General features: G+C 45.6%; 1 protein-coding gene across 3 annotated transcripts; it reads right to left on the minus strand.

Annotated features, from left to right (window-relative positions):
* Window positions 1-9,265: 9,265 nt before the first annotated feature.
* Window positions 9,266-58,963, minus strand: PDE9A (phosphodiesterase 9A). 3 transcript variants are annotated; one of them, XM_075099114.1, is made up of 18 exons: window positions 58,717-58,963; window positions 46,872-46,942; window positions 44,401-44,478; window positions 44,014-44,057; window positions 36,879-36,933; window positions 35,977-36,047; window positions 31,219-31,303; window positions 27,067-27,148; window positions 24,613-24,687; window positions 21,371-21,457; window positions 18,151-18,255; window positions 16,906-16,988; window positions 15,879-16,035; window positions 14,588-14,701; window positions 13,841-13,945; window positions 12,257-12,385; window positions 11,975-12,070; window positions 9,266-10,307 (listed from the first exon to the last, which is right to left on the minus strand). In XM_075099114.1, exons 1-18 carry the CDS (start codon window positions 58,783-58,785, stop codon window positions 10,257-10,259), a joined length of 1,557 nt encoding a protein of 518 aa, XP_074955215.1. In that variant the 5' UTR covers window positions 58,786-58,963; the 3' UTR covers window positions 9,266-10,256. The 3 variants fall into 3 exon arrangements, with proteins under 3 accessions (XP_074955215.1, XP_074955224.1, XP_074955234.1); XM_075099123.1 differs by lacking the exons at window positions 44,014-44,057; window positions 44,401-44,478; window positions 46,872-46,942; window positions 58,717-58,963 and adding an exon at window positions 38,591-38,702 and having other exon boundaries at window positions 9,373-10,307; XM_075099133.1 differs by lacking the exons at window positions 35,977-36,047; window positions 44,014-44,057; window positions 44,401-44,478; window positions 46,872-46,942; window positions 58,717-58,963 and adding an exon at window positions 38,591-38,681 and having other exon boundaries at window positions 9,373-10,307.
* Between the last annotated feature and the right edge of the window lie 12,452 nt (window positions 58,964-71,415).

Consider the following 71,415-nt stretch of genomic DNA (forward strand, 5'->3'; position numbering starts at 1 on the left):
ATCATTAATATTCTTCTAGGACATTTTGAACAGTAAGTACCAGCATGAAAAGAAATGTCAGGCTCCTATATGTTTCCTTGTTATTATACTGCTTTTACATACATGAGACTACATTTAGATGGGCTAAAAAGGGGTTGTTGATGGAGTAGAGTAGATAATAATGTAATACTGAAAAAATGAGGAACTGGAGAAGATTAAAGGCTTCATATTTGGACAATGTGGGAAATGGATGGAGCTGGTGCAAGCTAATGAGTCCGTATTTGGGCAGAAGAGGGTATAATCATGTCTGACGTAAACACCACAGCTATCATGTAGCGTAAAACGGTACACCTGTTAGGCCTGTGCATCTGCCATTCTTGCATCCACTGAAAGTTTAATTGGAATTTTGTCTAATGAGACTGATATGCAAATTTGTATGCAAAACTAACTGCAAAGCCTACTTTGTTAAATGCTGTATTACAACTTGAAAAACACACCGATGGCATGAAGGTGTTTAACCCTTGTGTCCTGGTGACCAGTGCTTCTTATTTTCTGCATTGGTTATTTGGCAGTAACGTCCATCTCTTTGTTCCTTAGTTAGGGCCAGCACAGTCCTCAGTTTTATTCTTTACAGGTAAAGCCTAGGTAAGGGGTGCCAGTGTCCTATCTCCCTCCAGATCTGCAGTGCCAGCTCTTAGCTACGCTGCTGTGGGAGATGCATGTTATGTCAACCCTATGCAACAGGAGGTCCACAGCAGGGACTCCATTGTCCTTCCCAAGCCTGACACCTTCTGAGGCTCTCAGCACCACTGGCAGAGCAGACGTGTGCAGCCTCAAATCTGGGACCCTTTCCCCCTCCAGGAAGGAGGGGTGAAGCTGAAGCCATGGGATGTGGATTTTGGGGGTGCCAAGTCTGTTCTTCCTTTTGCTATAGCTGCATGCCTGCTGCAGGGGCTAACCCTGCCCTCGCAGCTGCCAGCTTCCCTATGTGTTAGTGCTGACAGCAAGGCTACAGCCATGCTGCCATCCTTAGCGGTCTCGTGCCTTGCTCATTGCCATGTCTACCACCCAAAAAAGGGTGAGCTGTGCTACTGTGGTGCTTTAAAGGGGCTGGCCTTTCTGGGAGCGCAGACTGGAGCATGAGCTCCCCTTCTTGCAGTCCAAAATGCTCCTGCTGTTGCTGAGGGAGATGGTAAAAGCCTTTGGCTGCTGATCGCCCTCTAATGCCTACTGTGATGCCTCCTTCTCCTTCGCTGAGCAAGAAAGGAATGGGGAACCCCCCAGCACAGAGCATCTGTGGCTATGCTGCCAGTCACCTGGTGGTAAAAATACAGCAACAGTTGGGATAGTGGAGTAAGGGCAGCATGTGCACACATACCCAGGGCTAATCCAGGCACTTTCATCTGCTCTTGATTATCTGGCTTGTTTACATAGAAGCTGATTTTCCAGGCAACTAGTTGGAGGCACCTGCCCGCAGCTTCAGGAAGACAGCGCTGTGTAAACATGCATTCAGAGGGCGAATTCTGATATAACTCACGGTGGTGAAACAACTTTTTGCTGAGGTCTAAACAAGGCAGAGCTAAAAAAAAGAAAAAAAAAATCAAGCAAACCACATTTGGGAAACAGGTTTTGATTTTGACCCCACTGTATGAAGAGCAAATCCTCCTGTGCAGCGCGGCGCAGGATTCACCTCTTTTTTGAAAGAATGTCCCAGGGGTTGTTATGCTCTTTTACACTCTGCAAACACCATTCTTGCTCTGTAGACTTTGAGTCCCTTTTGTAAGTCACGCCACCGAATCCCCCTTCGTGTGCAATGTGTCTTTCAAGATGATTATTGTCTTCCTAGTTAAATTTTAACAACTGGGATGAGAAAAGACCTTTGTCCTAGAGATAAATTCAGAGGTGTTATAAGGTTATTACAGTGGAAATAATGGATTTAATCTCAGTTTTGAATAAAGTAAGCCTCCTGAGTTAGCCTGCATAGTTGATGTTTAAAAGGAAGAGATCTATCATGCTAACTGATACAAACTTTTTATATCAATCAGCTTGTAACCTTTTAAATTTAATTTTATGTATTTTCATGCAAAAGACATGTTGAGCCTTGATTCAGTAGAACACCTAAATGAAGCTATAAGAATGCATGTCATTCAGTGCAATTCAAAACTGTGGATGCCACTATCTGAGTGTTCACCATTTTCTCCTTAGTCAAAGTAAAGAAATACATAAATGAAAGAAGATGTAGGCATAGGAATGCATTTTTGCTGCTTTTGAAATGTACTTGCCAGGGGACAAAGGTTGATGACCTGTCACAGCCCTGTCTCTCATGAACATGCTTAGCATTGTGCAGTGATTGGGCAGCAGCTGATGCTTTCTGCGTAGGTGGAAATGGCAATATGAAGCACAGGTCCACGAATAAATCGCCGGACAGGATGAATAAATGAAACAGCTGGTAGGATAAAATTAAATGCTATAAATAAAGGGGAGATTCTTGTACTTTTTGTCCACCAAAGTCCTACAAACCAGGATATCCCTAGACTCAGGCTGCCTTCCAGATGGAGATGAAACTCACCGCCCTTGTCTGGCAGAGCACAGCCAGCCTCCGCCAGCTCTGGATGATGCAACTTTGGCTCACCTTCCCTAAAGCTAGTGGCGTGTCCTCTGCAAGTGGAGGAGCTGGAATGAGTCACTGCAGCTGGAGATCTACCCTTGGCAGCACGCGCCGTAGCCAACATGATGAGGAGGATCAAAGTTTGAGTGAGCAGAAAAAAAAATACAGCCTGGAAGAAATGAAATTGTCATTTATGACATGCACATCACCCCGGTGAACTTTCTGAAGTACATGGTGGTTTAGACTTGTTATCCTTTAACCTTTAAGAACATATTTCTTCAGCTCTTCCCCAAGATATGCAGCTATCTTCCTGCAGCCAAACCCTGCCAGCCAGCCTCAGTGGCACCATACGAGTCCAGCTGCCCTGGATGGTGCTGGGAAGCAGTGGGGGGACAGATGCTAGTGGGGAAGGAAGCACCAAACTCCTGGTGTGAGTGGGGTTTGAGCCCGCCAGTGCCTGTCTCAGGCTCATCCCTTTCTGCTGGGGTGTCTCGGGTACAAGGTGCTTACACATTGCCTGCACAGCTCCCCCAGCCTGACCCCTGTCCTCTGCCCCCCTGCCATCCTCCGCAGGGCCTAAGGGCATAGGAGGGATCCCAGCCACGGCCACGAGCCACCATGGCATTCCCTCTGGGTTGAAGTCAAGTTGGGCAGGTTGTTTCAAAGTAGGGCAAGGAAATGCAGTGGAAAATGTTTCTAATAGGGATGCTGTGGGTTTGTTTGTTTCAAGGATAACTTTGCCTGAAATTAGCAACATTTTTTGAAAGGGAAAAAAGCTCAAGAAAGAAGCAACACCTAAGTGTTGCTCTGAATGTTCATTAAGCTGAGGATTTTTTAGTAAAGAAAATGAAATTTCAAGCTTTCAAGTTAGTGCAGAAATTTGGGGGGGGGGGGGAAGGAAGGGGGAGGGAGGAATTTGCTCATCAAACCAGAAAATCTGTTTTTCCTGTAACTTTTATTCCTGAAGCTGTGAGGGTATCAGAGGCTTTTCCCCACCGCTCCCCTCCTTCCTTTCATTTACAAACTTGGCTGGCTGCAGGGGCAGAGGTGGCTGAGGGGTCAGGCTGGGGCCAGGGGCAGAGAAATTCCCACGGCTGCCTGGAGATGCTCTGCTCCCTCTTTCCCCACGGCTTTGTCCTGTGGGGGCTCCTGGGGTGTGTTGAGGCCAGCAGCGGCTTAGGGCCCCCACCAGGGCCGGCTCCCTGTGGTCCCCCGGGGGGGTTCGGTACCCGTGGTGAGAGCTGTGCTTCCACTGTCCCCGCACTGCCTGGGCTGCTGCTGAGCTGCCCTGCATGGTGTCGGCACTGGCTCTGCCTCACCATGCGCCTTCCAGAGCCACAGACCCACTTGTAGGCTGCGTTTAGAATTAAAATACAAGAGGGGATTTCAGCCTCTGGTGCCGTTTTACGTGGCCCCAAATGTGAAGGCCTGACAAGGCAGCTTCTGTGTGACAGAAAGCCTGGCCGATCCCCAGGCGCTGGCTGAAGCGGCACGCAAACGTGGCCACTATGTTTCCAGCACATTGATTTGAAAAGCAGACCAAGTGCTGAAAGGCCAGACGGATAAGTGCTTGAAAAAACCCCATCCAGCCCAAAAAAGAAGCTCCCCTTCAAAAAGCAACCTCAGCCAGCTTCCCTGATACAAAGCTGGAAGGAGCAGAATGGCCTCAGAGCCCACATCTGCTTTGCCAGTCATTTGCATTTACGTTGAACCCCTTGCAGTGCTGGCTGCTGAGGGCTGTCATCGCTGGGCACAAGAGCCACAGTGATCAGAGCCCAGTGTGTCCGTCACCAACAGTCCTTTGTGGGGGGACATTTTCACCTCTTGGATGTAGGGAACAGGGGAGGTCAGGCAGCAGACAAACAGCTGGAGACACTGTGTCAGGAGTGAGCCGTGAACAGCTAAACACTAAACCAAGCTGGGAAGGCCTGAAAAGAAGCCCGTAATATCTGAGGCTGACCTGGCTGCCCATCCCTCTGACTCTGCGTGCTCTCCTGTTTTAGGCCCGGCCAGGGACAGGTCTGGACCTGCCTTTCCGCTGAGGTGCACGTGTATCTAGTGGTTTATAGCTTAGCTGTCCATACACAAGCCCATTATTTATAGGTGCTTTAGGACATCCTTGTGTGCTGTGGGGTGGCTGCAGAGCCTAGCAGCTCTCCAGTGGCACGAGCACTGTGGGATGAGCTGGAGAGGCACCTGGTTTGCAGGGGTTAACCAGGGGAGCTATTAACTCAGCGTGCTAGAAGGCATGGCTTGGGCATGCAGATTTGAGGAGGACTTACATGTTTTTGTGTTGATTTTCGGGTTGTGTTTTCAGTCCGGAGTACGCCCCAGCTGTCCTGAGCCCAGAACACCATCAGTGTGCTGAGAGCAAGCTCTTTTTCATCTGGAAAGAAATACAGCTGCTCCAAGTCCCTGTCACCTTGGAGCTTTCTTTAGGGCAGAGGATCTGCCAGGTCTGTCAGCCAGGCAGTAAGCTCTGCTTCCATACAGTTTGGAAAACAGGTTTTTTTTTCCCCAGAGGCATTATAGCAAACGTTGGCTGTGACAAGACTAGTTTACACTTTCCAAACCCTCCTGGTTCTAAGTTTGTCTTGCAACAGAGCCAAGAGCGGTATTATAAAAATGTCTACAGATAGCCATTTTGTCTGTTCATGAGCCTGAGTACACCTGTAATTCCGATTACATGCCAAAATAGTCAGAAAGCTTTTTTTTGTGTGTGTGTGAGATAGTGAGAAATATGGCTTCTCACTAGCAAAGAGCCAGATCTACTACAACATGATCACAAAGAAAGAGGTGTTCAGCTTGTCAGTAACAGCTTCTTCATTTATGAGACCATCTAATAAGATTTTTGGCTGGAAGTTTCTATGAAGTAGTATTTTCTGAAAATAGTAACTCCTGGCTCTTGCAGCGAGGGGCATTTTACATCTGAATACCACAAGGTGCTTTACAGAGGTGGGTCTCTGTTTGAAAGAAGACAGAAGCCCTGGGAGGGTGACTCACCCCAGGCAGTATTTGAAGCTAGTGGCAGAGCTAGGTTTATTATTAAGACTTAAAGGCTTCTTGTCCTATCATAGCACGCACACACAGACCAGGACCCCAATGCACCAGTTTTTTAGAGTACGAACTTTACCTCTGCCTAGGCACTCCCCTGGAGAGCTGAGAGAAAGGAGAGGTCTCCTGCTGCACTGCCATGTTGCCTAGAAAAGCAGCATCCGAGCAGTTTTAAGCACACTTCAGAAGGTCTTTGCTTCACTTTGCTGGTGCTGAACAGCCTTAATCTTAAGGATGCTGCATGGCAGAGGGTTGTGCATACAGAGGGATGGCTCAGGAGGGCAGGACCTGCCTGGCATCCTCGGAACCATGGCCTGGAGCTGGGATGTGCCTGATTCCAGAGTAACCTCTGGGAAAGTAGGTTTTTGTTTTTTTTTTACATTGGGAGTCCAAGCTGTAGCTGGATGGCCCTACATCAAAGCTCTCCTTTCACACATATCCTTCCTGCAGGCTGGGGCTGAGTGCACCTTGTCACTAACAGGCATATTGCTGTGGTTTATACCCCACCTTGCCACAGGGAAATCAAGGAGATAATAGTGTGGGAAAAAGGTAAATATGAGGAGATTTTACCTTAATAGGGTAGGTGATTTGCCCCACTGTGTCTGCTCTCTCACAGAAACCTTCACAACAAAACAGAACAATATGGTAGGAGGATAAAAAGAAGTGTGTGTGTGCTTTTAATACCACAAACCAGACAGAAAGGTAAGGCTTGTTCTTCAGATGTTTCCAGATAGAAGGGGCGGTTTGCAGTGAAAGCCCACTGTTTAAACAGGAAAACTGAATACTGCATGACAGTGCTTCTCCTGATGGGATCATACTCTGCACCAGCACTCTGCTTTGCGCCCATATGGAACAGATGCTGTTATTATTGCTGCTCAGAGGCAGCACTGAGATGAACAATTCCCATGTACAGATAGTTCTTTGGCATTACATAACCTGTGTATTTAACACACACTAAATTTTCTTGCAATTTGGCTGCTGTGGGGTATTCACGTTTCCTTCTCAAGACAAGTAGTTATACTACAGCCTTAGTTTGATCCGATTATGAAAGCCATACTGAAAAATGAAGCGAGTATGGGGCTGTGGGATCTCATAGTTTGAAAAAAATAAGAAGTAAAATCCCAGGGCTCATTGTTAGTTTTCCAGGCTAAATGGCATGGAATAGTTATAACCTGTTTCATGTTCGTCTTTGATCACAAGTATAGAAGTAGCTATGTAAGGCTGGGATGCATGTGGCATTGTCATGATGCTGAAAAGATGCATGCAACAGATCATAGGAAGTTCTTTGTAAGGCACCTACCGAAAGCTGAAACAACAACACTGAGATATAATATTCACTATTTTTCATTGGATTAGGGATAGAAAAGATTAAATCACACTGGAAACATCTGTCTGGCTGCCTCAAAAAACTTCATTTTCATGCTAAGTGTAGCTTTAAAATGTCATCCTGAAAATGTGTGACATTTTAATGGGCTGATTGACAAGACTCTTAAATCTGTAAATTTGCATATGAATCACAGCATCAAATATTATGGAAAAAGTATAAGAAACTAGAATTATGAGAGAATACCTTGCATTCCCCTTAGTTAAACATATGTTGGGAGGATTGTCTCTTAGAAATCTAATATTACAAAGGCAAGTGAGAAGAAAAAGTGCTGTGGTATTCCCATTTATACCAACAGCCAGTCATGAATGCATGTCGTCTTTTTTTACAGCTGTCTATGAATAGCACCCAGGATGTTGCCTGTTCTTTCAAGAAGCCGCACAGTGCATGACAGCATCGTGAGAGTGCAGCCCTGAGGAAGGGTTGCATTCCCTTCTCCGCTTTTCTGATGCAGCTCCAATAAAGTCAGAGGGATTTCACCAATGACTTCTGATCATCTCTCTCCAGTAAACAGTTTTCATGTTGCTCTTAAAAACGATGGAGCCAAAACAAGCACCAAGGGCCATCAATTCTCAAACTCCCATGCGCTTCATTTAAAGAAGGTTAAGGAGCCTGCACTATGCAATTAGCTACTGTACACCAGGGTCCATGACTAGGCTTGTGGGAGTTACGTGCATGCATAAGTACTTGTTGGATTAGGGTTTATGGTTAGAGAAAATCCTTCCAACTGAAGCAAAACTTCCTATCAGGATCTAACTCTTTTAGTGGGAGGTGGGTGCATTCAAGTTCCTACAGCAGGTTTTCTCATCTAATGTAACTAGCTCAGCGCAGGACTTGGTGTACACCGAGCAATTGTTTATAGCTCCTGCACAGCTCATCTGCTCTGGGAGCTGATTTGTGACGGAAATCCGCTTGAATTGAGATGGTAAATTTGGTTTACTTGTGAAAAAGAAGTGAAGAATTCCACAGCAGAACAATCTGGGTCACAATGTACTTTGGATTATAAGATTTAGTACAGAAAAAAAGGGCCCAAACCACATAATTCAAATCCAACTTTGAAGCATCAAAAGTTTGAGGTTAATCAAAACTAGCATTTAGCTCATCCGTTTGCGAAGATGTCTGTGTAGCTTGGAGCTGCTCCTGTGCTTGGATCTTCCCATCTCCTTTGGGGTCCCCCAGGACTGTTCAAATCCAGAGATCAGACCCTTTTCCAGTTTGCAGCAGAAACCCCAAAACCACACACACACGAAAAGCTGTTTAAAGGAGAAGGCAGCTTGGGCAGAAAGAGGCATCAGCAGAGAGTACTAGCTGTGGGTCTGTCCTGGGTCTCTGGAAATGTGCAAGCAGAAATAGGGTGGAGGGATGGATGCTTTGAGGTAATACTGATCTCCCTGAGAGTTTGGAGAGTAGCTGAAGTAATACAGCTTTGTGCAAAAGCAAGAGACCAAACATGGGATGTGGCACTGGGGGAGAAACAAGAGGTAACCTCAGAATTAATGTGTAGAAACAACAGAAGAATAAATCTGAATTTCCAGAGCAAGAGGCTGGGTTTGTTGTTCAGAGGTGAGCTTAGGACTAGACATCTGCCAGGGAGTCTGAGCTTCCTAAGGTGTTCCCTGGGTCACTGAGGGGAAAGATTGACCTCCACCTGCTCATCTCTTTCTGAAAAGCAAGCTGAGACAATGCACGTGGCTTTGGACTTTGCAGAGGCACAGCACTAGTGTTACCCTTATTGCTAACGCACCTAGCAAAATTGATGGGGCAGCCTCGGGAACTGCGCCAAGGAGGACCAGAGCAACATGCATGATGCTTTACTGGCTGCATGTCTATGGCTGCTGGGGGGGATGGCAGCAAGCCAGGGTGCATGCATATTACTGGTCTCAGCAGCCAAGCCGTGATAGGAACTGATCCTGTCTGCTGAAACCCCCAGGGGGGCGACCTTTCCCCAGTGGAAGAAACCCAGAGCAGGTGAGCAGAGTGGCGGTGGCTGACCCCTCATGGGCATGAAGAAGGGGGATTTCTTCTGGTCTCCCCGTTGCTGAGGTGGTGCACAGGAGTCGATCACAGTATTGCCTGCTGTCCCTTTGCATGACTGCAACTCCGGGCAGAGCTTGGCTCCCAACCATTACAAAGTCATCAAGGGAAGTGAAACTCTTTTGGTACTGCACTTATGAGGCATGTATACCATAAAAAATGTTTCTAAAGCTTCTTCTTGTAAAGGAGAACCAACCCTCCCCACTCCTTTACAGCCCCTTACATTGTATTCATTATGAAAGCATTTGTCTTTAGGAACAGACAGTTCTCACATGAATGTGTAGGCAAGAGAAAACAAGTACAGCACCTATTTCTGTAGAAGAATATATTATTTAGCAGATCAATTTAAAAGTTAAAAAAGTCTGTACATCTTTGAAGGTTTTTCTTGTTGTTGCTTTTTGCATCCACAAGGATAAAAATATGCTTGCACGGTGGTATCAACTTTGTGCTCCCTTCTTTGCTCGTGCTGAAGGATCCCGTGATGTCTAGCTGTAGCAGGCCACAAAGCGATCCTGCAAACTCACTAAGGTTTCTTCTGATTTCTTCTAGCGTAGAAAACAAAACAAAACAAAAATTTCATCCGCTATGCTGGGCTTCTGAATGTACTGTGAACACTATAAAATTCAGAGACTAATACAGAGAAATGTGTCATTAGGGCCTACTAGGCAAACAAAAATATATGCCAGGACCCCTGTCAGAATATAAGCATCTGTTAAGCTATGCTGTAATTAGCAGACTGCTGTACACATACATATATAGTACCTTGACTAAAACAACTTTTTCTTATTTTTGGGTGCCAGCGGATCATTTTCCAGAAAAGGCTTCTTAGCTAAACTCTGCCTTGTCTCTACAGACTGTGGTCAGTGTGGTCACCAAAAAGGCAAATCTGCTGAAGATTTGAGCTGTCTGCAACCTGTGCAATGTCCGCAGGGGAAGACCTGCTGGGGGGGCTGCGGTGGGCATGCTGGAGTGAGGGGAGCTCTTAATGCCTGATGGTGGCAGTGCCTGTGTGAGCAGGCTGCAGGCTGTAGACAAGGCGCCTGGGCAGGCAGACGGGCAGGCAGGGCATCCGTGCCTGCCACCCCTCCGCATACATCGTCCCAGTTGACACAGTCACCATGTCTGTTTGGCAAATACAGTATTTCTCAAAACCAGAATAACCTTAGGGCTTATGTCTTTCTCAGAGTCATTTTCGTCTCACTTTTCGGTACTGCCGGTGGTCAAACTTTCACTTTTCTTTTTCTGCAACTGAAATAAAGAGCAAAACAGGATTAATACCCCTGACACACACAGTACCACTTTCCACTGCTGCTATGAGTCGAATGCTTATCCCTCCACAAGGCATGTGTGATGTTTCTTGGGAAATAATAGGCAGCAGCATGATATATCACAGGCTCCTTTTAATCCAGACAGCTCCGGATGTATGTCTTGAGTAAACAGCACTCGGTGTTTCTTGTCATCTGCCATGCAAGGCTCTAGGATTATTAACTAACTCCTCTTGTTTCAGGATATTTCTGAATTCAGGCAGATCCTATTTTCCAAAGACCTCTTGTGCCAATACACCATAATTAAAGCTCCATCAGTTTATATAAATTTTCTGTTTTGACAGCTTCTCTAAACTAGAAGTAAAATCTCAACTCAACTGGAAAGATGAACAGGACTCAGAAAGTCTGGCAATTGTATTTGAATTCTTCTTCCCTCCTTTGAAAAATGGTCCACTCTAAACTGAAGAATGTCTAAAAGGCTTTCTTCTCCTTTGTAGCTTACTGCCTTCAAAGCATGTGCTCTTTGATTGACCATCCCTAGTATTTGTGCTGCTGAGGGGCTTTTCCTCCAAAGCACTTGGGAGGAGGTGGCAGCTACACCAGAAAGCTACTATTGCCCTCATCCAGCCAAGGATCACCAAGTGAATTAATCTTCATTTCCCACATATCAAACAATATCAGCACAGCTACTGCTCTGGGGCACTTCCCAATTTATTTTAACGACAGAGTGACTGATAGTATCCTGTCTACATGATAAATTTGTTCATGTCAGAAAGCCCCTACACTGTGATGCCATTTGGGATGGTTTTGTCGCCTGCCTTGGCAGGAAGAAGAAGCACTCATAGAGGTGTGCAAGGAAGGCGTGCAGGCCCAGTGTCACAGGCTGCAGGGCACTGTGGAGCCGGGCCAGCACGCTGGCTGCTGTACTGCGGACGTGGGCAGCTCCTCCCAGGGCCTGGCCTCCGTCTCTGCCCTGTCAGGCTCCTGAGGCAATGCAGAAGTGGTCGGAGATGGGAAATGTGGTTACATGTATATCCTACCTCCCCTAAGCCTTACACGTCAAAATGAGAGATGCTTTGTAAATGGTGGTCCCCACTCAGCCTGGGCCATAAAATGGCTTTATTTGTTTTGTGTTTAATCCTGCTGGGTGCAGTGTATTAGAGGGTACTTCCTCATCAAATTTCAAGCACATCCTTTATGATAGACATAAGTGGAAGCTTCTTCCCAGAAAATAAACTTATACATTGGTGGCGCAGTGCCTTGAACTGCCCAACCCCAGAACATTTTGCTGCAATCTAGCCCAGGCTACCTCTTTCCCAGGGGAAGGCAGCTCCCTCCTGGAAGAAGTGTTTGGTAACACTCTCACCTCAGGTGGTTATCTCTGGGTTTTGGTCCCTCTCTTGCAAGCAGCTCCCTTCCCACAGCCATACTTGTGTGCTGCCTGGTGGACTCTGCAAGGGCACGCTCCTGTGCACACTTACTGCTCATGGTACATGCCTTTCTCCAGACAGGTGTAATGAATGTGTTTCTCACAATTGTGATTATGTCATAAGCATTCCTACTGCTTTGGAATTAAGCTGCTATTAAATGATAATGCTTGACTTATTCAATCATAAAGTTTGCTTTATCAAAAAGATATTTAGAGCTTACCTCTTTCATAGCATCATCTATCTGTTTTAATTCCTCATAGCGGTCCCTGGATTCCCAAAGTGGCTGGAGCATCACCTCTTCCACTTCTGGGAACAGCTGGGTGAAAACAAGAGAGAGGATATCAACATTTCATTTTGTATTTAACTTGCACATGCTAGAAATGGGGTGAAAGAAAGGGTGTTAGCTGTACATCCCCACTTCCCTGGCTAACTAAACGTCTGTGGGAGCAAACACAGAAGCTCCGCAGGCCCCCACTTCTGCTTCTGGCCTTGGGCAACTTACCTTTGTTACTGTTTCGAACATGGGGATGAGAACGAACTTCAGGAAGCCTATCTGTGCTGTCGGCTTGGTCACTTTATCACGGTCCATGAACGGTGCTACTGGAAGCCCCTCAGATTTTTCTCGGTCGCTCTGGAACAAATCCAGAGTTAGCAAATATTAATGTTAGCTAGAAGCCTGTGAGGAGAGTAATGTACCAAGTAGCTAAAGAGCAGGAGCCTTCAGATACAGATCTCAGTGGTGTCTGAAGACAGCACAGAATAGCAATAGGCTTCCCTCAGGCCAATCTACCCTGCTTTGTTGAGAGCAAGCACCTGAATAATGAGAACTCTGTTCAGTTACAACTGCACAGTACTGGCATGAAAGCGTTCACCTCCAGGCTTACAGGACAATGAGGCCACCTGGTTCTCTTTGCAAACCCATGGGGCTTGTGAGGTAAAATATTTCTGAGCATTCAGAAAGATGGTAATGGCTTTTGCCACTCTGGAAGAGAAGGAATAGGTCTTTGATTTCCTCATTATTCTCCAGAGAGTGATTATTTTTGGGTATTCACCAGAAATTACATATTCTTCTTTACTAATGATTAAAACTAGTTCTGGCTAGCTGGGTCAATGAAGAACAGTTCCGTTGACTGCAATGAGTCTACCACTTAACTCACTGTTTGTTTCTATGTGGGTTCATGTACAAGGAAGTCACAGACTGTGTCCGCAGAAAAGATATATCCTGTAGCAAACTCTCAGTTATTGGGTCTTTTGGCACATAGTGCTTTTGCTGGGTGGCCAAAACAGTAAGGCACACAGATACTGTAATTTTCAGTAAAAAGCTGCAGATGCAGTGAGCGAGGATTGTTTCTGACACATCATCCGAGGTGTCTGTCTCTTGTGAGAAGCCCTCCTCAGCATGCACCCTACCAAGGTAAGGTACAGACAAAACACACAAGAAAGCTCTGGCATCTCCTCCTCGGAGCACTGTGGCTGTGTGTCTCTTGAGATCCCACTGCTGCAGCATGTACACTCTGCTCAGGAGTCCATGTGCCGGAGGCAGCTGAGGGCTGCTCTTCAGGGATCCTCTTTTAAGCAATCAGAAGCTGTCCAGCTGGGAATCCACAGAGGACCAATGGTCTGGGGGGGCTTAAAGTCTGACTTTGCACACCTCAGCAAGTCATCTGCTTTCTCTTTAGGCAAATGTTCACACACAGTGAAAATTATCTAAACTAGTTCCTGTGTGATATTTCATATCATTTACTTAACAACTTTCTCTTGCCATTTCTCTTGCCCTTTTGGCTTAAAAATCATTTATACGTCAAACAAACTTGCAAGGCAGCCACTTTGCAGACAACAAGCATCAGTCTGCTGGCATTAGGATTTCTAGGTTGCTATTGTCTTTCACCTGCAAATTACAGTCTACTGCATTCACTTGCTTTCTGAACAGCTTTTCTTGCTCACATCCTTTTCCTGCTTTCTGTGAAAGAAGCCTTTCCATCCTAGCGCTAGACTGGGCTGTCAGACAGCAGAGCTGTAGCTGTAGGTAAGGTGGGGTTCAGGAAAAGCAGCAATTTGTGCAACTGCATCTCTCTCTCATTCTTACCTGCATAAAGTATTCCTCTAGTAAGCAATCTACCCAAGGCTCTGCTACTTCCATCGGGCGGACTTCATTGGAGATATCACAGCATTTTATCAGTACCATCTTCAGCTGAAAGAGGATAATACTTTAATACTGCAGTCTTATTGCCAGCCCTTTTCCCCCTACCCAGAACCTGTGTCTTTACACTGCAATGGGAGGCAACGTTTTCAAACAGAAAGGACAGTTTTAGGATTAAATCAGAGGTCTTAAACGATCTGGATCCTTTTCAACTTATCCCCTCTGTGCCTCGGTTTCCCTATCTGTAGCACTGGGATGTGCCACAGTGGGATGTGCGCTTATCTGCTGCATGAAGAGATTTAGCCACAAATGACCACGAAGTTGTTTGTGGAGCGCTAAGGGGCAGCTGAGAAGAGGCTTCCCTGGATGCCAAAGATGACTGGATTAGGAAGTAGGGGAGACTAAGGTTTGTACTCTTGTGGGTCCTTTTTGCCCCACAGTAATGGACAATAAGAATTTGTATCCTGACAGAGTAAATTTTTTTTTTTCTTGATGGGACTCCAGGATTTCTAAAGCCGGAATAATCTATTTTATATAAAGAACTTATAAATTTCAATCATTTTTGATGTGGCAGAGGATGTAAGAAGGATTAATTTTCTATAATATATGTTGAATCTTGGTTTTTAAACACATTTTAATCTACAAGCTTTCACACTATGCACAAAAAAAAAATAATCTACAAAACCTCCTTACACATGTCATGTGCTCTTCATTTGAATAATCAAAATTTTCCATTTTCTCCTTGAAAGAATCCAGTATTTCTGCATGTCTCGCCATGTCTGTAGCCAGGATTAACGTAATTATCCCCTAGCAAAGAAAAATATGTTCACATATTAACTTGATATTCTTTACAAAGTCTACTATTGCAGAGCAAAGTAGAGTCTTTCTTACACACAAAAAGACTCAGATGCATTACATTGTTAACACTGAAAGGGGAAGTTTTTGACTTGAAACCGCCAAGCAAACTGGAATAGGATTGTAAAGAGTTCATGGTATATGAAGATCACGGCTGGATCAATCTGTAACACTGGTGTTGTATTCCAGGGGCATTGAGACTTTTCTTTTTTTGATTGACTAATTGTGGAAAAACAAACTGTACAACAGGATGTTAGAAGTCACACTCTGTTTGCCAAGATCCGCTTTTGGCTCCTTGGAAAGCACTATAGGTTTTGCTGCTGACTCTTAGTGTCCCCAAGAAGAGACAAAGATCAACAGATGTGGATGTCCTCTGTGCTCATCCTCTTTGGATTAAGGGCTTTGAAATACCCAGATGCAGCCAATGTGTTAGGAGCTCTGTATCTTCCTGCTTGGCAGATTTTATGATGAGAAAACATGGTTAATTTGAAGCTGCAGTTTTTCATACAGTTCTATCCATTTTGGGCCCAATCCTGCTTCGCGTGCATTGTCAGAATCAGTAACTCCAACCAGACTGGTAACTGAGCCCTTACACTGGTCTGCTTTTTCATTTGGTGTGTAAGGAAGGTGTAACACGGAAACTAAGACTGCATTTTGGCCCTTAGTGCTCTAATGGGAATTGTAGCATTGTTCACTGTCTCAGAGATAACTGTGACAACTCCCAGTCCACTAGAGCCTCTTCCAAAAGTACAAGTGCTCTGCTGCTGTAAATATTTTCCCATTTTGAAGCCCCTCTTAAAATTAATACAATGCTCTCTTAGAGCATAAAATTCTGCCATGAGAGCTTAATCCTTTCCCAGTCAGCTAATTGGCTCCTTCAATAATACAAATATCTACCCCCAAAATGTCATAGGCTTTAATAGTCAGGATGTACTCATTATTTCTCAGCAAGGGAGTGCTGGTGTGGAAATTTTCCAAGAATCCCTCTAGGATCCTTCCAGCGTGAGGGGCTTTTTCAGTCCTACCCTCTAGGGGGAATGATTCACTCACATTGTACAGCAGGGAAGTATGTGCGTACTTATATCTTCAGGAACAGTTTGTACGACACAGATGGGAGCAGCATTCATACCTGTCTTATCTGTTTGAATTGGTCCTGGTCGACATTGGAGAAAATGTTGTATTCTGGCTGGGAAATGATCTGAAAAGCCACAGCACAGTGGTGGTTCTCCAGCGGGGAGATGTCATTGTAGCGTACTGCAAGCTCAGTTCGTGCATTTATCTGATAGCTGATGTGAAGAAAAACAATGAGAACTCCTCCAGACACACACCAGCTGCTCTAAACCATGCTGCTTACTTTTATTTACATTATTTTCAATACTTATTCAATTAGCTGCAGTTTGTTTTTTGATTGTTAGTACTAAATCGGATTTTTGGAGAAGATAGATATTACTTTAATATCATCTCAGGCACTATTCCCCTGTAGCAATTTTTTTTTAATTTAGCAAGTCTCTGTAGCTTAAAATGACATAGAATAAACACAGAAGGAATTGTCTGGGCCTTATTCAACCACCATTTACCATCAGTGAAAAATTCTCACCGATCCCAGCCAGAATTGGGTTCTGCCCTTATTTAATGAATGGCTACAAATAAATTAGATTATCTCGCTCACTTTTTCACACGCACATACAAGCGCACAAAAGTGTCCATGAGTCAACAACTCTAATTTCCCCACATGATAATAAATCAAATAATATGCACATAATGATTTATAATTATGAAATAATATGTAAGTTAAATCACTTTGCATTTTAGTACAATTATTCCATTTCAGTCAATGGAGCTTCAATCATTTGTGGCCCCTCTCTCAGATGTAAAACAATTTACCTTGTTTTCTGAGGAGTGGGGGAAGGAGTTGGAATAGAAATCTGAAAAAGCATTCTCCTTACAAAGCCAAGGACAGCTGGCAACCCCAGCCCAGACCTGAGTTTTCTGCATGAAGTTCTGCCTTGGCCCACGTGTGAGTGAACAGCAGGGCCTTGGGGGAAGGTCATGGTCAGCTCAAGTTGTGAGAAGGAAAATCTGATCTACCAAAAATGCCAGCTGATATTACCTTCCCAATATATTTTCAGGGAAGAGAAGGCAAGAGACAGACTTACGTATTATTATAGCCCGGATGGTCCAAGTCATGGCATACTGCTGCAGTCATGAGAATCAAGATGTCAATTTGGGAAAATTTCTCCTGTAAAATACAAAACATTAATGTAGTATTATGACTTCTGCTTCCCCTGTCCCCATAAATTAAAAGAAGTGAAAAAACCACCCACATTTACTTTCTAGAGAAATGCAAATCTGAGCAACATGAAGTATTTTTCCATAGATCAGTTTACTTCAGTCAAGAAAGAGAATTCTGCCTTCCCTTCCAGTAAACATGACTCAGATTTGCCTTTGTTGCGTTAAATAACACCAGCTCAGAGAGGGCAATTTGCTTGAAACTTGCTATTACTACAGAGATTATATAAAAGCACTGAGATATTAGTGGTCTTTTACAAGTCGTTTGAGCATCCTGATTAGTTAAGGGAGGGCTGGAAGGTAGCTTTGCTGCCATTGCATTCTGCATTAACTAAAGTTTGAAAAGAGTGGGAAAAAATTAAGTGTTGCATTCCCACAGCTTCTGAATAGGATGAACTTCCATTAAAGCAAGTTTTACTTCATACTCTTATTGGCAAGAAAATAGACTTAGGCCAGTAACTGAAGTGTTTAACTATGGAGAAGAAAGGGTTTGGGCTTTTTTTGTTTTGGGGTTTTTTTTACTGGATAAAATCTGTTTTGTACGGAAATTAAATTAGTATATACACACAGGTTATCCAGCCAATGAAAATAAATTATGCCTATAGTGTTGGACAGAATACAGGTCAAATATGAATCTCACATACAGGACATGCAAGGCTTTATTTGCTCACTCAGGTGCAAGCACACATTTGAAGAAAACCTCTTGTGGGAACATTTTGTGTCACAGATGAAGACCGTATCCACAGATCATAAATCAGTAAGCTTTTAGATCTGATTCATAGGTGTTTCTTGCTATCAGGGTGCCAAAAGACCTTCAGTGTACAAATTGGGGATATCCAGGAGGTGAAGGTAGCTTCCCAGCAGCCTCAGAAAGCTGTGTAGGTGCTTGGGGGCTGGGATGGGATGGCTGAGCGGGCAGCCAGAGGTGGAAATGCAGCACCTCTCTTCCTCTTCCCAGGGACTGAACAAGTGCAGCTACTGCAAAGCTCATCACTTGCTAGCAACCTGGTGGCCTGTTCTGCCAGAAAAGTGGCACAGGTGTCGTGGTGCTCAGTGGATGAACAGGTGCCCTATAATGGAAATGGAGCGATACTATTGAGGTGGGGGCATACCTGGAGGCTGCAGAGTGAGATCATGCTGTACATCATCTGGGTCACGCAGAAGCAGTGCCGGAAATTATGAAAGGGGTTGTTTCTGTAATTGTCATGAATACACAGCTGCAGAGAGAGGGAATGAAGCAGTCAGAGACAGGAGAGCTTTCTTTGTAACAACATGATTACATACGCTTCACAGCCTCCCTGGAAGCACTGTACATCCCTACGGGAGTCCTATGGAGCCAGGTATTATTTTCTGCTAGGACAGAGTGACAGCACAAGGATCTTTGCCTTCCTGGGGGAGGGTGAGAGATTACTGTCAAGAATTTGTCAGCAGGTAAAGCTCATAGCAACTTCTCTCTCATACCAGCTAGCCATGGATAAACATCCCAGCACAGCTTCAAGTGCATCTCAGTCTTGAGATAGGACTCTGTGCTCTCATCCTGAATTTGTATTTGAAACTGTGCAGTGGTTAAACCCTGACGTTCAGGTGTGTAAAGAACTCAGAGTACATCCCCATTCCCCTCTCTTGCTGAATACAAATTGCAGCTTTGAAACCTTGAAGGCTGAAAGGTAGTTGTTATTTCATTTGCAAATGCTCAGAGGTGGCACTTTGGGATGTGTTGCTTGGCAAAGTAAAGATGTGAATGTACATCCACTAGCATACCTGCGTGGATTTCCTGCGCTAGGCAGCATGAGAGGGATTTAGCCATGCAGACACATGGGACTGATTTTTGTGTGTTTTAACATTCTACAGATCCTGGCTATGTGCCCTCATTACCATTGCAAGCTAAAGCTTTTTTTTTTTTCCATGTGTTCTCCCTACTGTCAGCCAGGCTGGCTGAGCGAAGCTGGCACAGCTGGGTTAACACATGCCACAGTCATTCTTCCAATGCACTGGATAGCCTTTGGTATCCTGTCCTGCACAAAAAAGCCAAGCATCAGCAGCACTGCTGGACCCCTTCTGCTGAAGCCTCCGTAGTGTGGACCCTAGAGAGCCCTTATGCACATGCTTCAATTACTGAGCCTGAATTAATGACACGGATGGAATTTGTGTCCCCTTTTCGAGCTAAAAAGTGAATTTACTTCAAGAGTCCTCAAGCCCCATCAGGATCAAGCCCTTCAACTTGGTAACTGTCTTCTAGGAAGCCTCAAAGCTCTGGATGAACTATGGAGTTCCAATGCTTATACAATATTTGGGGACTTTGTTGTAAAACCTGAAAAGGCTATTCTGCAGCAAACACTTTAGAAATATAATACATAATTTTAAAATTAATAACTAATGGCACAATATGGTTGACAGCCAGTCTCACAGGTGGCAGGCAGTATCTCACAGTCTCCACATGGACACCTTGGTCGTGCCTGGGCACCATACAACAACGTACAGAGGTAAGATATACATCCAGCAGTGGAACCCAGAGCATCCCAGGGGATTCCTGACTCAGAGCACTAAAGGGCTGGAGTGACTGGGTTGTATTAATCATTCTTTCCTCCCCTTTCTGCAACATTTCTGTAGCCAGTGGATGTGGGAGCAAGAAAGGAAGCATATGCATAGAGGTGGCTTTTTCTCACCCACTTAAGTTCAAACTGGTGCCCATACTGTGCCTGGGGAAGTATCATGGTTTGAAGCAGAGACCTCGGGGCTTTTTTTAATCATCATTCTTTCTGCGAAGCTGACGCTTAAGAAAGGAAATCCCACCCTGTCTCACCTTTGTAGAAAATACGTAATAAATTCTCCTCGTTGTTGAGAATGAGGCTATCTTAGATGCTAGTGGTAACAAATTACTTGGAGATACAAGCTAAGAGGAGGCTGCCTGCAGTTATGCGTGTGGGTGGCATGTTGGTGTATGTTGACATATCACCTTGTTTCCCATGTTTTCAGGCTGTGACGCAGGAGGAGGAAATTTTCTGTTTTATCTGCTCTGTGCTAGCCTTGATTGTATTGGGTTTCATCCCACCCCTTCTGTTCAGCTGCTTCCTAAGGTCAACACCACTGCCTTCTTTGGGGAGAGATTTCCTAGGTCTCGATCATCTTTTATATCTCCTTTAACGTAGTCATACCATTTTTCTAAAAAGACTTAGCCAGTCCTAGGCATAAATTCCAGGTAAGCCTTATGCTTTCTATGGACACGTGGTAATATCAGTCTGTTTTATCCCTTATTTCAGTCTCTGATCAGCCTAATGCCTTGTCAGCTTCAGCTGGCAGCGGCACACCAAGTAGTGACAGTCACTGTCCTGCGTACACCCAGGGTACGTCTGTGTAAGCCCCGGTGATTTTTGCCCTTGCTGTACTTCATGGTATGATGAATCCAGTGTTTCATTTTGCATTTTATAGTCACCTTCTGAATTTGTGGAATTTGCTCAGCCCTCTCTGGGAGTCTACATCAATCATGTAAACAGGTTCCTTCTATTCTGTCCATACTGTTCAGGTAATTACAAGAGATTAGTGAGATACAATTCTTCGCTACAGGAATCATATGAAACATCGGTATAATGAACTTCACATCATGATGTTTTTAATTATTCTTTCAATCTATTTGTCAGGTAGAGACGTAAATTTTTCTAACCATAATTCTTCAGGGTATCCCTAGATCCTTTATAAAAATGGGTAAAGTATTTACTGTTCTGCGGTCCTCTGGGAACATGACGGGTTTTTCTGAGAAAGTCAATATATTATTCTGCTTTTTAGAAAATTCTTTCTTATGCTCTCCCTTAGACCTGCTAATTTATTGATTTTTAAATACTCCAGTGTTTCTTCTTCAGACATGTTAGTTTTGGTATGGTCTCATCTTTATCATGTCTTGCATCTCTGCGACATCCTCAGCATTAGAAATCAAGACAAAGAAAGTTATTTTACTTCTCAGCCATTCCTTTTTCTTCCTTCCTTGTTCTTTTACTCCCTGTGATTTGGGACATCTAATGATTATTGTACATACTGGCTTCTTTTTGGCCATATCTGGACACTTGTCTCCATTTACAGTAAGTAGCAAGAGCATTCACCAGAAATGAATGGCTTTCAGTAACAGAAAGCTCACCAAGCAAATGTAAAACAATTAAAAAACAGTCATCTGTTACCACACAAACATTCGCTGACATACTTAAATTTTAATAATTTATCTAGATTGACTGCTTTTAGTGGGATTACTCATGTGAGACAGGTTAATTCAATGACTAAATGTTTTGTTTATTGATTTTTTAATTTGAAAAATTGCAAATATCAGGAATTTGAAATACTTACTAGCCACCTCTTTAATGTGATAGGATTGATGTTGAAGTCTTTTACCAACCCAAGATCATGGTACATATGCTCCAAACAACTCAGCATCTGCAGCCAGGAACACATAGGTTATTGGCTTGGTAAATATCACTTTACTTCACGATACATTGCAGAGTGAATTTCGTCCTTGCAAGTATTGAATAATTGCAGAGCCCTCTTCTTAAGATGAAAGAAAGATGTTCAAAGATTGCATGATTAAAGACAGTGCAAAACGGGAGACAGAGAGGTTCTGAAAGCTTTTTGAAGTAGACAGATTGCTGTTGACTGCATAGGTTTTGTGCAGGGCTTTCAATCGTACCAACTCTCTTTAGTAATTGTGATTCATGTGTATCATAGCAATTTCTTCTCACAAAAAAGTATTGCCATTTTTCTAATTCAGCTGGGATATGGTCTAATGCTTAATGAAATCAGGGGGAGTTTTTCCACCAACTCCAAAGGCCCTAGCTGTACAGAAATGAATCAGGCCCTAGTTGTACAGAAAACGACAGCAGAAAATAAGAGATACTTAAAGAAACATTTATTCTAGATACGTGTCGATATCAACATCTTCTTCCTTTATGACTTCTTGTGGGTTCCTAACTCCAGTACCTTAACTCAGACTTCTTGTTTAACAAAAGATCTCCCATTATAACCCTAGAAAACTGCAGCAGGTTTGTGACCATCCGCTCCTGTAAACTGTAACTATGAATCCCAATAGCTGAAATGCAAAGGCAGGCTGCTTTTTTGAGACCACACCTGCTCCAAGGTAGGAAGGGGGATGCAGATAGTTTAGCACTACCACTCCCAGTTAATCTTCTGGGTTTGAAAATATTGTGAAAGAAAGGTATTGATAATCTGATGTGTCTGGGCACTTAACAGGAGCCACCAGTCAGAAATAAACAGAATTCCAGGAGTTCAGGAGTTTATGTGTCTGCATTCCCATTTCTGAAGGCAAAATCTGCATGGGATGAAACGTAGCCATTATATTAGCAGGTGAAGTTTTTAGACTGCAGACTGATCCAGGGTTATTAACATGATGAGTGTAATGTCACAAATATGGCCTTGGAGACATTTTTAGTTAGGTTTCTGTTATTTAGGCTCTTAAAACCTCTCCAGAAGAATGATTTCATCTAATGAAACTTTATATTTATCCAGGGAATATACATAGTTCATGCAGGAACAAGGGGGCTGGTTTTGAGTCATCGGAACAGGAAGAAAGCGACTTTCCTGCCAGACTTGAGGGAAAATGTCATGAGCTGAATTGTGCTCAGATCGTACGGAGAGCATTTTGCTGTAGACCACCTTGTCTTGTTCCTAGTCCCTGAAGTAGAATATATGTTTTGCAGTAGTTTCAAAAAAGACTTTCTAGGACAATAAACTTGATCTGGAAGGGCTGAATTACCCTCAGAAATGCCTGCCTCCTTCCAGCGGTGGCCAAGAAAGCTTTGGGTGAGTGGCAGGGTGACTCTGAGTCCCAGAGCCCCTGCCTCTGAACACATGAGAACCTCAGTTTTCATTTTTAGCTTTCTTGGTGAACAGCAAAAGCTTGAATATTGGACTCTTCTAAGGCTTGAAAGTGAGTGGGCATTTGAGAAAAAAACCACAAGCTTGCTGCATAGCTCTGTTTACTGCGATGCTGTAGAGCACATTATTAATTTGCTTACAGAAGACTACGGTTTATAACCCACCTGCACCACACTGAGCATGTGGGCAAACGATCGTTACTAAACAAGCATTGACAGAATTGAAGTATTCTCTGTCAACATAAACCAGAGCTAAAAGGGTGAGATAAACCCATATGGTGCTCAGCTCACTAGAGCTTGTGTAGTATCTTATTTCTGAGCAGCACTCCTCCTTGCAGGGCATATCTAACTTCTGCACCCTCTCATTAGTCTTGTTCACGCCACCATATAGTGTTTCCTAGTACTCTGAATGAGTTACTGTGCTAAAATGCTATGCCTCAGCACACAAGAATCCATGGATGATGGTATGTCTCTCTCCCTATTCTTTCTTAATAGTCAGCACAACAATGAGGCAACAGTGTTACGCTCCACCTGGCAGGTCATAATTCTCTCTTGCTGTAAAGACCTGACAGGCATTCAAAAGCTGGGTGTGAGCCATTTTGCCTGAGCAGTTGTATGGCCGCGGTACAGAGAAAAGGGGCTGGAGAGGGAGCAGTAACTGCAGAGCACCAGCCTCAGCTTGGCACGGACCACACAAGGAAAGCTCTGCCGGCCTCTGCAAATTGGGGATGGACCTAAAGCCACCAGAGAGTCCTTCTGTTATTCTACCAGCCAGATGAAATATCCTGAAGGGAATATGCTGTTCCTATGGGTGCAGTATGAGGTATTTTTCCTTGTCATGTTGATCTACAAGTGCTGAGCCAGAATGACTCTTGTATGCACAACACCTACACCTGATTGAGAAGGTAATTAAGGTGATTACTGCTGGGGGTGCTGCTAGAACTACCCAATCATCCCCTTGGGAAAAACCCAACACTAAAACCCTAGTTTAGTCCTGCCCTCCCTTACATTTTCCCTAGGTGAGATTTTCTTGTGTTTGCTTAATCTAGATTTTCATTACATCATAAGCTGTCCATTACAGAAACATCCTTCTCCTTCATGTTTCTGCAAATGTTTACACATGGGCCTTCCAGAACCTTCTGCAATACAAGTGTTGAACAAAGTATAATACCAATAGCAATAAGAAAAATAAGAAAATGAAGCAATAAGAAATACTAATAGGAAACACTAATAGGCATGCATGCAGCTTTGCAACCTTTTCAGAATACAGTGCAGGAAAAACCCTTGCCTAAAAGGCTATGAATCAATGCATGCACCTCTGCCTGACTTCACACAGCAGCACACATCTTCATTGATTTGAGCAGAGTTCCTGACGATGTGCTTAAGCATACACTTTTCTAGGGATCGATTTGTTTGGATAAAATGGCACAGGAGAACTCGTGGCAGTAATGATAGTGCACTGGTTGTTGTGGGACATTACTAGGAAGAGATTAAAGAAAAAGTAAAGAGGGATCAGGTAATGATAATCAGCATAATCTACCTGGCATCTGTAGGGAAAAGGTACCGTATTCTGGTATGATATGAAAATAGAGAGATTAAGGGGCAGAAAAGGGGAAAAAGCCTGCAGTCCGTCTCAAAGGGCTTTTCTGGCCTCATTGCTGCTCAGAAAGAGTGCTAACCCAGCTAACATGGCATCCTTACCTCATTGGGCTCCCACAGCCAGACATCAAAGGTTGGTTTCCGAAGGGCTTCTATGGTCTCCTGGGACAGCATGTACTACAGACAAAAAGGCAGTCGGTGTAAGTGAGGGTCCCCTGCCATGGCATGGGACCTGCTGTTGGCATGTCCCTGGGACTCCTGGGGTCCCATTCACATGGGGTTAGCCGTATTTCCCAACAATAGAGCAACTGATCTCTCCAGCTGCCTGCCCAGCTCTTCTTTCCCTCCCCACTGGCTGCTCAAGGTCACGCCAGGATGCCCGCACCTGGCAGGCACAAGCCCCCTGGCAGCTCGCTGCCTACCACGGCACCAGGCGGCAGGCCGCTCATCAGTGGAGATCAATACAGAGCAGGGAGGTGGAGGGTCTGGGAGAAAAGGGAGGAGAGCGGAGGTGTTAAGGACTGGGTTGCAGGTAGATCCAGCAAGGAGATGTAAGGGGCGCAGGGCACAGATCCATCCCTGGCTGTACTGGTTCTGCTGCCTGCAGAGCATCAGCAATGTTCAGTGCAGCCAGTCGTGGCTGGATGGTGTGAAGTGTCTATGCTTATAGTGTTAAATGAGCTGGTGGGTATGATATATTTACTTCCAGATGATTTATGCTCTCATTTTGAGTATTTTTTCAAGAACGCTCACATTTTCAAATTGGTTGTCAGCCTGCAAGATTCAAGTGATTTTTTATCGTTACGCTTAGAGGTTTAAAACAAAATCAAGCTCATTGGCCAGTTATGATTTGTATACAACATGAAATAAAAAGAAATGTGGAGGATTAAAAGACTAGGGGAAATCTGGACTCTACTGAATCATATTTTTGAGACTCTGTTGATCAGAGTCTTTCTGGGACACAAAAACCTTGTAGCTCTAATTGGCTCATTTACCATTGCTGTCTCTAATTAGTTTGGGCTTACTGTACTGAGCAGGTGAATGACATTTTCTGAGCCGTCAAATTGTTGATAATTAACCCAAAGAACAATAACACTGAAGATTAATTTTCCTTCTTGAGAAGGCAATGATTTTTGCATTTGCCTATAAAATGTACATTTAATATGACATTCCGCAAGAAATCTGTGAATTAGCAGTGCAGATCTGTTATTTGATAACAGTGTTGTAATGACATCTTCTTTCAGTGTACCCATCACTTCCTAGCCTCACTGACATTGGACAGATACAGCATTTGACAACAGATAACAAATTTTGCAAACCTGTCAAACAAACCCCAAACTTCTGAAACCAAAACTCCTATAAGCTTTGCTCCAGGGAAAATACAGACTACCAGTTTACTCTGCAGGCAGACAGCACAACTCTTCGTTGTACTTCCTGTTAATTCAAGATCCTAATATCATAACAGTAGATCAAAGGTTGATCTGACATATGTACTTATCAAGAGAAAAATAATTTTTAGAACTGATAAGTTTTGCAAAAACATGTATTAGTGTCAGGAGCACAAGCCTCTCGGGCAAAAGTTAATTAAAAGAAATGTAAGTGTCATGATGTCTGCTTCAGAGACCTAGAGGTCACTTTTGCTAGGCAGAGCAGAATAAACAGCAGAACTTATAGTTTGTTGCTCTGTAAGGCCCTGAAGACAAATATGCCAGGATGCACGTCTATATCACACACCTGTGGTACACTGGACCTTGTGAACTTGAGAGCGGCACAGCCAGCTTTGATGTGTGCAGGCAAATGCCCACTGCTAAATTATGATTTGCATGTGTATGAGCTGGTGTTTTGTCAAGGTGTGAGCCAGGCACTGAGCAGACATAATTTGACTAGATTTTTGGCAAATTAATTTGAGTAATTCCCTTGAGGAAATACTGGGACAAAGTGCTGGGACCAAAGATCCTCTATGCTTCATGGTTTCAGTCTCATTCATCACTATGGATTTGTACTTGTACTTGCCCAGTAGACATTTTTCTTCAAGCATTACTGTTTTCCCTAGCAAATACACTAACTTATTTTCACAGGGACAATGAATCATTCTGGAGAGAATCCAATGTCGCATTTTCTCTCTGTTTTCCTAGATGAAACATCTCCATAAATTACTTTTTAAATTAAAAAATAATCCATTAGGAGGAAAAAGGCAGCAGCACTATTTTCAGTTAGAGAACAACAATATAGGTTATTTTTGATTTTTTGCTACGAGCATGGAGAATAAACAAAGATAATTAGACAAAAGAGCGTTAAATGTTGATGAATGCAAAATGTTCTTTAACATTTCAAACACTAATGAACTTTCAAGTATTAAAGACTACTGAGGATCCAACTTTAAGCCACCACAGGCAATCACAGCTTTTTCCATCAGCTTCCAGGGATTTTGGATCAGGCCCTGGGTTTAGAATAACTAGAAGGTAGATGGCTAGGGAATCATGCTTTGTAAACCAGCGCTTGTCAGCATAGCAAGTGCATGATAGGATTCTGGGAAGTGTGAGCATTGCATGGTACCTTTGGGTAGGATGGTACATCCCGCCGGGGAGTTAGCCTCTTGTTTTCATCCAAAAAGCTGTACTTGCAGGGACAGTTAGTCCTGAAATGAAATATTCAGTGCTTAAATTTGTGGGAACAAAGCTGCGGTGCCTCGAAAAATGCCAGTACTCTGGTCTCTCAGTAGGCATCACTCAGAGAATTACCCCACTCCCCAACATCTCCCTTTCTAATGTGGTGTTGCTCAAACGTTTTAAAAGCACAATCCTCTTCAGGATTTTCTCCCTTTGTGCAACACCGCTGTCGCCCATTCGCCATCTATCTGAATTCAAGTGAAGAGTGTCTGTCTTCAGGCAAGTATCCATGGATACCCAATCACTTCCATTTAAACCAAGTAACTTTCCTTTCAGCAGGCAGCTTGCTGTTTGTGGCAGGTGTACTTCTCCTAGGACAGCAGAGCCCTGCCGGGGGCCATGCCGAGTATGGACACAGGCATGCCTGTGCTTATTTACTGGTGTAGGCACCTGCTGAGCCCATGGCTTATTGCAGCCCAGCTCCAGGCCTCAGTAAAAGCTTGGGTAAGACCATCCATTTTGATGGCATGACCATCTTGCCTGCTGCCCTTCAGGCTGGACAACAGCAGTGAGGCACAGGCTTGGCAGACACAGTCTGCTTGGCTCCCCGGTCCTGGAGGAATTGCTGCCAGCAATTTCAGGTAATTAACACTTTCCTGGTTATTAAGACCAGCACCCACTGCCAGTTATCTACTCTTTCTTCCTCTGCATGTGGAAGAGCCAAGGTAATGCTACCCCATCTGAGCAAGGGGACTGTGATGGCAGGAGGTGCACACCAGCCTCACAGCCTTTGCAGAACATCAAGGTTGCTGCATTGCAGTGCAACAGCAGTTTCTTGCCTTACAGCCACAGGGGGCACAATAAAGCTAAGAGCAATGTGGTATCACCCATGGCAATCGCGATACATTAATTCAATATGTGTTTCCCCGGTAGCTGGTCACAAGGACTTTAATAACTCTCATGTGATGTTGATCTGCTTGCATTTTGCATTTATCCCTGCAGTCCTAACGTTTAGATTATCTTATCTCATTCTTAAAGCCTACTGCCAAATGAAGTGAAAAGAAACCACCCAAAGAAGCCAACCAAAATATTCCATTAACTTCATTTGTCCCTTTTAAAATAATTTCACACATTCTGTATTGTGTCTCTTTTTAGTGTTTCTCTTCTCTGTTGGGAATTGGTTTGGGTCTCTTTTCTCCTCTTAACATCGATGTCTGCTATCATTTCTGATGGTGGTGTCCTGTGAAAACAAATCCTGCAGAAGTTATGTCATCTTACAGTTCATGGCAGTCAGCTGGCTTCAGCCAGCTGCCTTTTCCTGCCCTGTTTAAGGAGATTCTCGGTGAAAAGCTGTCTTAATCGTTTCTAAAGCTGTCTCCTCAAAACGCCACTGTGAAGGGTGTTAGTAGGATAAAAATAGTGACTTTGGGGCATTCCTTGCCCTAATTGGAACTGGCTGCCAGGGTTAGCTGAGGGCTAGCCAACTATCTGTAATTCCCAGCTGTAGTAGGACATCAAAGCCTTCATCCTACCATACTGTGGCGCACACCAGAGCCAGGATGCATCAGACCTTTACAAATGTAAAACTATCTGGAAATGGTCATGATTTTAAATGACACTGTAATGTTATTAGCATCTGCCAGTGGTGAGTCCAAAAAACAGACTAGCAAAAAAAGCAATCTGAGGGGATGCAAGTGGGGCTGCTTTGCTCTTCTGAAGAGGAGAGATGCACAATTCACTGTGCATGATTACTTTTATAAACTTAGCTGTTTATCCTTACTCTGTCGTTTGGTAATGTAACAGCAAATGTAAGAACATAGAAGCATACAAGAATACAGCTGTGTGCGCTGTGATATTATTGAAGGAATATACGCACTCACACATACTTATATACATTAATTAAATTTATGTGTGATCTCTAATTGCAACTGTAATGCATTATCTAGCAAAAGTCATTGCTCAAGGGATGAAAAATCTGAATAGGAGCAAAACCATTTGTATTTGCCCTGGGTTGCCTCTGTCCTCCACACAGCATGCACGTACCTCCCACCAATGGGACAGAGCTTGCCCAGCCGCTCTGGGGTGAGGCACCCCTAGGCTGGGGTCACCACGTGCCATGGGTCCTGTGGAGCTGTAGTCACTCGGGAACAGGCACCACAGCTCATTCCTCAGCAGCTCCCAAAGGGGTCCCTTTTAATGGCCAGCCACCAAGGAGGACCCTCTCCTCACTCTTATAGCAAAAAGAGGTGACTTGAAGCTACCCTGCTTATACACTGAACCCGGCCACATCTAGCTGCTGCTTTGGGACCCAAGCCCTTAGAGTACAGATAACCATGGGCAGTATTTTGTGCAAGGAGGAAGAGATTCTGTGCAGCCAGGAGGAGGAAGACCCAGCTCAAGGCAACCAAGAGGAGCTGTAACAGGTAGCTGCCACATCGATATAGCACAAAGTGATGCTAAGCAGAGTGAGTTAGGCTCCTGCTTCAACTAAAGCTGCTGTGCAATGCAAGTTCAGAGCAAGCTAGCTTGGGTGTCTGTGCCCAGCACTACCTGCTGCTGAGCACCATAGCCATTTTTACCACCGCTTTCCAGCGCCACACTCCATGATGGTCTCTGGCTTTTAGCTGCTGTCATATCCCACTAGAATCCCTTGGCAAAGACTACGCCTCAGCTGGAGCTGGCTGCACTGGGCAGATGCAGCACTCCCCATTCCTGTTTTTCTTGTTAACAGATTGCTGTTTATACTCAGAAATATAGATTGTAAGGTGACAAGGTCTGGGACAGGAATGAGTCATGGCTGCTGCTGGGACAGTCTCGTACTTCCCGATGTGTGTGGTGTCAACAGGGTGAATGTGAAGTTGCTATAACTTCTTTTTTTTTTGTTTTAATTCCCTATCTGCCTGTGCGTCACTATGCTTGTAAATGCAGCTCTCCCAGCTTCCCACAACAGTCAAGGAAAGTAAAGACAGGTGCACACGTTATTGACATCATGCCTGTCACAAATCAGCATACGTGTTTTTGCATTTACTGCTGATTTGAGCTCTGATTTTTCTAATGAGAATTCCTCACACACCTGAAGAAGAAATGATACAAGCCCCACGGCAAACTGCAATCCATCCTGCTGGTATAAATGTGGAGCAGATCTGAAGTTAATAATATTACTCTGCATTTATGCCAGTATGACAGCTGAATTTGGCCTTAGACTTAACAGGAATTTATTAATACTGTGCCTCCTGACCTATCTGGATAAAAAATTTTATAAAAGCAAGTGATTATAAAGCATAATTCTTTTGGCTAATCTCCCATTGCCCTCAGTAGGAAAAAACTTTGATTAGAGGTCAGAGAATTTGACCCCAAATGAAGAAAAAGAGACTGTCAAGATAGCATAGTTACATTTTCTGAGAAACATTCCTTTCACCCACACTTTGAGCAACGCAGTATATCCCTCTTCAGCAACCTTCCCAGAAGTATTCATAATCTCACAGTGATGAGTTGTTCATCCTAATGGGGTATTTCAGTGACACAGGGGCAGACTTTCCAGCTGAGACCATATACCGTACAAAATGCAATTTTTTCTGCTGTTGTTTTGATTACAGTGAAGCCAAGCTTCACAATCACAGTGAGCCCTTGAATTACAATGTAGATTCCCAATTTCTTGTTGAAATTGAAATGGATGTTTTATAATAGCATGAGATCATAATTAGAAGAGCTGCTACATATTTATTTGATATTTTCCCAGAATATATTGGAGCTGATTCGAGCCTTAGCTGGTTCCCAACCAAGCACACCACACTTTGAAGAACTTCTTTTCCCTTTCCCTCTCTCCTAGTAAATCTGGATGAAGAATTCCCATTCTGTATGGTGAAAAATAACTCTCTGTTGCAAGATCTTTTTCTCTATTCTCATGGCCCAAGCTATTTTAAGAGATGAATGGCTATACATCTTCAAATGTTAAATTAAAGCCACTGTCCTTAACCGTTAGGGGTTTCCTTGTTCCTGTACTTCTAAGCCCAGAAGGTAACTCAATTCTTTGGAAACATTGCATTAGGGTTTGAAACCAGATGCTTATTTCTTTGGTTAGGTCCAAAGCAGAACTTACCTGCTGCTTCTTGCTGCCATTTCCTCCCTCATCTTTTTAATGTCGCTCTTGCATTTCTCAATCTCCACTACTTTCAGGCCTTCCACTGTCAACAAAGGAAAACAACAGGGGTGTTACCATGGCGAAAGTCAAAGGATCTTGTTTCCCAATTGTGCAAAATTTCAAAGGGCTTTAACAGTGCGGTTATCCAGTGAGCCAGCAAGTGCTTACAGTCTGCCCCAGTTCTCACATATGCAGGTGCTGCCAAAGCGATATATCTTGAAAACCCAAAGGAATTCTCTGCTGCCAATTTTAGATAATAGCTACAGTATTTTAATTCACAGAATGGCTGTAATGGCTCAGCTTTTCCATGATTGTTAGCAGCAGTCAGCTGTTCTGGTGCCTTCACTTTGCTGCTGTAGAACACGAATCAAAGGAAATCCTGAGCAAAAAAACCCTTCTCTTGTTGGGATGATAAGCGCAGCTAGGCAAACACGTCCCAGTAGGATTATAATTCCCATTAGGATAAAAGGTTTTAATTCGGAAGTTCATGCAGAGTATTAAGGAGCTCTGAGAGGCATTGCTAGATACAGAGAAACCAAAGTGAGAAAGCAGGAGAGAGAGAAAAATGTTGAAAAGTTTTGCTCTGATGATTGATTTAAATTTTTTTTTAGGTATTGAAGATCTGTCACTTTTTGCCAATCAGTTTTGTAATCAAAGGTTATTTCTGAATGGGGCACAAAAAAAAAAGTATCCTATATTCCTCTTCTGGATGTCATTTGGAGAGCCACAAGGCAAAAAGTTTGATTGCCCGTTTATGCAGTGATGCACTTCATTCCATGTAGCTGTGAGAACCTAACACAGTGCACGTAGAGGAGTATTCTCCCTTTTCTTTTCCTCTTGTTGAACTATCAGCGTGCTACAGGACATAATGCAGCACCATTTATTAAGTACATGTCATTTATATGCAATCATTTCACAGCTCATTTGTTCACTGAACTCATTGTTTGCATGGACAAGCTGTGGTTCAGGAAACTCAAGGGAATTTGCAAGCATACAATCAGTATTCAGTCACTTTCTTAGAAAATAATAGTCAAAATTACACTTATCTGGAGGGTAGCCTGTAACTGATAAAAAACTGCCGTAGAAGGGCACACCTCTATGGATTAGCAGAGACCTCAGTTTTGTTTTCTTTATGCTAGTAACAACAAAGGTTGCTGTTGGAACTGGGAAAGGGGAAAACCAGAGAGGTGTATGAACCGAGTCCAAAATGCCACATATTAGGAAAGGAAAGAGAAAGGGTTTTGATTTATGCTTGATTCCAGGGTTACCCTCCACTTAAAAATCCCATTTCCAGATTGATGCATTTTTGTTTAGTGTTGTCACAAGCAATTTCTTTGGGAGATCACAATGTGATGATACAGGCAAGATGCTGTCCTGCTTATTCAATATCTTCGTTCTGGATATCTGGCTGCACTTTTTTGGGTAGTCGGTTCAGCTGCCAGTGACCAGCTGCAGCTGACCTGCAGGCCCTGCGCTGCTGTGTACCACCTTGGTGCATGCATCCAGGAGAAGTTTGTGGGTAGCCCATTTGCCAAGCTGTCTAAATGGTAGCCAGCACCTATTTGAAGCAGTAGGAGCAAAGCAGAGTTATCAGACCGACAGGATAGTGGGACAGGCAACTGCAGAGACAAGAGGAGTTATGGTGCAAAATGGCAGCCCTGAGCATTTTTTCGTATTGCAACTCTTTAGTTTTCTTCCAAAACCTCTCCAGGGGAGCAGAGAATTTACATAATTATTTTCTTAAGGTAGATGTGAGATGCTTACAAATTGTAAAGGTTTTTTTGCCAGCTTCCTTATTCATGTGTGGGCTGCTTCGCGAACACTGGAGCAGAGAAAGTCAAGCCACAGGACAAAGCATTCCCAGTGCTTGTCCCGCGTGGGCGCATTTTGCAAGGGGAAGTCACAAGCCTTAGATGGGATTTAAAAAATCAGTTAAAAGATTTGGCTCCTTGAAAATACATCTCTGTGATGTGGTCTCTAGACAGTAATGGGAAGGACACTGAGACCATTTTATGTGAGGTGCAGATGTAGCGCTGTCATGAGCACTTAGCCCCACACACACATTCCCTCTGGGGAAGAAATCCTAGAGATCACATGTGAAAGTGGTGGAAAAGGGATCTCCGAGGGAGGTAGGAGAAAAGGCAAAACAAAAGCACAATTCTTTTCACATTTGGCTCACAAATGATAAATGGCCTTGTCATGTGCACTGATTAAGGGCCCGTTATATTATTCTGCAGCAAGAAATACCTTCTGAAAAGACCCTGTGCTGTCTAAAGAAATCCTTGGGCTGAATCCAGCACTGAAACATGGCTCTTAAAGCAACCCCTGGGAGCCCAGCTCTAGTATGGAGGTTAGACACTCCCTTCCCCTCACAGTTTTGCTTTTTAGATGTGAAAGCCTGGGTTTATTTCAAAATTATGCAGATTTGGCTCTGTTGCAAATTCTGGAAGTCAAATTTCGAGCAGATGGGTGCACTTGTAGACAGGCAACCCAGGGAGCTCCTTCCCACAGGCTGAGGCTGCTAAAGAAGGGATTGCGAGCGCTCAGGCAGAATGGCAGCAGATTGCTACATCTGCTCCTATTTCCCTCAGCGGTGAGACCCACTTACAGGAAGAAACCTCATCTGGGGACCAGTGAATTCAGTTCACCTGCATGGCTCTGGGTACGCTGCCTTCCCTAAACCAGCAATAAAGTGCTGGGGAGTGCAAATGCACAAGACTTCCCCACGGCAGCAGCATGCTAACCTGTTATCTCACTCCACTGCGTCGTACTGCCAGTGCTGAAAGGCAGTGTGTGTGCAGGGTGCAGCTGGGGGTCCCAGGGGGTCATCAGGGAGAGCCAGTGGCTGAAAGCAGCCCCTAGCTGGCTGGGGTAGTTGCTTGTCTGGGCTGCCAAGGGGGTATGAAGACCCACAGGAATGCTTGCCTCATTTGCTCTAGTCCATGGCACTCAGCTCTGAAGACTGGAGTTGGTCATAAGTTTCACAGAAAATGCGGAGTGACTGAGCTAATTTTTTCTTTTTTCTTTTTTCTTTTTTTTTTTTTGTTTTTCTTTTGGACAAAAGAATAAACCAGTGGAGCTTTGGATAAACTGTAGCCAAGGAGGGGTTGCTACCCTTCCATGCAGAGGTCTGTGCTCGGGACAGGCATGCCACAGGGTAGCCCCCCTCCATGGACATCCCCAGAGGGCTCCTACCTCATGGGGAGCCTGCGGCTGGGGTGGCCTCTGGGATAAGTTCCCCTGCAGCTGCTCTTTGAATAAGGACATTTTTTTCCTCTCCCTGCTGACAAAGGCATCAGTCTCACTGAGCAGCTGCAGGGTCAAGGTAGCTTCTGGTCAGGGGAAATTTCAAGAAAACAGCTTCTTCCATGAACCAGAAATTTTTTCTTTCCAGCCAGCTCTAGTGAAAAAGATGCAGCATATCTACAGCTGTGATGCCGGGGAAAACTGCCTGCTCCTGACTTAAATGCTGCGTATCAGCAAGGACGTGGCCTTTGGTGTCAAAATGGTGCTGTGCAACCCCTTCTCTGCCTTTCTGGGGCCTGTGTTCTGCATAATATACTGAAATACAACAGGTCAGATGTTACACGGGGAAAAACAAAACAAAACAGAAAAGGAGCTCTTTGACCAGGTGAACTTGTTTGTTCCACTGTAACCGAATATGGTTGTGTTACTGTTAACACACCGAACAAGCAAGGAAATTGATGCTGCCTAGTAGTCTGCCAGGCAATATGGCCAGCGAGGGATAAACCCCCATGTTTGCAGCCCAGAAATTACCGCCACGCAAGACAACGAGATGTACCCTCCATCTGTACTTCAGCACACGCTATGCCGCCTGGTTGTGGACGCTTTGGTGTTCACGCTGTGTTCGTGCTGCACACGTAGCATGCACACGTGCTGCGGGGAGAGGCCTCCCCCCGCTTCGGGCCCTTTCCCAACAGAGGGAGGTGTGCAACATGACACTTAGAAGAAATAAGGTCTTGGTGCTGGTGCTGGGTCTCAGCCAGCAGTGAGGACTGACCCAACTGCTTAATACCCAGTAAATGCATTTCTGAAAGAGGAAAAACTTTCTGCAAGACAATGAGTTTGACCTGTGCAAATATCCGACTTAAAGTAGAAGGAAGGCAGCTGCAGAACCTTCCTTTAATTAATTACAAAATTCAGCAGCGAGCACCAGGGCCCAGGTGTGTTGCAGGGTGACATTTTGCAGGGAGTGCCCGTGCGGAGGCATGGGGGTCACTGCTGGGTGCAGGGGGGGTGACGGTGACGGGGGCGACAGGGCTGGGGCACAAGGGGACATGGGAGGGCAGGCCACGGGGAGCTCAAAGCTGGGGGCCAGGGAGGTAGAGACCTTTTGCCACAGGGATGTGGTAGCAGGAGGATATGGCCCCAAGCCCAAAGCTCGGCGGGAGGCTCAATGGCCCCTCAAAGGCTGCTCAAAGGGGGAGTCGTTGGGGTGCTCCAGATGCCTGCAGAGCCAGGCTTCCCTCCCTCGCCTTGCCCCGCCAGTCAGTATCACCACGGGCTCCTGCCTTCCCCGTGCCTCGCCCCGGGCTGGCTGCAGCCTTTCGGGCTCAAGGCTGGCTGAGTTACGAATGACTGGAGAAAGCAGAGGGGCTGTGAGGAGCGGGATGGAGCGGGGGTACAAGGGGGGCAGCGAGGCAGGGGTTTCTGAGGCACCAGTTCCCACTGTGATACAAATAAAGGGACACTCACATTCAACCTTTTTCTCCAGCATTGCCAAGTGATTAGCTACTTCCGTTTTCAGCTCATTGATTTTAAAAACCCTGAAAAGAAAACCCTTATGTATTAATGTTATACATTTTGTGCCGTACCTACCCTAGGTGCAAAGGACTTCTGCTAGAAATATCTACATTTTTCAGTGGACTGATCAGTCCAATGGCAGTTGCCATAAGAAAAAGAAAATTTTCCATGGAAATGGTAAAATTTGGGCAGAAAATACACCCCAGTTTAATTTTCAGAAAAACGAACAACAAATGATCTTGTTATGGTCCTGGGAATGTACTGTGGCTCTGCAACACTTCATCACCCCCCCTCTCTGCAGGGACTTGTTATTGTACCCCCTAGGGAAGCAAAGTTAAATTGATAATGCTTTCCCTAACAGCAACATCTTGGTGTTCGCACACTCTGAAGCCCTCCTCCTTTTGAATTATGCTGCTGATTTGCTGAGCTGTGGTGGGATACATCTGTCTTACTCAAAACAGCTGGAATAAATTAAACAGCTATACAGATATTCAGAAATCCTCTCGAGGAGAGACATATTTGGGTGATAAAGGGAAAAATGAAACAAATCAGGTGATTTGACTCTTCAGCAAAGAAGCATTTCTTTTGCTTCCTAAGAGGGCAGGAGCACATTAAGAACATTTATATTTAGCATTTGATCTCCTTTTTAGATCAAAGATAATCACCAAAATTGCTTTTGGTGTAAGATACTGTCCTGCTGTCAGCAGGAAATAACGAGTGTACCAGGCCTAAATTTGCAGGAAGAGTGGGATTTGAAAGAGATCTTAAATGCTCCTCTGTCTCCTGCGAAAATTTCGCTTCAGGCTGATAAAAGAAATAACATTTTAAATTAATAATGTTGTTCAGCTTCTTACCTCGAGAACTGCTCAGCAATCTGCCCCAGTAAATTCTGCAACAATTCTTCTTTCTCTGAAAAAAATAGGAGGGATACATTACAGAAAACAACAGAGGAAAGAAGACACCCTCAACCTCCCTGCAAAGTGGCATCCCCAGGCTTCCAGCTCTGACGATGAGGCATTTAGCCAAAAAGTTGTTTTGGTCCTTTGAACAGTGACAGCATTTGGGAATGACTCCTCATCTCACCTGCCTTCCTCTGCCTGCAGGGTACAGTCAAGGATTCTCAGAAGTTTTTTTGGGATGTGCTGGCTCTCTGAGAGGTGGCTTGTTTTAAGGCAGTGCTCTCTGGAAAGGAGACCCCTTTTGCATCTCTTGGGTGGGACACCCAGGCTCGCCGTCAGCCTTTGAAAGGTCTGGCTCACAAGGACTGCCTCTACACCATCAGCACACTGTGCCAGAGTGGCCATGAACAATGCAACGGCCTATGAACACAAGAAAACCCAGCCTGCCTTCTAGATTTACACTGGGACATTATTCTGTAGATGAACTTTTTGGTGCAAATTCATAAGGATCGTATTGCTATGCATAAAATTCAAGCAAACGTGAGATGCCAAAGTGACAGTCCTTGCAGAATGAGGTCTGCCCTTCCTGGTTCGGGGGCTGGACACAGCAGGACACAAGTTTCCCAACCCCTTTTCCCTTGAGAACAGAACTTGTACAGAGCTGCCGTGGGGACCCCGTGGGGATCCCTTCGCTGCTTGAGCTGCTGCAGTGGGAGCACTTGCGCCTGTAGCTCCCCGCCTCCCACTGCCAACTCCAGCACTCGGGTACTTCAGCTGGCTCGGGAAAGTCAGCCTGATGAAGCCCCAGCCCTCCCTGAGACCATCCCAGGATTGCTGTCCTTAACACAGAGGAAAACAAACGAGTCCTTAAAACAAGACCCTAGATTTCAAGGGAAAGTACGCTTCAGGAAGGATTACGATAGCAAGGTTTTCCCATCTTTCAGGCTGTCCACACTGTATTCACACAGACAGGAGAAGCATAAATCACCTTTGCTGAGCTATGAGCTGCTGGTTCGAGATTGCTCCCACTTTCCCCCACCAGTTATTTTAAACTGCACTGTGCTGCAGTCGTTCTCATGCCTGCAACGTGGATGTACTCGTGGTTTCTCCTGCTAAAGGAGTGGAAACATTGCATGCTCTCATATACACGCTGCAGATTACAGAGCACCCATTTATACCCTGTGTAGAAATACCCTGATGGCATTTCTGAAGCTACTTCTTGCACTTGCCTGAGGGAGCATGATGCCTCACGAGTGCAATCACCCAGGCAGAACACATCAGACACAAATACAGCCCAGCATTTACAACGCATTTCTAAATAATAGCTCTTGTACCTGTTGAAAAAATTTGCGGTTCTTCAGGTATTAGAGATGTCAGAAATACTTGTCAAGAGCATTCACTTTGCTGGTCAAACAATTTGGCTCTTAGCCCCGTGTCTCTAAATTGGAACAAGCACTCTGTGCTCTGCAAGTCTCAGTTCTAATTCCTTCATTATTTTTTTTTTCCCTGCGATCTGACTCCCAGTGGAGTGGCTAGCAGAGCAAATGAAGAGATTAGTTCTATTCACAGAGACCCATTTTTCAGTTTTCTCACAAAACCCATCTGAAAACCCAAGCACTGAAACAAAGCAAATGCTGCGTCCTATTTAAGACAGGAGGAAAGCTTACCGTATGCAGCACCTGGGATAGTACCCGACTCCAACAGTGAGAATAAGCAGAGAAACCCGTGTCCTCTCACTTCAGTGCAGCTCAGCTCTCTGACAGTGGCTGTAGCATGCCAGAGACTGACAAGTTCCCTATAAACACCGTTCCAGTTAAAAAAAAAACCAACAATCTTACTTTCACTCCCTCCCCCTGTCAAAACTCCCTTGGAGTACTAGGACATTCTCATCCAGGGAACAGTCAGCTGCAATCTGATGTTTATGGATGTAATAAAAGACTTTCAAAATGAAGATGTATGTTTTTATAACCCTAGGGTGCAGTAAAGATATATGACTAAGAGTGGCAGTTTGTCTCATCTTAAAGAGACAAAGATCCATTTCTTTGCCCTGTTCCTTTCTAAGGGGAAGACCTTTGCTAACCCCTGATTCTGAAGAAAATGAAACATCGTGCCTACATCATTTAGTCTCAGTCCCCACTCCTTTATAAAACAGGAAGGGTAGGTGTCCTTTCACTCCCTCATTACCCTCTGTCTTCTTTGGTTTTTATACCACTGGGCAGGGCTGACCCCAGGTGCACACAGCTACCTTTTCTGTCAGTTGCTTCATTTGCTTTGCTGTGATTCCTTCTAGGAAAAGGAAATCCTACTGCACGTAACATGGGCAGATGTAATCCGCGTGCCTTGCCGAGTGTCGCCAGCTCCTGCCTGCAGTAACCCAAAAGCCAAGAGCAGCCCTCTTCTCAGCTCACCCCCACCCCCGCCAAACAGCACCGTGAATGTGCAACGTTGGCAAATGCAGGTGTTCAGAAAGTCAGATTTTTGCACAATAGGCAGGGTGTTTTAGAGCTGACAAATGAAAATCAGAACACCCCCCTCCAGAAGATGCTGCGGTAGCGTAATGCTGGGCAGGGGACAGACAAGCTCAGGCCTCCCCAGGCTTCCCGTGGCTCATTCCTGCCCTCGCTGCGAGCACAGGGACTTCAGCTCATTGCCTGCTAGCCCCTGCCAAGCTCAGCAGGGAGCTTGGCCGGGGCATCACAGAGCAAGGAGCCATTTTGCTCTCCCTCCCAGCAGCCCTGTCTCCAGCAGGTCTGGGCAGAAAGCAGGTGCGGGGAAATATGGCAGCAGCACTTTTTCCTGAGGCTCCTGCCGTGGCCAGATAGGAGAGCTGGCAGCGAGCGTGCACCTTCCCTGCCAGACAGACGGGGACTAGGTACGCACCGGGGCAGCTCAGGTTACGCGTGCACTGACACAGATGGCTTATAACCCACTGGCATGCACCCTCTGCTTCACACCGCCCTGCTTGGAACAGCGACTCTTCCTCTCCTGTCTTACACCCTGGGATCATGGCTGGGGAGACACCTCCATCCTCGTGCACTCCCTGGCTCCCCTCGCCACCCTGCCAGCCTCAACGAGGTACAAGAGGGGAGTGCATGTGGTTGTGGGGGTGGGTTGGTTCCCCCCCCGTCTTTACTGCTGTGGCCAAGCAAGGCTGCAACAACGTGGGTGTCTGCCTTTCCCTGCTAGTGTTAGCCTGGCATATTCCTGCCACACAGTCTCTTTCTCACTTGTGCCTCTACCTCTGCCTCGGGCTCCTGTCTGTATTTCCCTTTCTGAAGTTCTTTTTTTTTTGTGTCTGGGCAGTCAGAGGGATTTAATAAACAAACAGCCAGGTGGACAAAAGCTTCAGGAAGGGCTGTGCTTCAAGTCCGAGCCCACGACTGTGAATCACGACGTATTGAGCACCAAAATCACTTGACAGCTCAGGTTAATTTGGGCTACTGCATGCAAGTCCCTGCTTACTTGAGTAATCCTGAAGCAGTTGAGCAGTTGCCCCCATCTCGATGCATGCATCCATGTGGGATGCATGTAAGGAGCGGCAGGTAGGAGGGTTTTCTCCTCTCGCAGTCTCTGCCTTTTCCTTCTTGCCTGAGCTGCAAGTGTGAATATACCTCCAAAAGGAGAAGAGAGATATCCCAGAATAATAAGATTTAGACACTATGACAAGTTTCTGTCACTTTACCAATAGCAATCTGCACAAGATCTTGCGTATTTAATCATTCAAGGGAAAAAAGCAGTCCCCAGAGACCTCTGGTGCAGCTGTACCTGTCGTCGGTGGGCTCAGCAGTGGGCAAGGTGGGGCTAGCACAAATTCAGATGTGAGCCTTCATTCAGGCAGCTACACAGGTCTCGGTCAAGATATCTCTCCCACTGCAAGCCAATATCCCTGGGGAGACACTGAGGGTTTTCCTCTGTGCAAGTGCTAGATAGCTTGTTAGATGAAAAGGCAAATAACGGAACGGCAAGTGAAGTAGGAGGCGAAGATGCTGCCTACAGCCTCAACCTGGGCAAGTGGCTGTGACGCTGGCAGGGTTCCCTGGCGCTGAGGCTGCTGAGCAAGGAATGGCAGGTGGCGAGCTCTCCCGACGTGCTGGCCTCCATCCCAATTGGGCACTGCTCTCTTTGGGTTTCCTCACCTGTTTCCCCAGGGATGAAGGGATGCCTGTGTTGAAGGACCCACCAGAACAAGACGGAGACAGAGGTGCAGAGAGAGCTAGGGCTGAGTTCGGCACATGTCATGCTCTTTCAAGTCACATCCCTGGTGAAATATTTAAGGGATTATTCAGCCACCTGTGGGCATTGCTGCCCTAACTTTGGAGCAGTAGGAAAGCCCCTGCACACGTTTCCCCCCAGTTTAGGACCGCGGTGGATGAGGCTTTCTTGACCTCCACAATAGTTCCTTTCTCTGTACTACCAGAAATGTAACACACTTCAATTTTATTTCTCAAGAGAGTGCTGCTAGTAGGATTTGTTCATTTAATTGGCATCTCCAGCAATATTGCAGAGTGCCCAAACCCTTCTAATTACAGCCACAACATAGCCATCGGTTTGTGAGTTTTGAGCCTGTTCCACTGTAAGGATGCGGACCAGAGCCTTTCTGCTGTTGGGAGAAAGAAGATGCCTGTCGAATGGGCTTGGGAGTTTAGGCACCCCAGAGAGAAGGAAGGGTTTGGCACTGGGGGTTTGGTGCTCTGCTTTGATAGCCATGTGCCTTCTGGCCCGGGGCCGCAGGAGGAGGGACAGAACGTGATGCAATGGCCCCACAGGCTCAGAGCCGGCCAGCTGGGCCCTCGCTTTTGCCTTGCAGACAGCTGACCCTGCAGTGATACAGCAATTGCCACTGCATCCAATGGACGCTCACTGGAATAATAATTTTTTTAATTCCAACCCTCTCCCATGACTACAGCCAGGAAATGAAGAACGTTTTCTTAGCAGGACTCTGGTGGATATCTCCTCTGCTGGATAAAAGCCACTGCTTATATTTTCCTCCCAAAGGATCGTATTTTCCAGTCCCACCTTTTATAGTCTTTGTTCTGCTGAAGCGTGCGTCACTCTTTTCCAGCTGCCTGGGATACTGCTGAAAAGAGGTGCATTACCTCCCACTGCTGTGAAAATTGGGGTGACCCGTTTTTTGACATGTATTTGGACGAGTTGCTTTGGGAAGCAGAATCACGCAGGCAGAGTTGTTTAAGAAGTGAAGACTAGAGCAGAGCTGTTTTTTTTTTCCTTTAATGAAGAGGAACAATTTCCCACTCTGTTTATTCTTCCTACTCTCAGCAAAATGTCAGGAATGCTTAAGATTAATGACAACCCATGTGAAAGAGAAACAGATACCAAGGAACATTTGCTCCACCACACTCAGTTCAACTTTCCTCCTCTTTCCACAGCAGACTGTTTTATGCTTTGGCAACCTACTGCCAGAATTTTTCTTACCCTTTTCCAGCCCTGCTGGATTTGTTCACTGGTCTTTCTCCATCTTGGGACAAATGGCTATTGGTTACCCATGCCAGCTGGTACACAGAGACACACACCCCAGTTAGGACCCGACTTTTTCTGATCTCTTAATGCAAATAGTGCACTCCTGGACTGGAAGAGGAATGTTCTTCCAGCAGAGTTTGTTACAATAAGGGGACAGCTTCTTTACCCTTAGCAGTCATGTGCATCCCTCGACTTTGACTACCTCCTTCTGGCAACATTGGCAATCAAATCACTGACATGGGATCTGTTTATGGCTTGCAACAAATCTTACTGTGATAAAATTCTTCCCTGTTTCCTAGCTTCTTTGTTCTTTTTGCTCTCTGTTCATCTTTACTCTCTGCATGCACAAGCTCCCCACTGTTGCTTCTCCATGCCCCCCTGCACATCCTCCAACACTGTCTTGCTGCGCCCTTTTCCTACAGATGTTTCTGCCACAGAGGACGTGGGCCTCAGAGAGTGGCTTTGGTTCCTTCCACCTCCCCATCTGAAACAAGGCAGTGCTGTGAGACACTATGTTTTCTTGCGTAACACAGGAGCCTAAGCAAGAAGAAGAGGTGGGACGTGCAATTAGCATTAGCAAGAGTATGAGGTGGGACCAGCAAAACTGCCTCACCCATAATCAAAGAGCCTCACTCATTCCTGTGAACTACTTTTTCCAGGCCCAGACTTTCTGGCTCCCTCCTGTTCTATCTGTGCAGTCTACATTTCCAAGAAAATCTTAACCTTTTGCCCCTTGTCTCTCTTATCTTCTCATTTTACTGCTCCAAACTGTGTCCTGAGCTGATGTCTCCTACCTTCCTGCAGCTCCTGCCTCAGCGGCCAGCCTCTCCCTATAGCTCCACAGTGGACAGGCTAGGGGTCTTGCTCAGGCTGCCTCTGAGCGAGTGGCAGGAGATACTGCAGTTGCACGGATGAGAGAGACAGTGAGCCAGATGCTCTACAGGAGTTGTTCCAAGCAAATGCTCTGCTCCAGTGCCTGAGAGCTACTGGCCTGAGCATGACGTTGGCAGGCAAAGAGGAATGATAGAAGTGTCACTTCAGTCCTGCCTGTGGAGTACAACAGTGCTGTGCGCTGGGGAATGTGTTCCAGATGTGGTCTTTCATCCTGGCCTTCTTTAATCTTGTCAGGTGTATTTAAATATTTATTACACTTAGAGCTACCATGCCTACAACAGAAATTATGCTGTCTCCTCAGCTATTTGGAAATAACATGGGGTTCAAATGTCACGCTCAGCTTTCCAGCAGAGCCTTGCTGAGAGGTGAAGTTGTTTAACAAAAGACTGCACAACAGTGCTTTCAAATATCACCTGCATCACCTGAAAAAAAAAAAACCACTGCTCCATGCGAGACTTTCCCCAGGACATCAGTGGTGCTGAATCAGACCAGATCTAAGGACTGTGAAAGTCCCCTGGACCCCAGCCATTTTACCTCACCCTCAAATATTTTGAAATCTGAGGATTTTTTTTAGCTTTTCTCCAGAATACTGTGATCAAACACTTCTTATTATGCCACAGCTACAACCTTTCTTTCTTGCATCATAACAGCATAATTTCCACATGCAAATGTTCACCAAATCAGCTGTGGTAAATTCAGTTCAAAAGGGTCGTTTTACCTGAGAGCTGCCCAGTGGCAACAGGTATCACTTTGTATGGAGACCTGGAAGAGTCAGAGAGGGTTGATGTTAGCAACACTCAGAAAGCAGTTCATATTTCACACTGGACAGCAAACAGGGTGGGATGGGAACAGGTGTTCAACATTAAACAGTTAAAAGCGTTATTTTTTTTCCTCAGACAATTACGCCTGCTTTAATAACAAGCAAAAAATCTTCAAAACCAGCAGGCATTAGTGTTATAAGCCAGCATGCAATTCTTGCTGTCATCTCCCTCCCTCCAGGGAGGTGCTTACTGCCCACTGCACACAAAAGGCATCTGCAGGCAAACACCACCCCTTCCCCTGGGCTTGACCCCATTTTTGAAAAGCAGGTAGCAGCCAGGCTTACCTCTCTGAGTTTGCAGGCATTGTCGGATCAATGGATACCATACAATTGTCTGCTGTCAGAAGGGAGATTGTTGTGTTCCTGAAAAGCATGTTTCAAAGAGGTTTATTTGACCTAGAAATGCTGGATGAAATTCTGTGCTGCTGCAAATGGTGCATAGACGTCTTCTCTCCTGCAGCACTCCTGGCCTGGCCTGGCACTGTCTCAGACCCACTGGACCTTGGTGCAGGAAGGGTCATAGCACAGGATGGGGTAGGCTTGGTGCTTCACCCATTTCAATTACCAGAGATGCTTCTGGCAAAATGTTAAATGTGATTATCTTTGATTTCAGAGCAGACTGCTCCTGAGCTGGTTCTGACTGGGATAGAGTTAATTTTCTTCATAGAAGCTGGTATGAGGCTGTGTTTTGGATTTGTGCTGAAACCAGTGTTGATAACACAGGGATGCTTTAGTTACTGCTGATCAGGGCTTACGCAGTGTCAAGGCCTTTTCTGCTCCTCATCCCACCCCACCAGCGAGCAGGCTGGGGGGGGACACAGCCAGGACAGCTGACCCAAGGGATATTCCACACCATATGGTGTCATGCTCAGCATATAAAGCTTGGGGGAGAAGAAGGAAGGGGGGGACGTTCAGAGTTATGGAGTTTTGTCTTCCCGAGTAGCTGTTATGATGATGAAGCCCTGCTTTCCTGGAGATGGCTGAACACCTGCCTGCCAACGGGAAGTAGCAAATTAATTATGTGTTTTGCTTTTTGTGTGCATGGCTTTTGTTTTCTTATTAAACTGTCTTTATCTCAACCCAAGAGTTTTCTTACTTTTACTCTTCTGATTCTCTCCCTCATCCCACCGAAGAGGAGTGAGCGAGCAGCTGTGTGGGGCTTAGTTGCCGGCTGGAGTTGAACCACAACAGTTCCCTGTTAACTCATGTATTCTGTTGATGCATCAACTAATAATTTCTATTAAAAAGCTATGTTTTGTGATACATTGACTCGGCAGCTATGTATTGACTCACACTATACAAATGTGCTATGTACATAGCTATACCAGTGCTATGAATGTCTTGAAATCTTCTAGTTACTCCTTTGCCAAAACAAACAAAACAAATGCCTTGCTGAATATGGGGCCTTTTTTTATACTGTGTTAGGTGTGATCTCATAGCCTCAGAGTAAACCTTGGAGCTTTACTCTGGCTCCAGGAGCCTGACTGAAATGAACAGTTCTTTGGAAGACTTCTGATGAAAATAAAATTACAAATATGCAGTCAACCCCTTGTTCATGAATGACTAAAACTGCTAAACAAAGTTTGCTGAGTGATGGAGTGCAAGTATTTGACATCATGGGCAAATGAGCATTATTAACCTCTTCAATGTCAAACGGGAGGAAATAGCCGGGATAAACAGCAAAGGGCATTCATTCTGTCCAGCAGTTTATGCAAATTCTGAGTCAATAAAGACAAATTTATTTTTCAGTCCCCAGAGCTAGATTCATGCAATAAGCCCATGATTAAAGGATTAGCTTATTTTTTCCCGTGCTTTTTCTGTATTGTAAACCTGTAGGTACCAAGGTAAAGACTACAGCTTATCACATGCCGCTGCACATCTGGCCTGCCCCGCTCAAGGCCCATATGCAGACAGCAGATGCACCCTTCTAAGGTCTGACTAAGGGGTTTCCCTCCCCCTGTACCACTGCCCTGGATAGGTAACGCAGGAGTGGCTGGGTGCTAAACTATGCCACCCTCCACCACATGCTGGTCTTTCCCACCTGGCACACACCTACACCTGATACTGGATCCCTCGCAACTAAGAGATTTAAGTTGTGTGATGCTCTCTAGGTTGAAGGTAAGAGAAACAAAACCTCTATGAAATTGCAGCAGGAGACATGCATGGACTTTGCAGGACAACATAAATTAGGAAACACTTGGCCTGGGCAATAGATTTGGGGATATTTATTTCTATAAAATGGTTCTACTGGAGCACTTTGTGTTTGACTATCCCATACCTGGGATCAGATTGTACTCTATGTAAATAGAAAGCTTATCACGTAGTGGCAATGCTTCTCATTAGCCACAAATTTTTCCCTAAAAAAACACGTTCTAAACATATGGTTGCCTTTTACTCAATATGGGAAAAAATGTAGCACTGAGGGATAGCTGATAGGTGCACACAGCCCATGTGCTCTCAGGGCTGGGCTTCTGCACTTGCTTTTATTTTTTTAGACTATCTCTCTTCTGTTCTACTCTCCTCCACTCTGTTCCTCAGGCACAGTCAGCACTGAAGTGGCTCAATGCCTGCCAGAGCTTCATGCACTTTTCCAGCTGGTGCTCTCTAGGCTGCCCCAATTTCTTCTTCCAGTAGACTGGAGGAGAGAGAAGCCTGAATAGCAGGTAAATGCATTATTTGGGGCCTGTCTTTAAATTGTCCCCAGAAGTAAAGGAAAAAAAGTGAAATGAATGTCACAAATTAAAAGATAGACCTACCTTGGTAACCCTGTTGCAATGCAGAAGAGGTCCATGATATCTTTGGAGTTGCAATATTTACTAAAGATCACCTTCCAAACCGAACAGCAGCAGGGGGAAAAAAAAATAGAAGACGAAGAGAAAGGACAGTTAGTTGCCAGTGAGATATGAACTCTATTCAGGTGTGAACTGGGCTAATTTTAAGGCTCATCCTACCACTTCAATTATCTCATTTGACTTGTGAGATGGAGTATTTTTCTACTCCTGTTTAATACCTGTGCTTTTTTTGATAAAGCAAGCAAGCTCCGGAGACTTAATTGCGCTGTTCAGAAGTAGAGCAATAATGTATGTGAACTGAGAGCAAAAGGTATTTCATAATACAGTATTGCTGCAGGATGATAACAACTGCAAATCTAAGGATGTAAAAGCCCCGATTTAGGAAGAAAATAGCCCAGATTTGGGGAGGTCCTTGGGTGGTATAAAAGGGCATTGCTTTTTGGACTACACTGGCTTAAGCTAGCTTTAAAGAGAACAGAAGATTTTCTCCTCCCCAGGCTGTGCCAAATTTCCCACCAACTGTCAGGCTGTATCTTTCTTGCTGCTAGGTCAGACCTCAGACCTTGAATTACAAAATTTGCCACTGTTACCTTCCCATGCCCCCAAAACGCCTCTCCATCGCCTTGCCCTTCCACAGACACCAGGTAGCCCCTATGCAAAGAACTCTGTTCGAGCGGTGGGTCTAGGAACGCAACAGCCCCTTGACCCCTGTTGCAATGCATCCTTCAATGACGTGATCCCATGCCACGATTTTCCCCAAGATTCCTGTTTCTTTCAGGACATGTGGGTGATGGTGCTCCCTGGCTGAGAACTTCTTTGCAGCTGAGGTGGGGGGCACACAGCCTCTCTGTGTGCCTTTGATTGACTATGGTGGAGGTTTTGAACCTGCCATGGAAATAAAATGCCTCATGGCAGTCAGTTCATCTTCCCAAAGCCAGGAATAACAGAGAGAGGTGTGGCTGATTTGTCTGGGGGCTGCTGGTGCCATCTGGGTGGTTGCAGGGGCCAGTGGTGGTGTGCAGCAGGGCAGCTTGCCTGGCCAGCACTGGAGCTCAGCTCCCTCATGCCCCCAAAGAAGAAACAGCCGCAGAAAGAACAACCCGGTTCAGGATGCAGCAGCTCAAAGGAACCTGTGGACACCTAATGGCAAAACTCAGGAGGAGCAAGGAAGTGACATTTCACAGACGAGGTCTGAAGCACAGGGAGATCAAGGTCAAAAGTCTTTTCTCATTGCGGTTGCCTCACTGGAACCTTGTTTTCCACCCACTCGTGACTACCCATAGCATGCCATATTCTCACGCACAGTTTACATTGTTGTCCATCACAGGCACATGGGATGTGCGTTCCCACAGATCAGCCTCGAGGCTGGTGACCCAGAAAATGAAGAACATGTCATCTGGGATAGCCTTCCATTAGTTTGTTTTTGCTGCCTTGCCTCATGTTGCCGGAGGAGGCAGGGACTGTGGGTAGTGGGGGCCTGGTAGACACCAGGCAATATCTTCACTTTATAAAACATCAAGGCACTTGATTGCGAGGTAGTTAGTAATTGCTACTAGGGAAATGGGTGGGATTAATGCCCAGGTGTGTTTTAACAGCCTGCTTTGCCCAGTGGTTGACCCTTGGTTATTAAAATACAGCAGCACTCAAACAAATAAAACATAGCTGATCAAGTTCAGATAGTCCTGAAACTCTGCTCCTAGCAGAACACAGCATCCTACCAGGGTGATAGCTGCTAAAATCGGCTGACAAAGTATTGGAGGGTACAACAACTGGTACACACAGTAACTGAGGAGATGATGTTAATGGTGCTTGAACAGAGGGTAAAAGCTTGTGATGTGCCAGGAGTGCTATTTCAGGTATTGAGGTTTCTTATTCTGGAAATCAATTATTATTGACCAAGACAGATAAGAGGGGAAAGGAGTTTAAAAAAATAAAAAAAAAAAGGGTGAGAAAGCCAGCCTGACTCATAGAGAGCAGCAGGAGCTTTCGGTGCATTGAGGATGAATTTTAATGCTTCCTTTACTCCATGTAATAGTGAAAGAGTGGGAAGCAAAACAAAGACTGTAGATACTATTTTGTAGATTATGAGCTATCACCATACATGCTTTTTGGCTTTTCATACTTGGCTTTTTACTTAAGTTTACTAGAAGTGGGTTTGTGAATCACCCACTGCACTTTGATACTCATCTCAGGAGGGTTGTCCTCAGTGGTTGCTTTTTTTTTTTTCATCAAAGAGCATATGCTACTAAAGTTTTCTTCTGTTGCAGCCTGCTGAGCTTTTCTGACCAACTTCCTTCTGTTCTAAAACAAAGCATCCAGCCTCAGATGTTTCCCAGCCATATGCAATTGTTCCTTTATTGCCGGTAGGTTTATGTTCCAGATAAAGTCAATGTCAGTTGTGCTGATGCAATATGGTTGGAATGGATTTTGGAGAGACGGGAGGACAGTGCTGTGTACTATTGATGGCTCCAGCACAGTATAGGAATCCTGTTTGCCTGAAGTCCATTATCATTGCAGGGACATTAGCAACATGAAGGCAATACAGTGACATTTGGCTTGTAGCTGTACTTCAGCCAGATGGGACACGTGGTTTCTTCCATGACCATGGAAGGTGGGTTGACCTGCAGCTTTGAGGACAGGCAGCTCTGTTGCCACTGGGTGGAGAAGTGAGCATCTTACCCAATTCTGTGAAGATGTCCTTACTTGGGCAGATGTCCCGAAGCCATTGCTCTTCAGCCCAGGTCTCCATGACAATACTTTTCTGGTGCTGTTTGTGGGTCTGATCCAGACCCACAGCCAGCATCTGGGGACTTCATCTCCCTTCAAACCTGTCTCAGCTGTCCCTGAGCCCCAGTCATCGTCTTGCTTAGGTCTGTGTTCCTACCCTGGGGTGGCAAGCCACTGCTGCAACATGTCTCACAGCACCTCACTTTCTGCATTAATGCCCAGGGTTGGAAGAAATCACTGCTTAGGACAGGACTGAGACCCTACTATGGAGCATAACAGAGGCCAAAGGCAGGAGACCACAGCCTCCTCTTTCTACAACTGTGGTAGTGGGCTAAGATCATGCATGTGTAGGAGACAGACAAGTTTCCCCATAATACACATCAAAAAAAGTGCATAGTCATGCAGGTCAGCATAGCCCAAAAAAGCCAGGGATGCAGCTCCTGATGGACCTCCTACGAGAAAGAGTGGACACAGGGACCCCAACATTGCCTGGTGATATGAGAGTCTCCTGCAAGACCGGACAAGACAAGACACTCACTTGCCGGTATCATTTCTGAAAGCAAAGACAGAGCCAAAATCATGTAACCAGTGTCACAGAGGCAATACACCACATAGGAAAGGAAATAGAAGTCTCTGCTCCAGCCTGCAGATTGATGACTAAATGCCACAGTGAAAATCAGGCACATATAAACCCTGTTAATTGCATCTCCTTTGGATTTGTGCCAGGAAGTAAAGAGTGTATTCCTCAAAAATGATGCAGCATCTGCAAACAATTCATTTTCCCTGTTTGAGAGTTAACATTATTTCATGTTTCTGTCTTTGTTACTGTTAGCAAAACTTCTTCCATGTGTACAAAAAAAGTGACAGGAAAACCAGTCTTCCCTGAATGCTCAGCTTGATCATTTCAATAATTCTCCATAAAGACCAAGAAGTAGCCATTTGATTTAAGTGGGGAAAGCTGCCTGCCTGCCTTGGGAAGTAACATGAAGCAAAAGCGGGGGGAAAGCAGAATGAATAATAACTGAGGCTTTTTGGAGTGGAAATAATATTTTGATGAAGCATGCAGTGACTGCGAAGTAGGACAGCGTGACTCAATGGGGATGCCTGGTTCCTGGCCCAGAGCTCACTTCTGTGGGACTGGTTTCTTTCCTGGAGATGGTTCTGCATTTTTTGAAACAGCTTCCTCTGAAATAAGGGTCCATTGTCTCTTGATCCATAGTATCCACCTGTGGTTGAGGACGAGGATTTTAAAAGCCCACTCACAGAAAGAGTAGGGATTAAGAGCCCTTACTCTGTCTGGCTTTCCCACTCAGAGGAGCAGTTCAATATTAAGGATTGTGATGGAGCTATTACTAAGGGACCATAGTGCATATACTCTGCAACCTACCAGCTTACAACTAATCACATTATATTTTGCTTTCAGATAGGATGGGTAAAAACACATCCTACAAATCCAATTTCTGTTCTATATTTGATCCTCAGAACAGCTAATCCTCTCTGTAAACTGTAAACCCTGTCCAGAATGTTATCCTGTTCCGATCTGTTGTTGGTAATTGGGTTTTCTTCCAAGAATTTAACTTGTGTTTGTTTTTTTTTTACCCTAGTAAAATTGCTAAATAAATAATGCAGACATATTTTCAAAGCCAGCCTATCCCCAGTTTCCAGTCCCACATCCTTTTGCTGGTCTCAACCAGCTGTGTTCAAGACTTTTAGCACTTGGTGATGTCTTTCATTCAGCTCAGTGAGCAATGCTTGGAGTCGGGCTGAAAGTGCAGAGTTGAAACAATCTAAAATTATAATTTTTCACTAATGAGATTGGAGGACAGTATGTCAGGGAAGAGTCTGGTAAAACTCAGTTATGTATATTGGAGGGACTGAAAATTGATGCTGCTTCTGTAACAGCAGCTTTCAGGAGGATTTCTGAATTGCTAAGGCAGAAGACTGACATGAAATCTTTCACTGTGATTTTCCATGTCTCTCCAGTGGTCTTTGTTGCCCATATAAAAATGAAGCAGGATCCAAAACTTTTAGATACCACTCCGTAGAAATCACTGGAAGGAATTCATATTTTTAAATGTGTAAGCAAAAAGGTCTTCCTCAAAAAATGGTGATAAATGACCTTATCAGGCATGGCTCCCAATATCCAACAGAAACCTTACCTAAAACCCCACATCTAAACATCTCCCAGGTTTCTCATTCTTGGAATTCAGATACAGGCATAGCATGAGCCCAGCTATAGCAAAAATGCCTATTTGCTTTTTTTCTTGCACTAATTAATAGTTGATATTCAGAAAACCACTCCATTTATCTGAGCTTCAAATGTAGGCAGCATTAAAAATAGTATGCCAGATTTGCCATCTGTTTGATGCAGTAGGAGCTTCTCTGAGAGAGGAACAGAGAATAAGTGTGTGTGTGCATGTGTGTGTGGGGAAGAAAGCATGAGAGCCCTCACATGAGAATCCGAGCAAAAATGAAGGCTCCCGCAAGCTCTTCAAACACTGCTTCTGTTAGAGGATGAGGAGCATGGTAGATGTTTTTATTCCGACAGATGGAGCTCTGCAGTCCTGCTGATTCACACTTACCTTTGAGCAGTGACGTGGCTTGACAACATTCGTTTCAACACAACACCTAAGTGAAATGTACAGGTGGGATTCATCTGACGTAACTTCAAACATTTGCAGGCTTGGCATCTCATGCATGTTGCTCTGCTTAGACGCCCTCTCTTGCCAGTAGAGAAAAAGGATAACTTCCAAAGGGTAAATCAGCCCACACATCTCCAAAACCCAGTTTAAGATGGGATGAATCATCCTCTGGAGGCACCACCCGCCTCCCCAGTGACTAGCTTGGAGCAGTCATCACTAACTGTTAGATGGCTACGGTTAACGGTTAAGTGGGGTGAATCCTGTTAGTTTCCTAATTATATACATTACCCTAAAATGAGAAACAGAAGCTGCCAGACAGAGCTGATGTATCAGGATCTCAAGGCACGTGGCCACGTGGTATATTGCAACTCCCATCCTTATAACATCCCTGAACAGAGCACTATGGGAGAAGAGATTTTTCTCTTTTCAGGGAAAAGAAAATGTCTACATATCGTGTGACCCCCAGGGCAACCTTGGATGTCCATTGAGAGGGACAGTGTGGCAGGGGTTGGCTCTGTCACTATGAGCAAGGATGGATCTTGTTACTTTTTAGTCACTGGGGCTCATAGAGGAAGCCAGATTACATTAAAGAGGGCCTTGTGCAACCTCCTGACTATACTAAGGGACATATTGCTACTATTCAGTCTTTCAGTACTAATGATTAATGGCAGAATGTAACCAGGAACCAGCAAGGCTGGTTGTGAGAGGCTGAGCTGAAAGTGTCTTATTTTCTGCAGCAGACATAAAAATATTTCAGCCTTTGACAAATAACAGAAATGTCTATACTCTGGCTTTAATTAACATAAAAAGGGCACACAGTTGCTGCTAATGGAGTACTAAGTGCAATTAACCCTGTAGCACATTAATGCATTAAGCTTGAAATGTTTTGTAAACTGAATAACAAGGGTGCTTTAGCACCAAATGTCCTCACTAAATGCAAGTGAAGCTCGGACGATTATTTCAAAACTACTCACACAATTCATGTCTGACATTACAACACGCTTGATAAAATAGGACTGTCAGAAGGGTAATGTTAGTTAACCGAGTAAGGAAAAGTAGGTATGGTGAGAGGCCAGTCAAAGGCCAATTTGCAGCTGTAGCAGTAAGTTCACTAGAAAATTGATAGAAAATTTATGCAAGTATCATAAACTTATGCAAGTAGCATAAGTTGCTACCATTGGCTTGTCTGAATCCATAGGTAAGGCTAGCAGGAGAGTGTTAGACCTACACTTTGTCGTGGCTATTGTGAGCATAAACTGTAATAACTATAATAGACTGCACGTGAATTCAGAAAGATAAGCAGCAGCAAACAAGCTTTTTTGGATGATGGGTACAGAAGAATTATGGAGCTATGTGGAATTACAGAGCTATGCTAGGATTATGATTTGGCTCTCTAAATGCTCTGAGGAGCCCTTGCTGGGGAGGAGAGAGAAGAAGGAGTAGGAGAGAGAGAGGTCTCAAGTATGACGTATTCTCTCACTTTTTTAAAAGCCTGGTTTTAAGCCATTTTTATTCTTTAAACTGTTTATGTGCTGTAATGTGATGGAGTTTTAGGAACCTGCTGTTCATTTCTTGCTGCTTTATAATAAGAACATCTAGCAGCTGCCTTGAATTCACTGAGGCCAGCTAAAATCAGAGAGCCAAGGTGAGCCGAGACCACTGGCCAGACCCAGGCTGTTCCACCTTGCACCTTCCCTCACCCAGAGAGATCTGCGAGCACTAAGAAGATGGCCTCGATCCCACAAAAACATCCTTATGCCTCACCATGCTAAGGAGGGTTTTGGCATTGGCTTGTCCATGTGTGGAAGGAATCTGTGCACACCAGCCAGGCAGAGAGGCCCCTGGAGGTGTCCATGTCCCAGTTGCCCATGAACCCCAGCTCTGTGCACCCCTCCAACAGTTGGCAGCTGAAAGACCATTGCCCTAAATCACCAGGCTGAACAGAAAGGGAATTGGGTCCATGGGCAGCCCAAAACATGCTTGCCCTGCCGTGCCTACAGAGTCACAGGGATGCAAAAATATTTAATCGCCTTGAACTGATCATCACACCATTATTTTTCTGTTGTGTTTTGTTTTTAATCTGAATCCAGTTTGGTGTGTTAAAAATAGCACGACAAGCTTCGGAAAAATCTGTTGGGTTTGCTAGAGTCTAGGCATTTATATCACAGTTGCTGTTGCTCTAATTAAAAAGAAAAGCTCACATGACAGAAACAATTCCTATGCACTGACATTTCAATGCAGTAACCACAGCATCAAAACGCAGTCTTAGCTTTGCTGTGTTCATCATGGACCTCAGGCCAAGAGAAACAATGGCTGTGGATGGATCAGAGTCCTGCTCCACAGGTCAGTACAGTAGCCAGCCAGAAAGGTTGAACTCAATACATTTCTTTGAGAAACAAAAGTAATTTCTCTGTTTGGCATCCAGAATGACCCAATCAACCAGAAAAATGGCTCCAAAATTCTTTACTTGCTTTCTGAAGAGGACAAAAATACCACCCTGAGTGATTTCCTTGAATCTTTTACAAAGGCGGCGGTCCTTTTCTTTTTCTAGTTAGCTCAAGCTCTGTACCCCTCTGACTTTCCATCCTTGTTACAAATGTGATGCTGATTAAGACACTGGAAACAGAAATCCTCTTGAATTAAGCATTTTTGTCAGAGGAACTCCTTACAACTCTGTGAGCAAAACCACTACCTGTGACATTTGAAAATGAGAGCCACAAAGCCACCCATCTGGGATTAAGGCCACTGGCTGGTTTGTTATGCTACCATTTAAATCTCAAAGGTCAAAAGAAAATGTTCCCCAGTAGTCTCTACATGGAAAAAATTTGGGCATGGGCTGGGGAACATTTTCCTGCTGGTGGATTTTTAATTTGAAACAGACTCAATAGGAATTTTTCTTAAAAATGCAGCCAAAGGGTTAATAATGTTATGAAGGAAAACAAGACTCCAGATCCTAAGTTTGGCGCAGCAAACCTCACTTGTCCATCGGCAGGTTGGGGGGTTTGGGTGCTTGACCCTATCTAGTGGTACTCCAGGAATGACGACAAACCCCTGTCCACTGTGGTACTGCAAGATCACGTATCCTATATGAAACATGGCCACGGCTTCCCCGCTTTGCCTGGCAGCAGGCCAGGCTATGGCAGGGGTGGGACACGGATGTGTTCATTGGGCACATGTGCAAAGCGCAGAGGGAGGTGTGTGTCCAGGCAAGCCAGTAAAGAACTGATGGGTGTCTCTGGGCAAGAGGATCCTTTAAAAATAAATAAACCGAGCAGTGCTTGTTTCCCCCAGGCATACATGCCCTTTCCGTAGGCACTGGATAGGAAGTGCATTACGCTGTAACATCATTTTTCAACCAGCTCTGAGAACAAATGACCTCTTTGAAGCCGGTTTGCACAGAGTCCCAGTTTGGAGTGCGGCTGTAATGCTGCAAAGCCTTTGATTTCCCTCTCCAGCAGCCCCAGCATCGCTGTCCCCTCCACCTCCTGCTTCATGTTTGGCTCTACCTCCACCAGCTGGGCAGGTATCTGCCCCACGGGAGACCCCCATCCCTGCCCCTTGGCTGGGGCACAGCTTCCAGTAGTCTGAAGCCTAACCTTGGTGGACACAAAAGTCACCCCTTTGGGGATCTTGAGCTCAGGTGCCTGTGGGGGGTTCCACGGTTGGTGTCGGCTCGGATGGGGGGGGTCATCTTATGTCCTGCCCAAAGCAGAGCCCCGCTGCTCCAGCATGGGGAGATGCTCAGTCAAGTCTGCCCACTGGAGGAGAGCCCGTCCCTGCAGTCAGCTTTGGTGAAGACCATTTCATGCCTGCCCATGCCTCTGAAAGGTCAGTTTATCAAACTGTGACAAATGACTGGGAGCCTTTGCAGGTGCAAGTGGGATGGGGCTGAGGGGAAAGGGCAAGAGCTGAGGAAGTTATTGAGGCAAGGGCTAGGCTTCCCCAGTGTAATGTAGGAGTGATGAACAGCAGCAATGGGCTGGGCTCTCTTCTGCTCTCAGCCTCCCACTGCCCTCACGTAGGAAGCTACTGGACTCCTGGGTGTTCATGGTGCTGGCCTTGCGCTCATGGGCCTCAGCCCATCCTTTGGGACGTGCTGGCTTCGGGTGCGGGGCTGCATTTAACTCCTGCTGATGGCACCTCCTTTATTTTAACAACTACTGAGAAGGATTTGAAAGCTATGAAACTCTCCTCCGACAATCGCCATATCCCTTTGCCCTCCCTGCTGTGCCCCTCTGGACCTGCCGACACACAAACCTACTTAGCTTAGTTCAACACTCCTGTTTCAGCGCACTTTCAAGTGCTCATCTGCGACACACAGTTTCCCAGGGGATGTGGCATGCAGCGCTCTGAGCCTGGTGTGTCCTTTCATTCACCCCAGTGCCGAGGTGAAACTACTTCTCCCAAAGCCAGTGGCACGCCCTGTGGCTGCACCGGTGGAAATTCAGAATGGGGCTGCAGAAACACAGAATTACCTGTGAATAATTGCCACCACAGCTAACACTATGGTAGGATGCCCAGTTCTATTGCATGACTGCGGTGTCCAGCAAGCCCGTTGCAATATGGAGCTGAGCCCTTTCAAACTCAACAAGCGCTGTTATAATGAAGCTCATACCTCATTACTGGGTCCATGAGCAGCTTAGCATTGATTTAATGAGTTCCCTTTAGAAGCCTCCAATACTGCATTCCTTGGAAGATTAAGGGTTGCTTTTTTCCTTTCTTTCTTTCTTTCTAATAATGTTGTTACTGGGGAGGCATGAGAACCCGAGATATGCCCTGCTTACCCCTGTGTGAACCCCATTCACATGGCATTTTTACTGCAGGAATCCTTCCAAACATTGCACAGATGGAATTTCACATCTGACAAAAAAGCCAGATAATATTTATCTAGCAAAAAATCCTTAATGCCGCCTGAGTTTGCATTTGCTTGCTCATGCAGTTGTGCCTCTTCTGTGTTTTTAGTGTCAAAATTACTCTCCAGAGACTGGTTCTGAGAAATGCTATTTCTTTTTCAAACCAGAGTAGAGGAAGGATGATGTGCCTTACTAACATCTATGGAAACACTTGCCACCCTTTCAAAATACTGAAACATTTTCCTACTGAACAGTAAATGTGCCAGGGAGCTCCGTACAAGCCTTGCTTCTGGGGGCTGCCAGGCGACCAACTCATTAAGTCCTGGCAAAAGGGAAGCAGCGCCTTCAGCTCAGCAGAGCCGGCATGCTCCCGCCCGCCGATACGGAGGAGCCTGCAGCAGCAAAGGGACCACTGTCACGTCTAAGCCCTGAGATGGATGAAGAGGAGCAGCCGCTGTGGGCGACCTGGTGCAGATTTGGATTTTCCAAGGTATTGCTCCCAAGGGCAGGACCCTGGCAGTCGCTGTGGGTCTCCAGGACAGTGGCAGAGGGGACCATAGGCAATGGAGGCGTGCGTGGTGGGACAGGACTGTGAGTATCAGCTCTCCCTTTACCTCATTTCTGCAGTCACTCATACAGCAAAGGGGAAGGAAGAGAAAGGGTATCTTTGCTGTTCCTTTTTAAAGGAGAAACTAAATGCGAGGCTGGGGGACATGAAGATTTAGAGCAGGAAGATGGGAGGGAGAGGTTTGAATTTTGCAAGTCAGAGTTACTTGCTCTTGAGCCTGGTGGCTGCTTTCCCTCTATTACAAGAAGGGCACTTGGTTTGTGGCCAAAGAATTGCTGACAGAAAGAAGAAAAAGACAACTTACAGAAATGCATCGGCATTGTTTCTATTTAAAAGCAGTGGGCTGTCAGCTCAACAGCGTGCGAGCTCTCCCTGTTAGCCAGAACATATTTCTCCCACAGTTTCCCCTGTGCTGTGAACCGTGGTTAAGCAAACAAGGCAAGCTAATGGAAGTGAAAGTTTTAGTTAAAATTTTATGAACGACTTGGCAAAGGTGACGGGGACCCCGCAGCCCCCCAGCGATGCAGCGGCACACCCCATTGCACAAGAGCCGGGCTCTTGCCTGCCGTTCAGCTGGGCATTAGGAAAATGCCCATTGTAAAACCCTCTCCCCCAGCAGGCAACCTCCAAATAACTCAGCATGCCATGCTTTCCAGCTCCCACTGTTTGGGTGAAAACCTCTCCGTAGGCAAAACTTTGTAAACACGTTGCAACGCTACTCCGGGAGAGGAAGCCTACACGGCTGCTAAACCAAGGATCCCACACACAGGCAGCAAAGGCTGGCCCAGCCCTCCCCTGCTGCCAGCCTCCCCTTCCCCTTTAAATAAACATCTGTGTACGAAGCAGAAGCCACTCAAGACCCCCCCACCCTTCCCCTTAAAAAGAGGTTTGAAGCCCGCAATGGTGCTGAATGCAAACACGCGTCTAACTCGCGTTACAGAAATAGGTCGTGCAGCGAGCACAGCCTGCAGCTGCTGCTGCGTCCGGAGACACCACTTTGTGAAAAACAGCAAAAGTACCTTTTGAATTCTTCCATCAATATCCAAATAAATACACTTGGGCCGGTAAGTTGAGGAGGCAGATCCCATCTTGTTACAGTTGGGGTCCCACTGGACCTTTTTCCAGTGTCAAACAGAGCAGAAAATAAGATTTATCCTACCAAGCCGAGCCACCACTGCCTGACAGTTTGGTGTCCCTGCTCTTCTGTATCCCACTCTACTCTCATTCTGGGAAGGTCCCTCCTCTAACATGCATGCATTCGGCTGTGCCTCTGTCTCTGCCACCTCCTTTTAGTTTTGCTTCCCTCCAAATCCAGCTGCCTTGGACAGGAAAAGACACAGGCTCCAGATGCTGTCTGTATGTGCCCTCTTGATTCCCATAGCAACAACCCCTCTTGGCATCAGGGCTGAGAGCTGCTGGGCTTCTGCACTGTAGCTCTGACTCTGGGGCTGACGAGCTCCTGTTAGACACAAGACCAAGTGGCACTTATCTCCTGGGGGTGCTGGGGAGGGGGGAAAATAACCCTCCTTCATCAGGGTGGTGAGAGACATCATTTGCATTTGTGGTGAAATAAGACCGTCATTTTTAATTAGTGCTGACCCTTCTGGTGAGCTGCCCGCACCCTGCAAGCGGTGTGACAGGCTCCCAGCTGCGCCCTGTGCTGGGAGTGTCCTTGCAGACACCCACCGCAGCCAGGACTCGGGCTATCTGAGCCCAAACTCAGCAGCTTGATTTCCACATCCCTCCTGTTATCATTACAAGGACAGAAAGAAAAAGCAGCTGCTTTTTTTCCCTCCATAAGCTCCAGAAGCACAAAGAAAGTGTAAAGCCCATGTTTTCACCCAACACCCTCTGTGCCACCCCTGGAGCAAAGGAATTTGTTATTGAAGGGAACGTGAAGTATCCTGGCAAAGGCATCTCCCATGGGAGGGCGCAGCTGAAAATCAGGAGGGAGCAAAGCATCCGACAGTCGATTCTCTGAGTGCACGCCAAATGCCATCTGCTGCGTGTCTGTGCTGTGCTGCCGTGCCTGCGCCTGTGGGGACCTGAAGCAGCGGCGGTGGTGGGTGACACTCGGTCACGGAGGGGAGAGAGCTTTGGAGACAGCAGCTCCTCGGCCCTCGCAGGGGAGAGGCTGTCTGATGGGCTGCAAGCGTGCAGAGTGGCTGGAACCAGCTCGTTCTGTAAGCATTAGTTCTTGGTGTTTTCTGAGGCTTCTGATGAAGGTGCTGCAAAAACCTTTCCTGGTCCCTTTTGTGCTGTAGCCTGGGAGAGTTGGGCTTGTGGAAGTGGGGTCGGTGCTGCCTTCCCTGCCCACCCCCAGGCACTTGCTGCAACATGAGCGAGGTGCAGCTGACCTGCAGAGGAGGCCAATGTGGCCCTGTGGGCCACAGCACGGCACAAAGTGCAGCCTCGGCTGCCCTTGCAACGCGTAGGCAGGGCTCATTCGCTGTGCAAAGGGGATTTTTAAGAGCTGGTGGGGCTAGGCAGGTCCTGGAGCCAGTTCAGTGGCAAGGTGACTCTTTTGGGGAAGTACAAGCCTTTGCTTCACATCCTTCCTCTGCCAGCTTGGAACAGGCAACTGAAGTCTTCCAGGAGAGAGCCTTTGCCACTGTAGGGCTAGCCCATGGGCTATCCTGTAAGCTATCCCCTAGGCTGTGTTACAGCCTATCCCATAAGCTGTCCTGGAGGCTACCCTCTAGGCTACCCTCTAGTCTATCTTGCAGTCTATCCCATAGGCTATCCTGTAAGATATCCTGGAGGCTAATCCTCTAGGTTATCCTGTAGGCTATTGCCATGGCTGTTCCGAGGTGGGTGCAGCTTCTCCCGCTGCAACAGCACTTCCACATCAACCCCACTGCTTCTGTATGTCAGTCAGGACTTCTGTGACTGATCATTTCATAGCCTGCTCTGCTAAGCATTGCCTTAGCCCCATTTTACCATGGTTCACTCCTGAGTGACTTGACTGACCTTCGCAGGCAGCGGGTACCTGAGGAAGATGGCCATGACAACAAAACTGCAGCCATTTAGAAAGACGCAGTAAGAGCACTCACAGTGGCAGATGCTCATGGGGTGTTTGGTCTTGTAGAGGAGGAGGCTGAGATCTCTCCCTGTGATGACCTACTCCAAAAGTGGTTGGACAAGGTCACTGCATTGCAAGATCCGATCACACATCATTGAGCCATCTAATGATCAGAATCTCACACCAGTGAGCATCCACCTTCTGCTTTCTATTTACGAAAGCGACTAGCTTCTTTAGCCAGCAAAAAGGCAGGCTCTGAAATCCAGGTGATGATCCTATTCCTGCCTCTCTGTCCTCCTTGTCATATCTATTGTCCCTGTGTATTTAAAGTGTGCTTCCTAAGCTCCAGCACGCATCCCACCCACCCCTTAATTACAGTAATACTTGTTGGAAAAAATTCTTTGCTGTAAAATTGACGACTACTGCACTTCTCAAGAACTTTTCATGTAGAAGGGAATCTACAAAAGCTGAGTGCTCAGAAATGATGGTAAAAGCCTGATGCAATCTAAGGCACACCTCAGGCCCATGCCTGAAGGGCGATAGAAGATGGTGTTCATCGAAGAGGATGTGTAGCTCTGTGATATTGCTGCCTTCCTTTAGCTGTTTTAACCCTCCTGAATCTCCTTATTTCATTATATGCTGCGCAACACAGGGCAAAAATGACTTGGAAGAATTACCCAATCTTACTGAACCCTTCAGCAGATCATCAGCTGGGCCAAATCCTGGCAATACGGCACCAGATGACGTTTCTCCGTTGTTTGCCTTCAAGTAGCATTTTGACCAGCTACAGGCAGCACTAAGCTGTTATCCCCTAGACTGCAGGTGGCACGTCAAGTGTTGCACAGCTCTGCTTTGCCAAGCTGTTTACTGAGGACAACACACACCACTTTTACACACAACCTTTAAAAGTAGATGTGGCTTTCAGAGGGCTGCCGGGCCTGAGCCTTTGGCCCGACGATCTGGTGGTGCACCAGCCAGATATTACTTACCCCAGTGGGTGCTCCCAAGGAGTAAAAAAGGTGCCTCTGTTTCCTGGTCCCGATGCCTGCTCCACATATGTGATTCAGAGGCAACTTTATTAGGGTTTCCAAGGTGTATCTGTAGGATATTCAGATCACACACCGTTTGCACTTGGACTCACTGCTCTCAAGACGCAGAACATCCATGCTGTCTTTATGTAGGTCGAGATGCCCCCCTGCTACAAACCCTGCTTAAAGGTTGAGTGTAAATCTTTAGTGATAAGGAGTCCCCTAGCCACTCTCCAGGCAGGGCTGGCATGGGGTGGCATGGCACCATCCCCATCCACTCTGTCCCCCCTGCCCAGGCTGCAACTACACAGTAGGGACCAAGGCGGTGAGCCAACGAGGACAACACAGGGACAGCATTGCCACTGCCTCCAGAATGAGTGATTATTAATACCAGGACCTTTATATGATTTGTCCATACAGGCCCTGAAAGCCAGCATTTGGCCCTTCACCACACAGCAGTGCAGCTCTCCACCTCGCTTTTGGCTCCAGCCCTATTTCTGGGTCCATTGCTCACCCCAGCCCCAGCCCCAATCCACACGGTGCCGCCGTAATCACTCGCATCCCAGTTTCCATGGCAAACCCCCAGGAACATGGGCTGGAAGGGAGCTGCAGCATCTCCTGACGTGGCTGGTCCAGGGCAGCAGGGTGCAGATATACAGCCCTGTGGGCTGGAGATGTAGTACCACTCACTTAGGAAACAGCTTTGCTCTTTAATCCAACAATGCTGGCCACCTTGGTGGTAATACTGCCTTTACTCTATTTACAGCTGTTGTTAAAGTTCTGGTAACAGTAGTTCTTGCTTGTGTTCTCAGCACGCATATATGCCGGTTAGTAGGCTCGAATCCAGGGAAAAATAAGGATAGTTCACTGTTAACTTTAATTCACAAACACTTGCCCATGTATGCAGTACTGGCTTGGAGAAGAGCAGGCTCAAGCCACGGGCGATCCTTCCACTTTATGAAAGCTTGTGTCCGTTACAGCATCTGGCATTTCTTGACTTTCCTCTTTCGTCTACTGAGGAAAAAACTTTCCTTCTCCAGCTCTATGATGTTAGCAATTTTTTTAGTAATCTGTTTTCTAAAGCACTTGCAGTATCTGGCATCACTCCAGGCTGATTTCCTGAAGGCCTCCCAGCAGTGTAAACCCATTGCCTTTCCCTGCTCCCTGCTGGGTGTGGAGGAGGCTCAGCCTCCACAAACATTTCTTTTCATTGCAGTGCTAGCATCAGTTCCTTGACACAGGCTCTGCAACGCAGTGACACAGACAACCTTAAGGACCTGATTTTAGTAAAAATGCTTTGCATCACCTCCCCAGAAGACCCCCTCACCTGGCTCCTTTCTCCCTGCCAGGACTGAGCAGGACCTCGGGCATCCCCATGCCCTGGTGCTGAGTGCTGCCAGCTGCCTGCAGAGAGACTGGGCTGCACCTTCCTCCTTTGCAGCAATCCTGCAACCTCGCAGCTTGATTTACAGGCTCCCTTCCCTCTCTGCTTTTCATTTTCCACCTCTTCATTTCTCACTCCCTTCCCATCTCTGTAATCCAGTTATCTGTTCCTAGTCCTTCATTTAAAGTATTGACATGGAGCCAAGAGTACCTGAGTGCCTTACAATCTTGCCCTAGGCACTGCTGTATGTGAAGCATGCAATACCTACACAAACACAGACCCTAACTAGCTGCTAACAACACACAAAATCGGTGTGCAGGATCCCTAGTATAGAGCTTCTGGGAAAGCCCAGCTGTAAAAGCTGTATTTTCATAAGGTCATGGAAGAAATTAATAGACCTGACTGGAACTTTCAAAAGCTGATAAGAAAAAAAAAGGAAACTAACTGTGTCTGGAGTCACCCACTAGATCATTCAGAGGGTTGATAGCCAAGAAGCAGAAAAGTCAATTCCCTCTGCTGGACAAGGTTGGCTCATGCTTTTGGCAGGAAAGCCTGGGCGGGGGCCGCAGCCTGCGCTCCCAAATGGGAGGGAAGCGGTACATGGCTCGACTTGAAGAAAACTGCCTGGCATTTTATGTGGTGCAGGAAAGTGAAGTTACCTCAGATGCCGGTTTTGGGAGACTGCCATCTGAGCAGCTCAATGACTCACCGTAAATCAGCTATTTCCATCCTTCTGACAAGCGGACCTCAGACATCCTAAAGTCTTGGCAACCCAAAGATTAACAAAGGGTTGCTAATACCAGTGCCAGCCTGGCATAATGTAGTTCACAGGTTCATGAGCTGTGGGGCCTGGGGGACTAGGTTGTCTGTGCACTTTCACATCTGGGCTAAAGACCTGCCATGAGCAGAGCAGGTGGCAATCATTGCCACATCCATGTCTGATCCCTGGGTGCCTCCGCATCTGCCCGCTGATTATCACCCCCTCCTTACAACACTGAGCCACCATCGCATCAGCAGGAACGGTTGTGAAATGTTTCACTACTAGGGGTTGCTTTTCAGCAAGCTAGGTGCATTGGCAAAGTACGGACCCCAGGTGTGAGATTGTACCTCAACTGCACCACACCTGTGTCCCATACAAATTGGAGCTAGCCACGTGAATCCCTGGGGGGTCAGCATAAAGGGACTTTCCACAGTTCTTTGCAGTACTTAAAAAAATAGACCTTCTGTTTTAACATGATTTTTAAAATAATGAACTTCAAAAATAGCTACATAATATTCCAAATATATAACATTTTTCTATAATGTAGGTATTTTCTCGTATTTGTTCTGTTTGCACAGGTCATTCAGTGCTGTTTCTATTAATGGGCAGAAGCACATTTTCTCAATAACAGTAATTAGAGAGTCTCAGTTTTTAGGGTGGGAGGCCAGAACAGAGCCACAGACACTGTATGAAAAGGATGACAAAAGCCTCAGGTAGCACTGAAAGTGACTGACCTGTTCCACCGAAATACTGAAGGCTGCATGAAATGGGGAAATTTTTAACTATTCTTGCAGTTTCCAAAACTATATTGAGTTGAGTGGTGCTTTTCCCCAGGAGCATTACCTAGACGATCCCCCATCACCCATCTCTCTATTAGCATCATCACTGTTTCTAAAAATCATAGGTCACAACGAAAGAAACTCAGAAGATTGGATGAAAAATTGTTAGTGTCTGCTTTCAAATAACACATTTGTGGCTCTTCATTTTACTCGTCTCCTATTTTCTGAACCTGACTGTTCATCCAGGTCATGTACGTGAGCTTTTCTCTACAACTTTGAAAACCAGAAACTTTCACTAAGAAACAAAATTGAGCTGAGATTTTCATGCAATAAGACAATTCCGTTTCCCAAGGAAAACAGTAAATATCATAAATTAATGGTACGGTCAGGAGAAAGGACAGCACTGAAGTATTACAGAAAATGAAATGGAAGTAGCTTACAGGGGGAGCAAGTGCCTCCCACAAAAACCTATTTTTTTGTTTTGGTGAATATTTTTCACTACCCTTTCTCCATCCTTCATTTGATTCTTCCCTACACAGCCCAAGTTTTTACCACTGTGCTGGATCTCAGCCCATACCTCCCCTCCTGCACTCTCCCTTTCTTAAAGGTGGCCCCAGGAGAACCCTGAGACCAGTAACATTGGTTCTGAGATGTGAACAGTAAAGTCCAAGATATTGCAAGAGGTAGAGAAAACAAGCTCAAGCCAGCGCTCCCCGTCTAGCTCCTGCACAGGGAAGGACCCAGCGATACCATATTGAGGCTAGCTCTACAGCACGTATTTAGCCTCAAAATTGAGGAAGGCAGCCTAGGGACCATCACCAGGTACAGCCCTCGCAGCTGTCCCCGAGGTTTCCCAGTGTGACAGCTGCTGGCTTTTAGTGGGAAGATTCTTCCACAGGGGCTTTGTTGGTGGCTGGATCCTCTCCCATCACTCTCCAACACAGCTGAAGCCACATCTCCTTCCTAGTCTTTCATCTGTATGAGGAGTGGCTAAAGTCACTTGGTTTGTTCAGTCTAGAGAAGAGGAGGCTGAGGGGAGACCTCATCGCCATCTACAGCTTCCTTACAAGGGGAGGAGGAGGGGCAGGCGCTGATCCCTTCTCTCTGGTGACCAACAACAGGGCCCAAGGGAATGGCAGGAAGATGTGCCGGGGGAGGTTTAGGTTGGGTATTAGGAAAAGGTTCTTCACCCAAAGGGTGGTGGAACCCTGGAACAGGTTCCCAGGGAGGCAGTCACAGTGCCAATCCTGATGCTATTCAAGAAGCACTTGGACAATGCCCTCAGATATGGTGTAGATTTGGGGTTGTCCTGTGCAGGGACAGGAGTTGGACTTGATGATCCTTGTGTGTCCCTTCCAACCCAGGACATTCTATGATTCTATGATCCTCCTTTTCCTCCTTTCTTCCTTCTTTTTCCTTCTTTGAATGGACTTCACTGGATTCACCTGGATTTTGTTTTTTAAATCCTTATCCTCCCACCTTCAGCTGCTTCCACACAACCTGGACACTGGACGTTAAGCTTCTCCCCTCCTTGGATCTCTTCCTCTGCCCAAGTGTTTGATAGAAACGTACTGTTGGCTCTTAGCCACTGTCTAAAAGCTTCCTGTAGGCAGCAAACAGGTTTTCAGACAAGAAACCAAGAAGATCAAGAGTATACAGAAATAGTAAACACGCAGAAGTAACATAAAAACCCAGCAGCCCTCCGCTAAAAAGGCCACAATGTTATACCCAGCTCCTCTCGAAGCCCACACCTTTTCCCTGCAGGTTTTTTTTTGTTTGTTTTTCCTGCTGCTCTTCCATAATCATCTCCTCTGACCAGTGCTCTGCTCCCCACTATCTGCCCCAGTGTCTTCACCCACCACGGCTGAAGGGGCTCCACACTTTTCCCCCTGCCCTATTTCATCCAAGGGGCACAGTCTTCCCACCGTTTGCCATCCGGCTCTCCTGCCAGCACGGCAAACAGCTCTCTGCCTTCCCTCTGCCCAAGGAACGGTGCCCATGAGAAGCAGAAAAGCCACAGAGCCAGAATCACTTGCCAACAAAACAGGATTCCTGCAGAGACGCTGAGCCCTGCTTGCTTTGGAGCATATGAGTGCTTGACCCTCACACTTGCTAGGGAGAAGGCCAAAGGCAACGTATCACTTTCTCTTAATAAACTGGTGCTTTTGGTCTATTTGTCTTCTACACAGCCCTCTCCCCTCCACCAATCCAATCCCACCATGTTCCCAGAGTGAGTGACTGAGACCAGAGTTTATTTGAAGAACGGTGCCTGTTGCTGAAGAGCTGTGTCAGAGGCGTGACTGGTTCATGTGCATGCATCTGTGTGCTCCATACATCTTTAAGGTATGGCGTGCATTATGAACACCCTGCCCCAAGACTTGTGGTGGCTACCATGGATTAAGTATTGTTACCATGCTATAGCCTCGTATTGCAATATGCAAAACATCACCATTACTAGCTGTTTCTACATTGCTGAATATTATTGGTAGGAACTTCCATGGAGCTCTCCGCAAGGACACCCAAACCTCCTACAAGGTTAAGACATCCTAACACTAACTGAGAGGAGCCGCATGCTCTTCTCACATATTTGGAGCCTGGTTTCTCCCCAGTGCTGCTGCTCTCTGGGTGCATCTGCTCTGCATTTCTTTTGACACGATCACTTGATAGCCTGCCAGCTTTAGCAACCAGCTTTGCTTCATATTCTAAAGGTGACGAGGTTTAAGCTCAGCCGAGTCCTCCCGAGACACAAAATCCATCACCATGAATCACTTTGTGAAAACATTCTGCCCTCGGCATCCCGGCCCAGCCTCCCCCAGCCAGCACATTCCCCAGGGAGCATTAGCTGCTCCAGACGGTGCAGATACCTGTACGGGGCAAAGCCCAGCAAAGGCTGCACGCTCCAAAATAATGCAGGATTTGATTCTGGGTGAACTGAACTGTAATTCAGGAAGTAATTCCTTTGTCAAACTTACTTGAAAACAGACTCATGCCACAGAATACTGAACTTGCTGGAAAGCCACACAGCACCTGAGTGCTTGCTAGATCCTTTTTTTTGCCCTGAAAAATAAGACTAGCAGTTTATCACAAGGTGGTTTGTTATTGTTCTCAGCAGAGCACATTTAAATAGACAATTTCAGCTGTGCTTGAAAAAGAGAGATGGTAAAAACAACTTGGAAGGCAGTTCCTGATGTTTGCAGGGATATATAAGGTGAAGGTAGCGGAGCTGCTAATCATTAATTTTGACTGCTTTTATGGGCCTGGGAAGGCTGAAAAAACTGTGTATAGGAACCAGTCTGCAGTTAGGAATAACATTTTCTTTCTGATGACACACAGAAATGACATTTAGATGCTGCTTCAACAGACCCATTATTTTATTAGAGGATTTCAAGCAGGCAAATAGATCAGCTTTGTTTTCCCTCTTACTGTATGACTTACATCATCTGTAACCTTTCTACCAAGAGGTCTCATTTCAAATGACAGTGATGTGAAAATTGTTCTGAGAACTAGATGTGTTAGTTCTACTTCAGAAGTTCAGGGGATTTAATCCAACCACCATTTCTATGTGCTTTGCTGGAGAGGGATTTCATGCCCCTGAAAAAGTTATTTGCTCAAATCTGGGGTAAGTTTAGTGTGTCGTGATTTGCCTGACAGCGAAGTGCATGGGAAGTTTGTCTAATGTAGCTCCAATACAGATATCAGTCCTAAACCGCACATTCTCAGGCTTCTTTGCCTGCACCCCAGATTTGTCAGTCAGCCCAGTTTTGGCTTTCTGGGCTGGCAATCCCTATTTTGACAACTGCCAGTGTGAGAATCAGAGCAAGGAAACCAGAAGGTTTCATTCCATTTCTCTCCGCTTTCAGCGACCGTACCGTTTTGCAAGCAGACAGGCAGACCAGCTGTGGTAGTGGATTCCCCTCAGTGCCAAGCAAGCTGCAAGCTTTCTTACTTCCAAACCCCTAACACGGCCAAGAGGAAAGTAAAGAGCTGGCGCTAAGTTGAGCGCACGCATGCCGTTTCGTCTCTTTCTTCTCTTTGGGAGAGAGAATATGCTTTTGATACATTTCTGTGACCTCTTCCGTTCTTTGTTAATGTGCTCTCTTCCTTTCACGTAACTGGAAAGCTGCAGCCAGAGGAGAAAGGGAAGAAGCTTTAAAAAGACTTACTTCTAACAGGGATGGCTAAATTGGATCCTGTTGCTACACCTATTGGTGTAAAACCAAACGTGTAGATTCTGCCACAGAACGACACAACATTCAGCTGTTTCCTACCAGACGATCAGAGCCATTTAATAATAGATTCAGAACCTCTTGTACTTATTAAGCTGAAGTCTCACATGGCCTGTGGCGAAATTGGGTGACTCAGACTCAAATATAATACTCTGTCCCCTGCAACAGAAATAACATCACTGTGTTTGGCAGAAGATTCAGAAGAAACCCACTCCTTCCAAAAGTTTTGCCCGTACATCACTTGGCTATGGCGGGCTGCCTATGCCAACTACCCTTCATATCACAAAAATGAGAAGGTAAGAACTCAGGAGTTATTGATCATTTTGTCACTTATTTTTTGAGCTAGACTCCCTGTAACCTTTGGGCAGCTTGGTCCCAATTTGTGCTGCAGCTCATGTCTTAGAGTAGAGATATATATATATAGACACACACACATCTGTATCCCGCTTGATTTAGCATAGTAACTCAGGCTGCCGCTTCGAGTTCTGACCTCAATGCAATGCAAGGAGCTGCTGCTGGCTTCTGAATAACCTAAAGAAATTCAGGCCACCTATTAAGGATTTAGGTACCAGATAAACTGAAAAAACCTTCAGTGCCCAAGACAGCAAGGACTCCAAGTTTTTGTATTCTCCAAACGTTTGCTCCTGAGCTACACAGGCAAAAGGGCAATCAGTTTCTAGGAGTAAAGGCTGGAAGGGATTACATCTTTGCTGCAACCTGGGAGTACAGTTGCCAAAGTACTCACAGTTGGGAAAGGTTAAGCAACGTAGCTCACCCCACTCTGCCACAGTTCGTCTATTCAATACCGCCTCTCCAAGGTTTTGCCTTCTGTGAATCTTTACGTGAAACAAACAAACAAAACTAACTCGGTCATAGATGGCAGGCCACAAAAAGCCAATCTTCTAACAAATATGAAATCTGCACCCTGCAATATTGGGAGAAGCCCTACAAAGGCAAGGCCAGGTTTATGCAAGAAAGGGACCTGTAGGGGTGAGGAAAAATGAGAACTAAGTTTTAGCTCAAATGTTTTTTGATGAATTTTTAAAAAACACACTATAAATGTGATTAGAGCAGGAGAATTGATTAGTATGACAGTAAATAAATGCAAATATCAGAGTCATTCAGTTTCCAAGATGTTTATTTTTGAAGTACTAACTCCTATCCCCAAGCCTAGACTCAGATAACTACAGTAACCTGAAGATGATGGAAGTAATTCCAAATGGGCTGCATAGGGACTGGCCTGCACCTTGCCCGCAGAGGACATTCAAAATTTCAGCCCCACTCAGGTCCTCCACTAGCTGCTCATCCAGCCCTGCGTCCAGCCTGCCATCCCACGAGCGAAGGAGCATGCTGATGCCAAAAAGTGAAAAATCAGGTGAATGCTACCAGATGCAAGTCCTGCAACGGCTCCACAGGGACCTGCAAAAGCCCTTGGTCACTAGAGCACTGAGATAGCACATCACCCCAACCCTCACAGGTGTTTCTTACAAGCACAACCACCATCTGGTTCTTGGTAAGAAAGAAATAAAAATAAAATTTACAGATGCGAGTACAAAAATGCCAAACATCACATGAACCCTCTGGCAATGGAAAATTCAGAAGGTTGTTCAGGCCAAGGCATCTGTTTACCTTACAGGTTACACACACCTAAATAATACGTGGGAAGGAAGCCAGCAGCTGACCAGCTCCACATCCAGCCATGGCAGCCCTCCACCCTCAGGATATGTCCCTCAGGGGTCCCAGGCTCTCCTGAGGCCAAGTCCAGTGCCCACCAGAAGCAGACGGGGAGAGCAGCCCCCTTGCTCCCACCTGCAAACACTGCTCAGCACCGCAGGACCTTTGGGGTGAGGTGGCTCTTCCCATCCCCCTTATTTTTAATCCTGACACCAGATTTTTCACCTCTCTTCCTCGTTTCCCAGCCAACTCAGTCTTTTGGGCTTTGCCTTCTTTGCATTTTTACCATTCCTCCATGCCACATTCTCACTTCTGTAGCTCCCCAACTACATCCTGCATTTTAATTAGATGTCAGCCATCACTTGATGTCCTCCTCTTTCTTTTCCTTTCCAAAACTGAACCACCTTTCTGTCTTTGCACTTCCTTTCTTTATCTGTAGCCAATTTTTCATACATGAAGGCCCTTGCTCTTTTTCAGATGAACTCTCTCCGAGCTCTTGACTGCAGCCTTCTGCTGACTTATGCTAACAGGTACTTTATTTCCCTTTTGTGTGTGTGTATGTGTGGTTTGGTTGTTTTATTGTTGTTTTTTTTTAAAAAAAAAAAAAATACCTCACTGACCTGTAGATATACCTCTCCAGGGGATGAATAAAAAAAGACAACAACAACAAAAAAAGACAGACTTATTTATATCTATTTATATGTGGAGTTATTTAACAATCACAAGCAAGGATATTCTATGGATGTGTGTGTATGTACCCTTATTGTATGGCACAGAATACAAATATGAACTTTCAACTAGAAAGACAGTCCCTTACAATGTGAAGCTGCAGCATAAAAATTAAT

The sequence above is a fragment of the Phalacrocorax aristotelis genome, chromosome 1 (genome assembly GCF_949628215.1).
Source record: "Phalacrocorax aristotelis chromosome 1, bGulAri2.1, whole genome shotgun sequence".
Classification (NCBI taxonomy): domain Eukaryota; kingdom Metazoa; phylum Chordata; class Aves; order Suliformes; family Phalacrocoracidae; genus Phalacrocorax; species Phalacrocorax aristotelis.

Coding starts and splice junctions, on each gene's coding strand:
- PDE9A (XM_075099114.1), bottom strand. CDS start 58,785: ATGGGATCTGCCTCCTCAACTTACCGGCCCAAGTGTATTTATTTGGAT. Junction 36,048..36,878: donor ATTGCTGAGCAGTTCTCGAG/GTAAGAAGCTGA, acceptor TTTTCTTTTCAG/GGTTTTTAAAATCAATGAGC. Junction 24,688..27,066: donor ATGTACCATCCTACCCAAAG/GTACCATGCAAT, acceptor TTTTGTCTGTAG/TACATGCTGTCCCAGGAGAC.